This window comes from Nipponia nippon, unplaced genomic scaffold, assembly GCF_047370975.1.
Source record: "Nipponia nippon isolate SJK-2023a ecotype South Korea unplaced genomic scaffold, ASM4737097v1 scaffold_3, whole genome shotgun sequence".
In the NCBI taxonomy this organism is placed as follows: Eukaryota; Metazoa; Chordata; class Aves; order Pelecaniformes; family Threskiornithidae; genus Nipponia; species Nipponia nippon.
In genome coordinates, this window is record NW_028262347.1 from 55,651,276 (window position 1) to 55,706,925 (window position 55,650).

General features: G+C 47.7%; 5 protein-coding genes and 1 non-coding gene across 21 annotated transcripts; 3 read left to right on the forward strand and 3 right to left on the reverse strand.

Annotated features, from left to right (window-relative positions):
• Positions 1-1,522: 1,522 nt before the first annotated feature.
• LOC104021659 (heat shock 70 kDa protein 12B-like) lies at positions 1,523-24,234 on the reverse strand. 8 transcript variants are annotated; one of them, XM_087768139.1, is made up of 6 exons: positions 24,096-24,234; positions 22,202-22,971; positions 8,063-8,265; positions 5,793-6,017; positions 5,264-5,435; positions 1,523-4,268 (listed from the first exon to the last, which is right to left on the reverse strand). In XM_087768139.1, the coding sequence occupies exons 3-6, from the start codon at positions 8,141-8,143 to the stop codon at positions 3,223-3,225; spliced, it is 1,524 nt and encodes a 507-aa protein (XP_087624265.1). In that variant the 5' UTR covers positions 8,144-8,265; positions 22,202-22,971; positions 24,096-24,234; the 3' UTR covers positions 1,523-3,222. The 8 variants fall into 8 exon arrangements, with proteins under 8 accessions (XP_087624265.1, XP_087624264.1, XP_087624267.1 ...); XM_087768138.1 differs by lacking the exon at positions 24,096-24,234 and adding an exon at positions 23,886-24,087; XM_087768141.1 differs by lacking the exon at positions 24,096-24,234 and adding an exon at positions 23,790-24,087 and having other exon boundaries at positions 22,202-22,315.
• LOC148054641 (uncharacterized) lies at positions 8,553-17,397 on the forward strand. Its single transcript, XM_087768151.1, has 9 exons — positions 8,553-8,781; positions 9,927-10,007; positions 10,493-10,555; positions 11,618-11,704; positions 12,617-12,706; positions 13,191-13,392; positions 14,029-14,133; positions 14,557-14,637; positions 15,751-17,397. The coding sequence occupies exons 1-9, from the start codon at positions 8,684-8,686 to the stop codon at positions 16,000-16,002; spliced, it is 1,059 nt and encodes a 352-aa protein (XP_087624277.1). The 5' UTR covers positions 8,553-8,683; the 3' UTR covers positions 16,003-17,397.
• Positions 23,639-23,787, reverse strand: LOC148054642 (U12 minor spliceosomal RNA). The gene has a single exon (XR_015707137.1). It is a non-coding gene; the product is annotated as a U12 minor spliceosomal RNA (small nuclear RNA).
• On the forward strand, positions 24,113-41,551 carry POLDIP3 (DNA polymerase delta interacting protein 3). 6 transcript variants are annotated; one of them, XM_087768144.1, is made up of 9 exons: positions 24,113-24,241; positions 27,656-28,043; positions 30,461-30,538; positions 32,376-32,471; positions 34,156-34,338; positions 35,267-35,344; positions 36,752-36,881; positions 37,750-37,816; positions 38,179-41,551. In XM_087768144.1, the coding sequence occupies exons 1-9, from the start codon at positions 24,135-24,137 to the stop codon at positions 38,351-38,353; spliced, it is 1,302 nt and encodes a 433-aa protein (XP_087624270.1). In that variant the 5' UTR covers positions 24,113-24,134; the 3' UTR covers positions 38,354-41,551. The 6 variants fall into 6 exon arrangements, with proteins under 6 accessions (XP_087624270.1, XP_087624271.1, XP_087624273.1 ...); XM_087768145.1 differs by having other exon boundaries at positions 30,464-30,538; XM_087768147.1 differs by lacking the exon at positions 32,376-32,471.
• A 144-nt stretch (positions 41,552-41,695) lies between these two features.
• RRP7A (ribosomal RNA processing 7 homolog A) lies at positions 41,696-51,967 on the forward strand. Its single transcript, XM_087768156.1, has 8 exons — positions 41,696-41,873; positions 41,955-42,097; positions 42,340-42,465; positions 42,750-42,873; positions 43,516-43,613; positions 44,018-44,216; positions 44,689-45,589; positions 51,233-51,967. The coding sequence occupies exons 1-7, from the start codon at positions 41,822-41,824 to the stop codon at positions 44,772-44,774; spliced, it is 828 nt and encodes a 275-aa protein (XP_087624282.1). The 5' UTR covers positions 41,696-41,821; the 3' UTR covers positions 44,775-45,589; positions 51,233-51,967.
• SERHL2 (serine hydrolase like 2) lies at positions 46,069-55,143 on the reverse strand. 4 transcript variants are annotated; one of them, XM_087768155.1, is made up of 12 exons: positions 55,020-55,143; positions 53,377-53,611; positions 53,195-53,308; positions 52,050-52,091; positions 51,277-51,296; positions 50,995-51,069; positions 50,335-50,444; positions 49,985-50,064; positions 49,597-49,631; positions 48,778-48,854; positions 47,184-47,277; positions 46,069-46,884 (listed from the first exon to the last, which is right to left on the reverse strand). In XM_087768155.1, the coding sequence occupies exons 2-12, from the start codon at positions 53,594-53,596 to the stop codon at positions 46,768-46,770; spliced, it is 984 nt and encodes a 327-aa protein (XP_087624281.1). In that variant the 5' UTR covers positions 53,597-53,611; positions 55,020-55,143; the 3' UTR covers positions 46,069-46,767. The 4 variants fall into 4 exon arrangements, with proteins under 4 accessions (XP_087624281.1, XP_087624278.1, XP_087624279.1 ...); XM_087768152.1 differs by lacking the exons at positions 46,069-46,884; positions 47,184-47,277 and adding an exon at positions 48,261-48,674; XM_087768153.1 differs by lacking the exons at positions 46,069-46,884; positions 47,184-47,277; positions 55,020-55,143 and adding exons at positions 48,261-48,674; positions 54,618-55,006.
• Positions 55,144-55,650: the final 507 nt, after the last annotated feature.

Genomic DNA, 55,650 nt, shown 5'->3' on the forward strand with positions numbered 1-55,650 from the left:
AAAATTTTGACATCTCTGATAGGGTTATATGCATCTGTACTACACCTCAGGGGTCTCTAGAGATTGAAACAAAAAAGCTCCAAAAGCCTGGTTTTTTGGGCCTCAAAATAGTATTGCTGTGAAAAATTTGTGGTTTAGTCATAAAGTCGTCACATTGTTGCCAACACTCACCCCCCACACCCCAGGGGAAGAGGATGCGTGCTTGGTTTCTTTCTTTTTCCTCTCCCATGGTTTGTTTTGTTTAATATCCTGAAGGAAGTGAATGCTCTTAAGTGTAATTTCTGCTGAATAGGGAGAACTATTTTCTAACGGGGCGCTGGGCAGCACTGCAGAGACAGCCTTGCCCACGGACGGGATGCTCCTCAGCAGGCAGGGTCAGGCCAAGGGGCAGCGAGCGCTGGGAAATCCCAAGCAGGGACCACAGCACCGGTTTTCCAGGCTGCGCACAGTGGCCAAGCTTTTCCTGGCTCTGTCCCCAGCCAGGGAAGCAGAGGACGTGTCTACCGCTGCGACGCAGGGAAATGGGCAGCGGGGCTGAGAAGTGGATTTGTTTCCTTTCGACTTCCAAGAAACCACGTGGTCTAGGCAGAAAGCAGGCAGCAAGCTCCGGCGACAGAAACGGATGACATCTTCGACCCACCCAGCCATTTAGGATCCGGCAGCAGAGCTCGTTGATGCCCCAGTCACGGGCACTGCAAAGCTGCCCGTGTTTGCTTTGCCTTGAAAGTTTGTGATGAGTTATTTAAGTTTCATGTTTAATATAAATAAACAACCCTATTTATTATGCAACAGCGGTTAATCCGCAGCTCAGCAGACACGCCTGTTGTAGAGGATGGCTGGAAAGGGCTCGGCAGCTGTAACTCTTGCTTTCCCAGCACCCCCCATACTGTCAGACGGAGGTTAGAGCCCCCCCATTAGCAGGTATTGCCAGGTTTCTCGGATGCTTAGCTTGAGATGCTGACACTCAGTGCTGCTTTTACAGAGATGACAAACAACTGTATCTGCTCCGTGCTCAGTATCTGAGGTTATCAACATCACTAGCTCATCAAAACAAGCAAAAGAAGATATGCAAGGGTAGCAAACAAGCAGGAAGATATGCCAGGGGAGGTTTAGGTTGAACATTTGGAAAAGGTTCTTCACCCAAAGGATAGTGGAGCACTGGAAAAGGCTCCCCCGGGAGGTAGTCATGGTGCCAAGCCTGACAACATTCAAGAAGCAACTGGACAACGCCCTCAGCCATATGGTGTGATTTTTGGGGTTGTCCTATGCAGGGATAGGAGTTGGACTTGATGATCCTTGTGGGTCCCTTCCAACTCAGGACATTCTATGATTCTATGACAATTAGGAGCTGCAATCACAACTGTTGGTGTCAGCGCCAAAGCCCACATAGCACACGGGTGGGAAAGACCTGGGGCAGACGCATGCAGCTTTCCCAGCTGCACTTTGCTCTCCCATTCAGAGAGCGGTAGTGGGCTGGGGAGGAGCTGTGTTGCACTTTGCTTGGGTGAAAGTACGAAGGCCAAAGGGTAAGAAAAAAGCAGGAGTACTCAGCTTCTTGGGACGCAGCCAACCAGAAGGGCCCTCACACAGATGAAAGGCAGGTGCCATCTGACATAATAGAAGTGTACACAGGTTTCTGTTGTGAATACTTTTATTGTGCACATAAGATTTTAAATGTGAAAACAAAGGCAACGTATTCAAAATAGTTCAGCTTTTATACATCATAGGGCATAGTATATGTACAGATTAATCCTCTGAATGCTACTTTAATGATTGACAGCATTAAGTACATGGCTAGCAGTGATTCTAACAGTCATTTCAGCTAATAAAGATGCCAGCACTGAGTTTTCATGCAGCATATCCAACTAACCAAGTATTTGCATTGGGACAGGCCCGTGTTTGGCGGAGAAACTCCACACCCTCAGTGAAGGGGGAAGAAAACCCCAACAAGTCATGCAAAGGTAGTCACCACATTCCACCACCAGACCGATGCTCAGCCAATCTTCAAGCAATAGCTACTTTGGGGAAACTCCCCCCAGTTTAATTGCTGAGCATGAGGGTACAGGGTATGAAATATCCCCTTGGTCAGTTGGGGTCGGTTGTGCTGGCTGTGTCCTCTCCCAGCCCCTGGCTCCCCCCGCCAGCCTCCTCGCTGCAGGGGCAGAGTGAGAAACAGAGATGGCCTTGTCGCTGTGCAAGCACAGTTCAGCTATTGCTAAAACATTGGTGTGCTATCAACACTGTTTTGCTCATAAATCACACAGCAGCATAAGGGCGGCTATGAAGAAAGTTAACTCCACCCCAGCCAGACCCAGTACACTGCAGGATCACATCCTTTTCTTGGACAAATTTGGGCTCACATAGGCCACGCTGTGCTGAACCTGTGCACAGGTGCTGTAGGCAGGAGGCAAAGAAATGAGCTTTTATGGACGTGGAAAATATCAAGCCCAAGTCAGAGGTGTAGAGAGTACCCACAGCTGGACAGAGGGGCTCAGGCAGCAGTACAGACACTATTCATTTCTGCAGTGTTACAATCTGGCACTCGTATCTGCCCAGTTAATGAGATCAAACCACTCAATGGTTTAATGGAAACAACAGTCCCACAGGTTTTGGATACAAACCCCCAGACTACATTGAGTTACTGCTTCACAGAGTATCCTGACTGGGACAAGAGCTCTTTAATTACACACAATTTATATAAGTGATGTTCTGAAGAAAACTCAAATCCATTGAATGTCACCCCTGGCAGAGTTAAACCCAGAATCCAGATAAAAAGACCTGATATCAGAGGAAGAGAGGATGTAGCTGAAAGAAGACATTAGGCTAAAAGAAATAGTTACGAGCTGGTATATGTGGAAGTTAAACATCAGTCCAGAAGCTTTGTATCAAACACAGGTAGAGTACAGATGATAATATTGGTGGTATGGACTATTGTGTTCAGAGATGCAATGGGGCTAAGCCAGAAGGGCAAGAGATAAAGCAGCAGATAAACCCACTCTCAGATACAACAGAAAGAAAGAGAGGTGTTGGACTGAAAGGGTGGTTGGTGAGGAATGGAAAGAACCAGAGACTCAGCCTAGCAAACTGTTTACCTGTGCGAGCAGCAGGCTGGATGATGGACTTTATGGTCCATTTGCCTTCTCCATTGTAGTAGTTATTGCTTTCCACTAAAGCCATGCTCTCCCTTGAGTTATCATCCCTGCTGCTCAATGTACCAAGCATTTACACAGCTAAAAAATCTATTATAACTGCCCGACTTTGTTTGGAAGTAACATCAGTACATGTAGCTTTAAATTCAGTGAGCCCAAATTTAATATCCAGCTTCAGTTGGCGGTTCCTCCCTAGCTTTGTGTCTGGCATTGGCACTATACAGGAGCCAAGATGTTCCATCCCTTCCTCATCTACATACTGAGCATCCCGCTTTTCTGTACAATAGAAAGAAAAGCATGCTTCTGTTTGATCTGGTTCTATTGGATGGTAATTATAGTGGGCAGCTTCATTTATATTCACTGACTCCTCAACTCCCACCAATTTCTGGAAGAGACCTGTGCAATAGATATAGCCATCAGCTTTTGAGACCCTTTGTTTACGGTAGTCATGGATAGCAAAATCAAATTTACGAGCTACTGCTATGCCATAAGTCAGAGCGCTGACTCTTGAAGCAACAATGTGTGGATTGACTCCAAATAAAACAGCCCCTTTTGCAATGGCCACTTGGGCCTCCACTGGACAAAGGATATGATACTTCTTGCTAAAGGCCTGACTGATAGCGTCTCTCAAGATGACACTAGACGCAAAGCCTCCCACAAGCAAAATGTACTGGACCTTGGCCATCTTAGGCTTGTCAAGAATTTCCCTCAAAGTACAAATGATATTTTTGATACTGTAGTCAAAAAAGCTCTTCATTTTCTCATATGTAACCATGATCGTCCCATCACACCACACAGCTCCTTTTACTTTTTTGAAGAAGTGGGAGATGTCCTTCTTGCACTCTGCTACTCTGGTCAAGTTGTAGTAGCAATGTATGTAGACCGCCTCCCTGCTAGCAGAGCATTTCTGTAGACTGAAGTTGTACATCATATGTTGTAATTCAGTAGGGTGGCTCTTCACGTATTCATCCCATACGCCATCGTCAAATATTTCCTTGAGGAAATGAGTGAAGTTTTCATCCACTCTGTTACCACCCCATCCACCTCCAGCTGCCTTGTGTAACTCCTTCAGGTAATGGTTTTCTTGAATCTCATGTACCGTGATGTCTATTGTGCCACCTACACACACGCAGACAAACACAAATGAAGTTAGCTGTTTTCTTTAAAGTACATGAGGTCCTTACTTTCCACTGAATATAATATTACCTTCTGAACTCCTGATTCACAAGTGTGCTTTTCTGCTGCTTTCTTTTCTCATCCTCACTCCTCCGCTACTGCTGCACACCTCTAGATTTCCTAAATTTATGCACTTCTGTTTACAAGCCTGGTCTCTCAAGGTTCCTACAGTAACTGCTGATGAGAGCTGGATGCTCTGACTTGCTCTCTGCACAAGCTGATCTCCTTTCTGATCATAAAAGGAGACTGGCCTTTTCACATAGAGAGTTGACTCCTGCCTTTTGATATACAAGCTCTGAGTTAAAAGATGAGCAGTGGTGGCGAGACTCTCAGAAACTTGTGGTCCTCTTGATGCCTTTTCAGTATTTGTTCACAATCACCAGACCGCTCTTGGCAGGGAATTCATGTCACACCAAAAAAACTCACACGGGAAACTAGAGAAATTACTAAAAGTGCTCCATCAAATATTCTTAATGATTTACTCTACAGGGCCTGCTAGCTAATCTCTTTGGTCAGTTCACTGGGCACTACACTTGCTCCTACAGAGGAGGGTGTGAGATCAAGCTATACAATAGCACATGGGTGCGCATCAGTGGCTGAAGCTGGGACACGGTGCAGACGGATCTGGTGTGATGGCAGGAGTTCTCACTATGACTGTCTGGCCTGAAGTGCATGGCAGCATGAGACACTCAGTGACTTCCATTTGCCATGGATCAGGCCTTTAGCAGTCCTATCCTTTCCTCCCATTTTTCTGCCTGCCCATGGGATCTCATTAAGTAAGTGAGAAATAAAAATAAAAATAAAAATAAAAACCCCATGACAAGCACAGCAGTGGAGTCCAAGCTCTGGGACTGCACTGCAGACCTCTGGGGACACTGTGAAACAGCCATGCTCTGCGCCCAGCAAAGATGGTACCTGTTAAACAGGGAAAATTTTACCTCCACAGTCAACAACAACATACTGGATCCCAGGGGAGTCTTCAAACTTCTTCTTGTCACTGCTGTCTGCCATAAACCCTTCAAGTGGAAGCTGTTTGCACCAGAGCGATGCAGCCTCTGGCTCCAGGGCAATAATCAGCTTCTCAGAAATCATGTCAGAGATGAGTCCTGCCTGAAATCACAAGAGAGAGCACTCAGTTCAAGGAAAGGTGGCAAGATCACTGCTGCACGCACGCCACCTGCTAGGAAGGCTGTTCTCACCCCAGGAGCCCATGCTGGGGTGGTGGTTCTTGCACAGCTGATCTCCGTGGGGCTCATTTCTACACGGCGGTGGGGGGAAAGGGTGGAGCGGTTGTAACTGCCAGTTTGGGACATCGTCTCCCCCACCACCCCCAACGTGGGAGATTTCCCTCCCTGATAGACTGGAATTTGAAATACAGGTTGTTTAAATGTTGAGGAGTTCCTCAGCCTCAATGGGTAAAGAATCTCCGAAGATAATTTGAGGAAGTGGGATAACCCCTGATTTTACCTCTTTTGCCGCCAGCCGCATAAACTGCCTAGCAGCAGCGCTCCATATGGCCGGGACAGTAATGACCCAGGTGATCTCCTCCTGGTCGCAGACAGTTTGGAAGGAGGCCTCTTGGATGGTGGCCAAGGCATGTTCCTTCAGGTAGCGCAGGCTTTCGGAAAAGACTATCAGGGCAGGAAGTGTCTTTCCATTGCTGGCTTCCAGCTCCATTCCAGAAGAGACTTTCTACAAAAAAAGGTCTCAGGGTCACATGAGGCAGTCTCAGCAAGAGACATGTCCCCTTCGCACTGAGCACCGCCCAACATATAGCACAGAAGGCAGCCCTGTCTCCAAACCTGAGCAAATTCCCAGCAATGGCTTCAGTATTGCGGCGAACTGCAGCCTAACTGGCACAGGTCAGCTACCAGAATGCTTAGCTACGACATCTGCGATTCAATAGGCAAAATACCAATGTGGTTGATTGATAAGCCAGCTGTTTCTCCTGGGCCAAATTTTGTAAAGACCCTATAGACCCTCCTGAACATCCAGTGGGAAAAATTGTACTTTCTATGTGACACCATCATACATTTCCCCAAAATGTGTATAGAGACTTCAGCCTTTTCTGGTTGCACCTACACTTCTGTGTATGGCATTAACAAAATATATGCTGGACAAACACGTAGACAAATAACCCTCTGGTCTGACAGTTTCTCTATAATGTGTCCTCTTGGCTTATGTATCTCCCTGAGTGTATCTTGAGGCAGGTGGCTGCTCTGACACTTTTTTAGTCTCTCCCAGGAGACCAAAACTCCTTCCATCCATCCCTGATCGCCCGCTCTGTCTACAAAGAGTGGGAATTGTTGCCTGTATCTGAAGAATTTTCAGGGGCCACACTGTGCTTCCCTTTTCTTTGCTTCAGCAGCCACCAAAATGGCCCTAAATTACAAGGATTATCAACTGGATAATTAGCTTCATCAACCTGGGATCCCTTACAGCCAATGGAGAAAAACAGGCACATCCAGCTGCTGCCCAGCTTAAATAACACACAACGAGGAAAGGGGAAGTGAATCCTATTCTGCAGGTGCAGCCACTTAAGAGACAGGGAATCTATGTTCATTTTTACTTACAGTCTCATTTTCTGTCAATGTTCCTAGCTCAGTTAGAAGTTGATATGAGCAAGCTTTTACATGTCCTCCACAGACACTTTCTATGGAGATTCAGAAATAACTACTTATGTACTTGGGAACTGGTGTTCCCCTTTCTTGTCGCTGAGCCCTTCTAATGGTTGCCCAGACAGGTTGTGGAATCTCCATCGTTGGAGATATTCAAAAGCTGGCTGGACAATAGTCCTGGGCAACCACGTCTAGGTGGCCTTGCCTGAGCAGGGAGGTTGGAGCAGATGAGCCTCAGAGGTCCCCTCCAACCTCAACCATTCTGCGTTTCTGTAATGAAATTTCCCTTAAACATTTTCTTCTTGGGTGCAGAGAAATGGGGTTGAACTAAAACCTCTCTCCAGCCCCCTCTGAAAGTGAGTGAGAACCCACCACTCCACAGGTGACGCTGTGGCAGACCACATCATTCCCAGCTTTCCCAGGGAGGGAACTCTTCACAGAGGCCTCCCACGTACCGCCTCCCCACATCCAGTTCAATGCTCATTGCTTGGAACTGGGGGATGCCAAAGAGCAGACATGAGATTTTATCTGGGGCTGGCCCTGTACTCCGGGTTATTCCAGACCCCGGCACACAGACAAGGAGGCCCTAAGGTAGCCTAATGTTTGGCTGAACGAGCAAACCCAGAAAAAGCTGTGAACAATTCTGAACTAGCACAGAGCATTCAGAGAGGAATGATAGCCATTACATGCTTGAAGGACAGCTAGCCACCCTTAAATTGGCTTCAGTGTACCATTTCAGGGGAGGGAGAGGCAAGCTAGAAGGAGGTATATAACATAGTGATCCCGAGGTTGCCCACCTCCTTTGAATTACAGGAAGCTTCATTTGTTCCCTGTCAAGGCTTTTCATTAAGAAAAAGTATTTGGCTTCACCGAGATGTGCAGTTGGGTTTTATTGTCTTTAGACAATGAACAGCATCATAAAGGAAGGACCCGTGAAGCCTTTGGCTAATTAAGAAAATAAATAATTTCTTCTTCAGTTCATCAAAACGTCCTTTGATTTCCGTTCATTCATCCTCATCAGCCAGATTTACTCAGCCCTCTTCACCAGTTCCTCTAACGCCCACACCTCTAAATAAATGAATAGCTCTGACTCCCCATAGCAGTAGCTGTTCTACCTACTGGGTTGTAGAGCTTCATCTTGAAGTTCTGGAAGAAGTACCAGTTGTCAGCTTCACAGGAGGGCAGGCTCTTGTACTTCATCACAGCATCGTAGCCAAACTTCCTGAACTCCTGCTTCTGATTGAACAAGATGCATGTGGGCGTCTTTGGGGTCTTGAGCCCATGCTCTGATCCCCAGTACACCTGGCGGATCTGGTCTGTACCTGAAGCAAGGGAAAAACAGTACCCGCTGTAGGCTGTGCCAAAATCTATAGCAACGACAAAGACTGACTTGCTGGCCATGGCTGACAGCAGTGCAGAGGTCCGCAGCTCGAGGAGCTACAGCGGAGTAAACAGATGTGACTGGGATAAAACCGAAACCGCTCTGGCTGATATTGCAGGGTAAAACCACCCCCCTGCCCCAACTTTATTGGCTGGAGGGAGATATTACTAGACACAGTGCAAAGAAAGAGTGCCTTTTCCCGTAAAAAGGTAGGGCTTGTTTCTGTTACTTATAGCGGAACAGTCCCTTTGTGAAAGCAAGAAAGTGCCTGATGCTTGCAGCAGCTTCCTGTGCTCCCAGCAGCACGGTCCCCTGTGCTGCCACTCATTTCAGCAAACATTTTCTGCTGCTGTAAAGGCATGGAGACACCCGACTTTTCTTCCTACAGCAGAACGAGGGTGTCTGAAGGACTGTGTAAGGGCACTGATCCTGGAGAGATGACTGCAGAAGGCAGCAGGTATGTTGCACAGGGGGTGTCTCTGGCTAAATTTACCAAGTTTAACCTTAGTAGGTCTGAATATTTCTACGAAGTCCCTTGGCGGGTTGCAACAAGGGACTGCAAACATTTCCCGACTGTGAAATATTTCAGTAAAAGCTCTATTTTCTACTTCCTATCCTTCCTATCCATCACAGGGAGGGTTAATTTCCTCAGCTTCAGCTCAAGTTCAGCTCCAAAGAGTGAGGCAGATGTTAAATGCGTGTGAGAGGAAGAGAAATTGGAAATGGCATAACAGAGCCTGGACTTTGGGGACTCGGTCTCTGAACTCATCAGTTTCGCAGGGATAGGCTGACTTAAATGCAAATTTTTATACCAGATTGTTGAGTTTAAAGAGAAAAAAAACATGTCCTCGGTGAAAGACTGGAAATGAAGTGATTTAACTGAGGAGGTGCTGGGAGAGAGGGGCAGGACAGTCCCTTCCAGCAGCCGTGCAGACCTGGATCAGCTTAAAGTGATGGTGAAGTCTCATGCTAGGCTTTCTCTGATGTTGCCTTGCTGCAGGAAGGAGCGTGCTGTCTGCTCCGCCTGTATCCGAGCTGCAGGAGCACCTCAACCTGGGATTGTCTCTGCAGTAATAGCTGATGTTCGGGATCCTTGTTAGGAAATAGGGCACAGAGCAGTTGTAGAAATGAAAATTATCTTGAGAACGTATAGCTTTGTTGTCTATGAAAAAGCCCCACACCCGTACATTGCAAAGTTGATTTCAGCAGAATAGCCACCTGCATTTGCTGTTCCCCACACTCTGTAGGTCTGGGTTGAGTTTGTTTTTCAGGAATTGCCCCTGTACCCTGCCCACTTCATCCAGCCCTAATGATTGCTCAAATCCTCCATCTATTTTTTTGCAAATCCTGGCCTGTGCCAGACCTCTGAACTGTGCCAGGCATCATCTGGGAGCATGCTAGCTCACTTCTGCCAAAACTGCACCCGGGAGTGTGCTGAGCCATCATATGCACTGGAGCCCGTATCCTGGCTCTGATCTATTCGCTAGCATGGATGTACCCATGGAGCCGCTGCTCATGGGGCTGTCCTTTATAAGGTACCTGTTTAGAGTATGTGATTTTTTTCCCTTCATTTTAAGAATTCCATTTTCTTTTTTTCCTCAGACAAATATTAGACACTCCGTGTCAACCATCAGCCTGTGGAGAAAACATTTCAAGGCTGGCGCGGATGGAAAAAGAAATAAGGTGAGTCTGGTGACCAGAAATTACAGCGTTTAGCATGGCCGCTGATGATCAACTGTAGCTGGTGTATGCTAGGACAAGTTGGACAGAAGATTACAAATAAGCCAGACATAAGGAGGGCTCTGAGTTAGCACCAAATTTTGCTATATTAAGAACCCAAAGCCAATTTACAGAAGCTGTTTGATCTGCATCATATAACATGTAGGTCTTACACTTTCAGAGTATTGTAGTTGCACTATTGGTACTGCCTGGTATTGCAGTATTTTATTGGCACTATTGGTACTGACCCATAAAATCACAAACCACCTACCTGGCAAAGCACAGCCTTGAGACGTTTTGGTATCTGGATTTTTTTTTCCCTACAGGCTGATCAGGAATTGAAGAGGGGAAGTTTAGCTTGTGCATTTCTTAGGACTTTAATGGATATGTGCCTACTGACTGTAATGTGTTTTATTATTTCTTTCTTCCCCTGATGGACTGACGGACAGCAAGAAAAGAGCTCGGTCTGACTCTGTTGATACTCGACTACAATTTCTGGAGAGTTGCCACAGGTAATGTGATTCTTCATATTAAGAATATATACATAAGAGGTGAAAAATCATAAATGTTTCTGTGACTGTAACTGAAACATACTCAAGCCTTGGTTATCACAGCTCTGTCCTGCAGGGCAGACCAAATTTTCATTCTCCTGTTTGACTGCATCGTCATGGCCAGGAATGAGCTGCCTCTGAAACAGGTTTGTCTTGGAGCGCAGGTCAGAGCACGTGGCCAGGGCACGTGACATGAAAACATGTCATCTTGTGAGATGAACTTTCATTTCTGTGCAAATACTTCTCTGAATAGGAAATGGCTGCCTTAACAACAGCAGCTCTCAAGTTAAAGGCATCCAGCCTAATATAGAAAGGGGAGGTGGTAAAATCGGTTCTGAGGACACTTTGAGTAGGTGTGCAGAGGCAGTCCTGGGTTTTTATCAAGAAAACTGCCCTCTCATGAGCTAGGCAAGCACTGATGGAAGGCATACTGGCTGGGATACTAGCAAGAAGGGAAGCTGTAAATCAGGAGGAAAGAAAAAGAAATAATAGCCTAAATAATAGCATCTTGGGGATAAAATGCCAACATAAATCATTCTCAGTGTCTAAGGCCAGGAGTGAATAAACTCCAAATAGTCTAGCTGGATCTCCATACCCTTCCCGAACAGCTTTGTGGAGACGAGGCTATCCTGTTGGGACTTCCATGAAGACAGGCTGTGGTATTTTGAAGTTTATGATCATGGCTGGAGTATCTGTGGGGTCGTGAAGGGTTTTCAGGTGGGCAGTCATGGATAGCCTGGTAGTGGAGGAATACTCACACTTTCTGAAACCTTGGAGCTTTCTTCTGGAGTAGCTCAAGTTTGAGACCTGGGCTGATGTAAGGCAAAGGTTCCCAGACACTGGACCTAGATTCAAATGTTGACCAAGCTCCATCACTTGTGTCCCTGAGTTTGTTTGCCTAATTACAGAAAGCTGTCAGGAAACCAGTCTAGATCCAAATTACACCTCCCAAATTTAGGTCCTCGTTCTTGGTTTGTTCCCAGGTCTGTCTGCTTAACACAGATGATTTTCTTCCATCTCCAGGCAGCATGCTGCATCTGATCATTACAAGATGCAGGAGACCAGCAACCCTGATCCTCCTTACAAGAAGGGACATAGGAGCAATCAGGAGTGAGTATTTTTCTGAATTTCTTCTTCTCAGTATTGTCCTTTCACCCACAGCCAGTCATCTTCCTCCACTATGTGTAATACATCTGCCACCTCCAAGGTTAGACAAGCTCTGAACACAACATTTCTGTGTGCAGTAATGAACATAATTTAATTGACAGAACCGAAACTTGATGGGATAATTCACAAGATCAGAATATTAATATAAGATGGTATGGCTTACTCTGAAAGGAGGGGAAAGAAACATGGGACAAGAGGTCTCCTTTATATTAGGGTTGCATGTACTTGTTCTGAGATCTGTAATACAGAAGAAGACACAATCTCTAAAAACCTCTGGTGAATGATAAAAAGCAAAAAAATTCCAGCACTTTTAGGGTGTGAGTATGCAATCGACCTAGGGTCATCGTGTAGAGAGGGCTTTTTTAAGCTCTAGTAGTATCACCTAAAGAGCAGGCATTGGAAACAGGGAGAATTTCACCTGCTGGAGGAGTAGGAGACTGACATTACCCAGACATCTGTGGAGAAAGGAATCCAGGAGAACAGAACTCTCTGGAGGGTTTGGGATGTTTGGTGATAATGTTTTGATGTTAAAGATGGAGAAAACAACTATAGATAAAAGACAAAAGTAGATTCTAACAAGTGGAGAATAGTTGTGTTTTCTTCAAGCCTTCAACCTCTGATCCTTACAATCCCACCTCCCTTTCTTCTGGTGTAAATAGTTTTCCCCTTGATTTGAGCATAAATCCTAGGTTGGGACTTTCAGGGGAGGTTGTTAAGCTCCCCTGGAGTTTTTCCTGGGTGCTCTGTGCTTTCCCACCTCAGGGCTTTTTTTGCTGGAATTCAGACTATTCAAGTCCACTGTTGTCCCAGTGTCCAAGTACAAATAAAGAGATCTCACAAAAACATCTGTTTCAGAGTATTTCCTGAAAGGGTCATCCAAAAAGATATTCTGGAGAAAGAGGAATATAAGAAGCTGAAAGAGAAGATCAAAGAGCTAGAGGCAAGGTAAGGTATTTATTCAGATTTCTGATGCCATGTGTGTTTCTACACTGAAGAGCCACATACTTCTTGCTTCCTCCAGTCCTTAGGGACTCTTTGCTTCTGACCAGACAGCCTAGACACCTTCTCCCCAGACTTTCAACCTGCCAGCATCTCCTTGTAACTGATTTCTGGAAGATGGCTTGGGTTGTTCTGGAAAGGGAAGGAGATATTCCCAGGTGAACATGTTAATAAAAGAAATCAGCCTACAATGACATAGTCAAAATGCCGCTCTTTGACCAGATTCCACTGTGATCATGCAAAACTGAGCTGAGAAAGCACTGTTTCCCACATGAAAGCTGCTTGCCAGCTATATAATATAGTTGAGGAGTGCATTGTAGAAAACATGGGATTGATGAAATAGATTCATAACATGCTGCAAAATAGTTATGCTTATTCATTGTTTCATCTTGTCTTAGCTAAAAGTTTTTTAATATCCTTCTTGCCCTAGAAACCAAGAGCTCTTGTCTAGAAACCAAGAGCTCCTGTCTAAAGCAATGGGCATGCACAAGGACTCCGAGAACATGAATGACCCTTCACGTTTGTCTACTATGCTGCACATGTACGAGATGCTCAGGCTCCATCAGTGGGAAAAACTCAGGATCTCCACAGCCTCCCATTTGTCGTATAAAACTGGCAGCAGCATAATTAAGGTTTGTTCATGTCAGTTTTCTCAATCTGACTCTTATCAGATCAATATGGTGTAGCCAGTACCGCAGACTTTGAGTATTAGTATTTCTGTATCAGACAGGCTTGGAGACTAAGTTTGGGTCTCTGATTTTTCAGTCCAGCAGGGCCTGCGTAACGCTGTAGAGAGCAAACTGACGGTGACCTGCTTCCTCCTGCCTTTCAGAAGGGCACATTCAAATCCCAGTCCCATATCTCACCCATGTTAAGCACAAGTGGGAAAACATAGTCCAGTTTCTTTATGGTTAACGCTTTAAGTACTAGATGGGAGACCTTGTTCTGATGTCTGACTCACTGCTCTGATGCTGGAGGGATCTGAAGGAAAATACCAAAATGGCACGCCTTAAAGGACGAGACTGAGATGAGGCCATTATTAGCATTGGTTGTGACGATAAGGCCCCACAGATGCTGAAGAACAGGCTTCAACATGCAAACAGCTTGATGAAACAGTTTATTTCTCAGGTATTGAAGACATATTTCAGTCAATTAGTGGCCCTACAAATTACTCTAATGCCGATGTGGTGTCAGCACCTGCTTTCCACACTACACCCCTCGTTTCAATGTGATTGCTGCTGTAATCAGCTGTTGTCTTTGTGCTGCAGAAGCTGTTTGATGCCTGTGAGAAAGACATACAGCAGAAAATAACTAACATTTTTGAAGTTCTTGAGATTCCACCTTCGAATGACACTATGACCAACAGCAAACAGGTATTTTATGTTTCTGTGTAGCTGGACCCAGGCAGTGGGATAAAAGGGCTGTCTGCATCTGCCATTCATTTAGAACTTAGCTTCTGCTCAGAACATATTGGCAATGACAGTGGGGATAACTTATGAGCTGAGAGGGATGGGGGTGTGGAAAGCTGAGCTCCAGCAACCTTTCTGTGTCCCATGATATACAGACATACACTCCATGTCTGAATTGTCCAGCTGGCTGAGGAACATACACGAGTGCAGAAAGCATTTTCCAGCCCTGTGTCGCTTTTATGGGACCTTCTTCCAAAGCTTAAAATGAGCAGCTTCTCCATTGCTGATTGACATGATCTGAGAAACAAAAATTGCCAGTACTCAGGGACTGCACTGCTGGCCACACCACATGCTAACAGTCTGCTTTGTACTGTGCTTGGTTTGTAGGGGATGATGCAAGAGATAAGGAATCTCTTCAGATATTCCTATTGCCAAAACCACTCAGAGTTTTACAACAATATTATCATGGTGAGTAAAGATACAGCCCAGGAACAGGGGCAGTGGTTCAATTTTCCGGCATGTCTGTGCAGCTTGATATTTAAAAAAAATGGGAGGTCTCCCTTCTGCTTTTCCACTTGTGTTGAGGGTCTTCCAGCCCATATGCTCCCAAATATTCTCACAGGCACACACAGAGGTACGTGTAACCTTGTAAGGGAGATACAAAGCTGCACCAGGAACAGTGGGAAATGGCAGGACAGGCAGGGCAGTGCCCTCACCAACAAGGGCATGCTCCTACCAGACCCAGGCAAGGTGCAAAGAGCAGAGCCGGCGGTGGTGATCAGGGTCAGCCACAGACCAGTGATCACTGGGCAAACCCACAGTGACCAAGCAGGTCAAGACTGAGCTGGGAAGTCGGTCTGTGGGTCAGGGTCAGCAAGGCTGGGCACAGGCATCCCAGCATCACAGCTCAGGCAAGCAACCAGCCACCACTGAGCTTGATTCATCTCCCAGGCCAAGTCGTAGAGGGTCTGTGGGTGGAGATAAGGCTTCTCAGAACTCCTTCTCACACCACCCTTTCTGCCAGCTTAGCTGTTTTCGCAGCAGTCGAACCCAAGGTTATATGGCCATGCTATGTCAGAGCTGACCCTGAACACAACCAGCCAAACATCTGGGGAGGCAGGGGAAAGCTTGCAGAGGCTGGTGGTGTGCACAGAGCCCTGACACTTGCTATCCAAACAGACTGTAGTCTAGTGTTTTTTTTTTTCTGGGAAATATATATATATCTATCTCACATATATACGAGGCTTCCAAAGAGCAGCTTCCTCCTTTTGCAGCTTGCTGGGCCTTTCCGAAAGCTTAGCCTTACCAAGCTCCTTGCAGATCTCTCTGTGAGGAAATAGAGACAGTTGCTGGATGCTGGAACAGTCCAGAATCCAGGACTTAGCAAATAAAAGAACCTTTACAGTGACCCTGGGACCCCTGCCTGTCCCGCTCGAACGGTACCATCAGCTTTGACAAATGAAGTTCTTCAGCGCTTAGTTCATGTGAAGCAGCTGCACAGAACGAGAGCAGGGAGGCAATGTAACATTACATCAACATAACATTACAAAGCTTTGAAAACTGTTCTCACTTGTTTTTCAGCGAGCTGGCGTTGACGCAACAACTGCCCTGCAAAGACAGTTCGCACTGCAGTGCTGCAAAATTTATTGTTTGCTGCTTCTTCAGGACCCACCAGTTAAAGCTGTGTGGAACATACAGGAAAGCTTGGTGCAAGATGTAGAGCACGTGGACAAGAAAGACTGCGAGCACTGGAGAAAACCAGCATTTCTGTGGCCCGTAATGAAATGTGGGGAAGAAGTCATTGTGAAAGGTGTAGTCTGGGATGAAAAGTAGCATGACTTCAGAGGCAAACTACTTAACTCGTGTGACCACAAGAAGATGAAACAGCTGATGCACAATATGCTGCTTTTCTTTCTCCCATGAAGTGCCTGCTTTTCAGAGCTAGTAAGTTAGACGCTCCTGGCTTGGGACACTAGGATAAATCAGTATTGACAAACATGTATTAAAAATTGAAGATGTTTGCCTCAGCAGCATGCATACATTTTATGTAATATTTGTTCCTTGCTGTCCCTAAACAGCATTTATGTGGAAAGAGAATCTGTGTTTCTAGCCTACTCTTCACAAATGCTTATGACATTGGCAGATAACAGTGGGGATCTCAGCCACCCTGTGGAGGCATTTGTCTCCTCACCAACAGCCTGTAGTAGGACCAACGCTTTGCGGGACCCCTAAACAGCAGTGGTATCACTGCCCTCCCCTGCATCTATAGCAGGTACACAAACCGCAGGCTCATGCTTTCTGCTAATGAATAAGCAACGAGGATGAAGATGGCCTGTTGGGAAACAGGCATCCTTCTCTGGTGAAAATGTACTTAGCTGAGAAAGAGATCAAGGCACTAAAAGACAAGGATCACAAAGGCTACGACAGACTCTCAGAAGACAGGGGTGTGTAGGTATGTGTACCCAGACACAGACACTGAGGCCCACTCTTATATGCCGAAAGGCCACTTGTGTCCACACAAATGCTGCCTGCCTGTTAGTACTCAGCTGCTTTCCTACGTCTGTACAATTTACTGCTCCGTAGCCCTTCAGCTACTTACCTGCCACAGCTCTTGATCAAAGTGCTCTAGAAGTTGTATTTCACAGCATAAGGGGGATACAGTAAGGCAAATGCATGTTTATGTGCTCGCATGACAAAATATTCAGTAAGAATCTTGAGATTTGCCAAATAAAAAAAGACTGGAAATCCTGCTGTGTGCCTCCTGAGTCCTTTCCTCCAGTTCTGCTTTCTAGTCCAGTAGTTTCCTTGGCTGAACAAACTCCCTGCCATTTTCTCAAGGGTGCCCAGAAAGAAAGGCAAATTTCCATGCAGCTTTCTGCAAGCAAATTGCTCTGCTTCTCTCAGGAATCCACTATTCTGTGAGCATGTTGCAGGTCACTGACAACATAAGCTAGGATCCAGGTATGTGCAAGAAAACTGGCTCTTAGAAAACCAGTGTATTCTGAGAAACTGACTGTAAAAGACCTCTACTGGAAATATTTGTTATGGAATAGAGCAGGTGAATTAAAATTACATATGCACCGTATTTTCTACAACTTTCACAAAAAGAAAGAAGCACAATAGTTAGTTTTTCATACCTTGTAAGGTGTTGCAGACTAAGGTGGGCAGTGCATTAACACTTCATCTTGTCCAGGCTTTGGAAGGTAAATGACAGGGAAGTTGTCCAATACTAGCAAGCAGGAGCTCCAGAATGACCCTGAGCCAAATGCCATGTGATTATATAGGTGTAATAGTACATATATGGCAAGCTGCCATGGTCTATTTGTTACCTGCTTAGAAATTTTGTTAGCCTAATTTTTACGACCCTGTGGCTCCTTGAGTCAGTCTGGTCCTGTTCTGTGGATCAGTTTTATCTCTGAAGCTCATCGCTCCTGCAGCTTCTCATGTATGGTCCTCTCCTTTGATTTTTTCTGTCCTTAACATCTTTTTTGCTGGCTTTAGGCTAAAACACTCAAGTTACAAAGCTTTGTGTTTCAAAGGCTGATTTAACCTTCAGAAGGCTACAAGAACTGCTGCATCCCTTCTAGTAGGCTTCACAGACGCTTCCTAGTCTCTCTTAACAGCAGGAGCAGACTTTTTGCTCTGTCTGTAGAGTACCCAGCAGAATCCAGCAGACTTGGGCTCTGAGGTACTGCTGAAACATCTTTTCCCTGTTATATATGCTCAGCTGATCTCAAAGGAGCAACAATTTCCCCCTTCCTGCAAAAGGTGTCATTTGGCCTAGAGTGCAGTAGCCCCGAACCAGTGAATGGGCTGCCTCTTTCCTGCCCAGCTACAGGATTTTTAACTGCTCACAACAGACCAGGCACTTCATCCATTAGCAACAAAGGTCCACTGATTGCCACAAAGGGTCTCTGTGCATGAAATTTCCCTATTGCTAGACTCTCACAACTCCTGGTGCAAAGGACAACATCTAGCCGGTGATTCAGCACAACCGCTTTTCCCAGTTCTTGATGTTTGAGGGTAAGATTTCACCCAGGCTGAACATCCCAGTGCACTGGTGTGGTGAGTTAGGCCACACATTTGGTGTGGGTTGCATTCCTTAAACCACTCCTACCAGCAAAGCAAGATGTGGGATTTAAGTATCAAATGTCCCAGCTACATCTAAGCACTTTGGAGCAATCAACAAAACACCTTTGTTCTAGAAAGGTTGCTGGGGGCAGGGATAATGGTTGTGGCTGCTGCTGCGCTGCTGCGCTGCTGCGCTGTCCTGAGACAGCCTGAAGCCTCCAAACAAGAATGTCCCTGAAGAACAGGTTGAGTCACAGATATACATCCTGCCTTCCTCCACGTTGTACAGGATGCAATCATGAAATAACCCAGAGTTGTCTTCCCTTCCTTCTTTGGCTCTGTACCATCGTTAAGAGACTTGGAGAAATGCTACTGCTACTGCTGACATGTTGTTCTCCCATAGCTTCTTCCACCCTGTACTTCTTGAGGACAAGCAGACTTTTCCATTGCCTGAGAAGTGTATTGTATTTCTCACCATCTCCTCCCCCTCCTCCTCGCCCTTTTCATCAGTCTACACAACCATGCAAGAGCCTCCCCCTCACTTGGTCTCATTTGCTACCTAACCAAGCTAAGACAGTTCTCACCTAGACTTTGTTCAAATCTCAGTGGAGACCTGAGACCCTTTCCCTGATGATAGATTCTTCATCCAGAAGAAGGGGGACAAGTCTACCCATATCTCTACACCTTACATCTCACAGACGGATGGCAAAAATGATGGGAGTCTAAGTTTGCTCCTCCTTGCCAGAGACAACATCTCCTGCAAGACAAGAGCTCTGTACAAATGAATTCACATGGTCAAGTGGGTTGGATCCTCCACCTGGTATCTGGAAAGGATTCCTCTGTGTTACACTATCATCCTACCAGTGATACAGGATTATCCGCGGAGCTGAGGCCTCATGGCTTTTCTTCGGCTCTGTAGGATGCAACTAGTTGCTATCTCAGTCCTTCAGACTTTGGTGGGAGATCTGTCTGTCTGCTCCCGCCAAACACCCAGCCTAGGCGTTCTCTTCCTTTCTGCTCTCCCCACTGCCCAGAGAGGGAGAAAGAGCCTGTTCCCAGTGGAATTTAAAAATATCACTTATATCCTGGTAGAGACATTGACTAAAAGAGCAGCAGCATACTCAGCTCTCCACTTCTGTCACCCAACACTACAACTTGCCTAGGAAAACAGTTTTTCTGGTATCCTCACTGAAGTGAGAGAGGTAAAAGTTTGACCATACTGCTGAGACATAGTACTGAAGAACAGCATAAACAGTGCAGCGGGCTGTGGCCTCCCCCAGCTTTTGGGGTGTTCCTGAGAGCTCTCTCTTTGGGCCACTGTATGGACCTGGTTATTCACTTTACATGCTAGCAAACTGCAAAGCCAGCTGGGACGGGTAAATGGGAAGTATCCCGCGTTTGGCTTCTCTTGACTCTCCCGCAAAAGTCTGTCACTATTCTGACTCTGAGCATCTCTGATCCTGCTCTTTACCTCTTGTGCTCTGCAGCAGCAACATCCCACAACTTCAGTGACCCTCAGTGCTTCTGGTGAACTGATCTTACACTGCCTTAGCTAAGTAATTTGGAAGACACACAGACAACGTCTGAGGTCTCAGCCTTGTGCATAGCTGGCATCTGTTGCTCCATAACTCAAAGAGCCCCAATTTCTGGAGGGCAGGCTATCTTCTGTCAGAGGATAAGTATGCCAGCAGTTATAATCCATGGAAATCTGCTTAGCTGTTAGCTGTGCTTTGACCTTTTCTCTCTCTGTGACGTACTTTCATTTATTTCACGCATGCAGGAAGCTTTGGTGAGAGAACGGATGGGTCAGTGAGCCAGGGGATTTGTCTCTTGTCCCTCAGTCTCCTACTTTCTAACAGCTGCAAAGGACCAGGGTTCAAGGGTTCGGACACGTAGAGAGTGCAAACAGATGGTTTGGCTCTGAGCAAGTCTCCTGCCCGTTGCAAGAAAGTAACAACGGGAGCAGCAGGCAGGAGGCTCAGCTCTTGGAAGAGGGAGCAAGCCAGCCTTGCAATTATCCCCTGGACCCCATTTAGATCACTAGAAGTACCTGGTCAGTGCTGTTAGTAGTGCCCTTAGGGTCTCAGATACATTTTGTGTGTGTGTGTGTGTGTGTGTAAAAAGTCAATTTGATGATAACGAAACCTACAGGTCCTGCAAGACAGACGTCCTCCCTTAGCTATCCCAGAGCACATACTTCATAGACACAGCAGAAGCTCCAGCCCCACCACTGTGCCTTCCCCTCAGAGGGAGAAAGCCTGACCTCAGACACAGTCACCACCACAGCTAGCCAGCACCTCTGTATTATCCCAGATCTTGCAACAACACATGATTAATACTTGGATTATATCACTAACTTCTCTTTAGAAGGTTTTTTGCTTTTGAACGTGATGACTGGACTCTGGTTAAATGCATGGAGATACATCTCACATGCTTATTTTCCCGAAGGGTACCTGGGAAGGCGAACAGCAGCTATTTCACCAAAAAGTTTCCTTAGAAATTCGTTATGCCTCACAACAGACTCCTGTGAGAATTAAGAATTAAAATACCAACATGGGTAATTTTGAAAGAACAACTGGGCAATTGACCTGAGGAGCAATGCTGAGATCTTTCATAGCTGAAGCTGAGATGTTTCAAGCAGTTCAGTTTTCTACAAGGGCTTGTCTTGGGACACTGAAACCAAATTCTCACAACACAGGATAACAGACTGGGAGACTGTTCACCTATGAGCAAGAGAAGTGAATGGGCTGACATTTCTTTTCTTCTCCCCTTTGCCTCCCCCACCCAAATGCACACAATCCAAAGGATCAAAACGATAAACTGGGTGAAAAATGCATATTTCATCAGCTCTCATTATCTACTCTTTTAAAGGACTTAAAGAACAACAACATCAACAGTGTAACGTTGATGAACATATGCTATTTTATATTAGGGTTAGCTGTGCTTCAGAGCAATTATCTGTGGTACGAATTATTTGACAAATTTAACTGGCATTTGACAACTCACATATTTACCAAGCACTATTTATCAGCTAGAATTGAACAGTGAAGAAAATACACTAAATAGATATGCAAAACACTGGTGCAATTCAAATTCCACATGCATGGAAACCACTACAGCACAAGCTTTTATTCCTGAGTGATTCCTTGATTTAGGATGCCCCCGATACACACTGGCAAAGCAGAGGCAACAATGGTTTAAGAACTGAAGAGGACTAAAACTCCTCTTTTCAGACTGGTTTGGATTACATTCTTGACCATATACTCTGAGGACAGCTATGTGGGGCAGGGATCAATTTTCCTAAGTGTTTCTAACGTCCTAAACAACTTATTGCTTGATTCCTATTGTTTGCTTTCACTTCAGGTGTAAATCAAGGCTGTGCTTTTAAGCCTGGAGTATAAGCCCATGTCGGTCATGGAATCTAATATTAATAAAAAATAGACTTTGAGTGGGCCAATATCAACCAAAAGAAGAAAGATACCTCTGGTTGGCAAGAGAACTCTTACCGAGAGGCAGGCAGCACATGTGGTTAGTGTACCTAAGCACGTCTCTGTTCAGGGGATTCATGGCAGACTGGTGAGATGCTTCCCGCCTGGTGAGCGGCTGCTGCAGGCATTGCCAGCAGGTGATGGTAGCTGGAGAGAACTAAGAGGGCACAAACACCGTTAACTGGAAAAGCCCCACAATTACGGCCAGGGAACTACTGTAAGGTGAAAAAGGTCCTGTCTACAACTAGATTGCAGAATAAATATTCACCAAAAAAAAAAAAAAGAACTGCTATGGTTTAAATGACATGCGAGCAATAACCAACAGGTTGTCAAGAACAAATATGGTCTTTTCCCAGCTTCTGAAAAATGAAATGGGTGGTGGGTGTCTGTGTTATGGGAGGTATCTCCATGCAGAAATTCCTCTTCTTGGACAAACCAATACATCAGGACACAGCCTTTTACATCTGTCCTACCTGAGGAGCACCTTGCCTTCTCAGACGATTCTTCAATTTGCCAAGCTCCTTTGGAAACCTCATTCTGTTTCCTAACATTCCTATAGTCCACCCACAAAGGATTCAAAATCTGGGCTAAAAGGAAAATTGTATTCAGCTCAAGAAGAGCAAAGTCTGAACATTACTAAAGAAATCAAAAGGGTTGCTTGTTGCAGAAATGTCAACTGAAATTGAAAGTACGAGAACAGCACTAACAAGCAAAACATCTCAACAGCTGCAGAAAGGCAGCACAGAAGCCCAAAAGGGCATGAACTTCTTATTGTGTACTCTAATTTGATAGCGATGCAGTCATGTGCCACCCTCAATCTGGATCAAGTACCAGTGGGCAACCATAAGCAGTGACCTGGCATCACTGCTGGTGATGGGGGCTCGCGAAGGCTTGAAACATTCCTGAGAGACGATCTGTGCCGTGGGATCCTGAGCTCGTGTGGCTGTGAGGAGCCGCCTCGGCCGCGCCTCTCTGCTCCGCATTTGTCCCCAGCCCTCGCAGGCGCTGCTCAAGTCCAAGAGCTTCCTTCCAGGACCTTCCCTGTGGATCTCGCACGGAGCACGCAGGGGCCGGCAGCTCCACAGCGACACGGCGGACGCTGCTGCAGATGCTGGGATGCCTCAGGGTCACGGCAGCTCAGGGCGTTGCGGCGGGGAGATGGCAGGAGGCGAACGATGAAGGCGCGGAGGGGAACCACGCAAGCCATCCTCCTGACAGCTGCCCAGGGGGGCGGGAGACAGAGCTGTGGGCAGAGACAAAACTCTGTGTTTCGGCGATGCGTCGTCCAACGACAGGGAGAAGCCCCGCGCCGCAGGGCCCTGGGATTATGCTGTGCTGCCAAGAGCGTTTTGGGGGAGGCCCAGCAGCACCGTGGTGAAACCCAGAGCCGCCGTCCTGCGGGTACAGATGCTGCAGCCAGGGAGTCGGGGCGGGGCAGGAGGCGACGCTGGAAAAGCTCCGGAAAGCTCACCTCCACCCAGGCCTGCACAAGGCGGATTTTCCCTGCCGCTGGACTTTTTTTTTTTTTTCCTTAGTCTGATTTTAAATAGCGCGATACCTGCCACAGAAGCATCAAAAAAAGGAATGGCTTCCCGCAGACGCGTGAAACGTTAGGAGGGTTTCGGTGATGTATTCCTAAGCCTCGCAAAGACCCTTAGGCCAGCTCAGACGGGCTGCATGACGCATAAACTGGACGGAACCGAGGCGGGGCGGAAGACACTAGTTAAGATTTATTTTCTTTACAGCGACTCGATCGAATTTTTCGTTATAACGCGGAAACAGCGGGCAGGGCTCCGCCCCTCAGCACCACACTTCCGAGGCCCCGGATCACAGCTCCCCCACCAGGCCGCAGGCGCGGGACAGAGCCGCGCCGCCCCGGTTCTGTCCTTGGGACGCGCGGTACGGAGGGTCGGGCAGATCACGGCACCCGGGCATCCCGCGAAGTAAGCGGGCCACCCGGGGACGACCTGTACCCGCGCAAAAATTCCTCTCACATTGGCAGTGAGGACCCGGGCGTCACCCCGGGTCGTTATTTTCCTTACTCATAAGTTTAAGGCATACCGGGCGCTTCCCCACCCCGCCAGGAGAACCCTAAGCGTTAGCTCTCTAGGTCAGGGCGAGCGGCTCCCCACGCCGCCCCACGCTGCAGCAGCTGACCTTCGGCTGCCCTGACCGCTCTGCCCGGTCTCTTTCCCCTCCTGCGCCGCCTCACCGCTGTCACGGGCCGAACCCGGACGGGACGTGCCGGGGGCCGTATGCAAATGAGGGGCCCCAGCGCCGCTGGGGGTTGTGGGACGGCCTCGCCGCCCGCCCCCCCCCCCCGCGCGTCGCGCACTCGGGCGGGGCCGGGGGCGGGGCCTGTCTTACTTCTGGAGGCGGGGTGAGGAACGGAAGCAGTATGATGTCATGTCCGGGTCTCGCTCGCTGCGTCTTATCGTTGGGCCCCGCGACAAGATGGCGGACCTCTCTCTGGACGAGCTGATACGGAAACGCGGTGTGACGGTGAAAGGGAGGTAAGCGGGCGGGCGGGCAGCGCCCCGGGCCCGGCGGCCTCCGGTGGTTCCGCTGTTCTCCCTTCTGGTCGTTCCGCTCCGGAGGCTGCGGGCCGCAGCCTGCCTCAGCGCGGCCCGGCCCTGTTCCCCGCTCTCGCCCTCCCATTGGCTCAGGCGTTGAGCTGCGGGGCCGTGCCGTTGATGCCGATTGGCGGTGATGGCCGTCGCTCAGGGCTGGGGCGGGCCGGGGCCGGGGCGGGGGTCTGTCCCCCCACCTCGCCCCCCTGCGCCTGGCGCTGCCCCGCGGGCTCTGGCCCCGGCCGGGCAGGCCCACCCGCCGCCGCGCCCCTTCCCGCCCCCTTCTCCTTTCTCCCGAGATTCCTGGCACAGCCCACCGCTTCACCTGTGCCTCCCGACGCCCCGCTACCTCCTGCTTCTCCCCGCCGATTAACCCAGCGGTGCTCCCCAAGCCGGGATCAGCAGGGCCTCGGCGCCCCCCACCCCCGAGCCCCCTCGGTGTCCGGGCTGCTCTGTGTCTGCAGGAGGAGCTGCTGCTGGGCTGCAGCTCTTCGGCAGGCGGTGCCCGGGGGGTGCCCGGTCCCACCGCAGCTCCCAGAAGCGGTGCGTTGATGAGCGGCACGGTGCATTGTGGGAGAGCCGTGGGAGGCGTAGTTGTGCCACAGGGAGCCGTAACTGTGGCAAAGCTGATCCGGATCCGCACAGGCGAGGCTTCAGGCTGCGACGGCTTTCGTCAGAATTGCTGCCTGGCCCTTGGAAACTGCAGTCTCTGTAGCATAGTTAATGATACCCTGGCAGATCGTTTGAAATGCTTGTGTGGATGTGGAGTGTGTTATGTATTAGCTACAACATTAGATTCTTTCTTTGTATAGCAGGTGTCTCCAGTGTAGGCTGGGCCATTTACTCTAGTGCAGCTGTTGGCAGTTCTTATTTGGCTTCTCCTTTGGTAGCTTTTCATTTTCCCTTTTGTCATAGTCTCTTGATGCTTCTGAAGATCTTGTCCATGGATTTCTCCCCATCTGTGTTAGCGAAGTGCGCTCCTTTTTTTTGTTGTTGTTGTTTTGTTGGTGGTTTTTTTAATTTAATGGTCACTGGGGAATCTTAGGTTTTAACTCTGAATGCCTACACTTATATGTCTAGAGTAACATTTTGAAAGTTATCTGCTAACATATACTAGCAAAATGTTCAAACACGTATTTAAATCCTGGTCTAGACAAGGCCTTGGCTTTGTGCTTTCATTCATGTTATCCTGCATATTTGGAACACTCTTATGCTGCTTAATATGCCAAGGACCTCCTTTCTCCTTTTTCAAATCCCTCCTTAACTCTCATTTCTTCCATGAATTCTTCCTGCTTTTATTTGCTGAACAATAATTCCTCTGCAGCACTGTAGAAATTTTTGTGCCTTGCATTTCTCTTATTTGTCATGTTTAGCTCACTTTACAAGATTTCTGAGGTAGCTAACTTGACTTTGTGAAGGCTGGATAAACTGAATAAACTTAAATCATTATATCCATGCTGTTCAGTAGTCTAGAGGAAATAACAGAAAACTCTTCACCTATAAAATGTACTAATCCACAAAATATTCAAGCCAGAACTTGGAGTTCTGGGAAGTGAATTAGATGTTTGAGATTCCCTTTTATTTCAGGTGCTGTGGCACAAAATGCCTAAACAGTTAATGCTGTTATAGGGTAAGCAATTCTTTGTGGAAGAGAGGTGCTTATTAGGATAAACTCAAGTCTTCAGACATGGTGTAATCTTCAGTACAGAGTTTCCTAACTGATTTCATTAGTTCATGTCATTAACAGGTTTAACTAATTCTGGCTTAAATGCTGATACATCTATTTCTGGTTTTACTTTGACCTCTTTTATGCTTATTAAAAAGAACCACTCATCAAGGCCTTCTGCAGCACTCTGAATGCTTTCAACATAGCTAAATTAATGCATTTTAAAATTGCAAGGGAAGTCTTGTTCTGTGACTGTTGCTTTATAGGTACTGTTAGTCTTCTGTATTATTCTGGATATATTTTAATAAATGGTCTTAATGATACTCTTTTTTCTTCTAGCTGGTATGCTTTGGCTGTATAAGAGAGCAGCCATAGGATTCTTAGCTAGGTAACAAAATGGGACCTCAGTCCTAGCTCTCCAGTTGTCTGGACACAAGAATGAGAGAGACAGAAGAGGAGGTTCAGTCTTTCATCTCTCTTTTTTTTTTTTTTTTTTTTACAGATCTCTCCACTGAAAATACATGACTGTTAATAATGTTAAGATTGTAGGCTTAGATTGGGAAATACTGATATGAAACTATGAAGAATTCAAATTGCATTGTCATTTGAATTTGTGATGTTAGCCTTTTGAGTATTACAACAAATTCTAGATATCTACTTTTAGACTGTGTAATACTGGACAGTACGTTTCAGAAAGCAGATGAACATTGTAGCCCTCTGTAGCTTATTTTGAATTTTAAAAAGCCAACAGCAAGAATATTTTTTCATACCTTAACTTTAAAATTTCTCTTACCACTTTTTCATCTTAAAAAAAAAAAAAAAAAAAAGAAAACCTTCAAAAATACTTAAAGGAGGAACTGTATTAAAAAATTAGACAAGCTGTTTCCTTTTAGGGGAGATTTTGAAAAAGTGAATCAGACCTGTAACAAGAAGCTAGTTTCAGCTTTCACTACATAATGGGCTGCTTCTTAGTAATACTTGTGTACAAGTACAAATGCTGTCCTGTCTGTGGGCTGTTATCTTTCTGTGCTCAGTGTTGTGATAGTGATGTGCTTAAAAAGTAAAGGCCACTGAGCGCAGCAGTTCTGTTAGTAGATTAAAGAAGAGGCAGTGATGTTAAAAAGTAATTTGACTGATAAGTATTCTTGCTGGCAGTTAATCAGCTTTGAAACTGGTGGCTTTGAGCTGAGATTGGTACTTGTGCTTGTACATCCTAAAATCCAAGCCTCTACACTCCCAGAAATCTGAACTTGCTGCCTAGAATTGTTGAAGTCCCATGTCGTTCCGTGTTTCCTTTGTATCAAGACATATTATTGTATTACAAAAGGTGCTTTAGCAGACCTGCTTAGTCCTAAAGCTAGAAAGTCTGTTTCTGTTCCTCTTTGTCTTCAAAGGTTTCCCCAAAGTACTTAAGTTGTTGATGAATTTTGCTGAAGTCTGACCCTTTACTTAAGTTTGTGAATGTGAGCTTAAGGATGGATTTTGGAAATCAGTTCCTTAGCTGTTTATGTAGAAAGTAAAATCCAGCATAAAACAGTTCAGGAGCTCTACTATTGTATTTGGACATCTAATCTGAGTGGATTTCTGTGCAGTAATAATGAGCTTTTGTTTGCAGCAACACAAATACTTTTATTTATACTGTATCACATTTTATAATGTCTGAAACACTTTTTTCTTTTTTTTCCCCCCAGGCTTAACACAAGGCCGGTGTTCGGAGGTATAAGATCTCGCATTGGGATCCAGCAGAATCTTCTAAATAGATCATCACCAGCTGTCAGCTTTCAGCGAACATTTGATGCCCGACAGAAGATAGGACTCACTGATGCCCGACACAAACTGGGGGTTAAAGATGCCCGTGAAAAACTGGTTCAAAAGGACGCTCGATTCAAAATCAAAGGGAAGGTGCAGGATGCTCGAGAGATGTTGAATTCCCGCAAGCAGCAAAGTGTTGCTGCTGAAAAGGTGACCAAAGTGGTGGATGCCAGAGAGAAGATCAGCTTAAAAAGGAGCGCTCCAGCTGCTATCAGCCCAACTATGGGGACAGTAAATCCAGCCATGAAAATCACCAAAACTATCCAAGTAGGTCAAGCAAGCCACCTCTGAGCCCCTCGGTTATGCTGCAGCAGTCCCGTAGAAATGATAATACATGAATATGTTCACATGTTTGCAATAGAAGCTATGGTGATACAGTTCAGTCCAGCCTGTAGGGCAGGATTTGGAGCCTTTTGGGTGTCCTTGCAGCTGCTTGGGGCTTTTTCTAGAATCCCAGCTTTCATTTAAATTTTCACCTGAATTTTGGGCCCAATAAAGACTAAAGCAGTGCTCCTGTCAGCACTGAAGTAGATGTCTTGAATGGTTAAGTAGTCTCTTTCCCACCTAAATACAAAGGAAATGTATGCATTTTTTGTTGTTCTTATACCACCCCTCCTTGCAAGTCTGATGTGGTGGATTGTTCTGTCTAGATAACTGGTTTATCCTAGTGGTGGGATAACAGTTTAGAATATACAGCTATGTTTCTGTCTAAGAAGATCTAAAATTCAATGACCCCTTCTACAATTTCTCTATTTCTACTTGTCTGGTTTTCAGGAAAGCCCTGACTTCCAGGGAGTTGCCTGATTACATGATGCATTCCTGCTGAGGCTCAAGATTTATTTCAGTTGCAGTATAATCAGTTGATCACCCTAATCTGCTGATTTCCTTTGACAATTTTCTAATTCCACTTTGCTGTCTGTGCAGTAACTGGATTTTTAGCAGACTTCTCTAACTACTGTTGAACTATGTGTGTGTTACGTACAGTGGGTAGAGTCAGAAGAGAAGTTTCCAGACTGTCAGGATTGTTGTTTGAGGAGTAGTTTTGTTCCTCACTGCTACAAACATGTAACTGAAGTTCCTAGCCTACCTCTTTTGTTTTCCTCCTCCCAAAGATCAACAGTGTGCTTACACATACCCAGAAAATCTCCTATTCTCATCAGTTTGAAAGCCTAGATGAGTCTGCTTTCTCTTCAGCTGTGGGTTTTGCTCAAGAGCATCAAGCATATTTCTTCTTTGTTAGCCTAGGAAATTTCCCATTACTCTGCAGGTTTCCTGCCAGGCTGACATAAGAAAGAGAAAGGACTCTTGTGGCAGTAAGAAAGGCTAATCACAGAGCAATAGAGCAGTCTGTTCAGTAGTCTTTAATTAGTAGTGTAATTAGTACTCATGCTGTCCTTCTAAGCCAAATCACCACCATCAGCCATTAGGAGCTGAACATTTTCTACAAAGTTTCTAGGAGTTAAAATAGTTTCTAGAGACTTGGTACAGCAGCAACTTGCTCTGACTTGATTTTTTTTGTATGACGTGGTTTAACCTACAGTACTTTCTGTCTGTTAGACAACATACTGCAAGAAAAAAATATTGTAGAATATAATAGTGATTAAGACTGTAGACAAAACTGTGCACATGAGCAATTATTTAATAATTTTTAAAAGATTTATACCGAAATTCCAAATTGCCCATGGCCCTCCTCTCTTCCCAAATGTGGGAGCAGAATCAAACTAAAGTATCTTGATCTGAGATGCAGCACACAGCTCTAATGTCCTGTACTGTGGTCTTGTTTCTCATAAAGGAAGGAAAAAAGTCTTTGAAACTCAATTTCCATAGCTCTCCTGGTGTTTCTGTAGGACAGGTACCCTTGTTTTTGAATTGATTAGCAAATTGAAACATGAGGGTGCTGTGGTGTAAGTTACAGTCTAGAGAAAATGCAAATCTGAAGATTTTACTGCTGGTATGGAATATTTTTGTAAGAAGACCCATTCTTTTCTGTAATGGACAGCTTCCAGCTTTTTCAAAAACCCAAAGGGCTTTTTTAAGAGAGTTGCTGCTTGAGTTCAGTTGTTGATTAGTACAGCTATGTTCCCTGACAACTTCTGTTGCGATTTCCCTGTTTCACAGGATAACAGGCTGCAGAAGGGTCAGCTACACTACTCCATGCATCATTTTATTCTGCTACAGCTTATTCCAGCTCTAGTGTGAAGGGACAGTGTATACTTCTGCTTTGAAATGGAATGGAACTAAACTGTGTTGTGTCCCAGCTTGTTGAGCTTGGTGGAAATAGGTATCTTTGGTTCCCTGTAGCATGAAAGAACAGAAGCTTACTTACTGATCTACCCCATTCATGGTTTTGTATTGGCAGAAATGTAGATCTAGTCAGTCCTGGCAGGGCTGGAGTTAAGTCCCCTTCCCACTAATCTTGGACTAAAACTCAAGCAATTTGAGTCAGTTTCTCTGCGTGGCCTGAGGTTTTAATTTCTTCGGTTAAGTGAAGCTATCTCATATTGAATGTATTACAGGAAACACAGATGTTATCTAATAGCATATTGTGGTAATATGTTTCAAGAGCAGGAGAGTGAGTTTCACTTAAGTGGTCTCAGGGTATCAGCTAACAGCTCTGATCTTCTGAAATGGGGATCTGGTGGGCTGTAGTGTTTAATGCTTTGGTTCTTTCCCTCTAACTGTAGCAGAAAGCTCCAGTTCCTGGACACTCTCATCCAGCAGGAATGAGGATCAATGTGGTGAACAACCATACACACAAACAGGTGTGTGCCTGCTCTGTGCTCTTTGTTACCTTTGTGGGGGGAAGAAAGGTGTCCAGAAACATTGGCAGATGTAAAGAAAACTTTAAGTAGGAAAGAAAAGTGTTTGAAGTTCTCCAGCAGCTTAGCTCCCTATTCTTGCGTGGTTAAGATACTTTCATGGCAATTGAGGTTTTCATTTAGTCTAATTGATCTTGATTCCATGTGTGTTCTATGAATGCCAAGCAGCTATTCCCAATTTTTATCTGTATGCGCTAATGTTTTTTTTTTCTAGAGACTGTGACCTTTAGCTCTGATGCCTTTCTGTAAATGTCTGTGACACCACATGAAATCAAGTTTTGGTTGTTTTGATTCACCATCCTGCCAGCCTCTTCAGAGAGTAGATGTGATTGTAGATGGTCATGTGTTCTGCAGTGAGGTGGGAGAGGGTATAACCTTCCTGTGAAATCCCAGCTGTGGGTCCCTGCTGGAAACCTGATAGTGAACGGTATTAACTGGTATTCTGATGTACTATCAAATTTGCCGTATCCCTTATCAATTAGACTTTGTCTGAGGAAAACCCTAGAATTTGTGCTGTCTCTTTTGGGATCAATTGTAAAGGCCTTTGTCACAGCCCCCAACTATTCAGCCACCTTGCCACCTTGGGTGCTTTCAGAGAGGAATTACACGTTTTTATTACTTAATTTTTTGTGTGTGTACATAAAGTATTATATGAAATATTGGAAAATTATAATTCACAATATCAGGTCCTGTTTTGGTTTCAGTTTTTTGTCTCAATTATGGTAACATTAGCTGTTTGTGTATGTTACCTCTACATTGACTTGCTGCCCTTGCCTATCCCAGATGCTGTCACTTAAAGAAGCGTCTTCATTATTCTGAGCTCATCACTATAAGCCTTGAACTCATTTTACTTTGTCTCAAACTCAGATCCGTTGTTCTCATGGCTAGTGTTTTTCCTCAGTTCTTTTCTGCACAATTCTCCTTTGTTCTACCATCCCCTTTTGTTTTTTTCCTTCATAGCATTTCTGTGACTAGAACAACTTTCTTGTTTGTAAACCAGGATCTTGCTGACTATGGCAACCCACTTATTTTGCAAGCTCTCATTGCTACTCCCTCCATTTTTCTTCACCTTTCTACTGAATTAATGGGAAACTGTTTTGAGTTCTGACTTCTTATATTCTGGGCAGTGACCTATGTGTACAGACTTTTTCTTAACATTATTTAGAATCTATGAAAAAATATTTGTGTAGGAGTTAGCCTCAGTATTTTAAGACAGGCCTATGAGCATTAAGTTGAACTGGGAAATTAATTATTCATTCAGTAAACCTCCTAGTGCAGTGTTTTCTAGTGCCAGACGGGTATGTGCTGTGCTGAGGAAAGCAGGCTATTCAAAAGGAATGTTTGGTTCAGATGTATGTGGCAGGCATCTGCTTAATTTTAAAAAAACTAATTACAAAAAAAATCATATGCACAGGCTTCAGCTTTAAAGGCAGCAGGGTGCTAAAAAGTTAGACACTGATGCTTTATTCCATTAATGTGGTTTCATCAGTCCTGATGAGGTCTAGGGATTAGAGAAATCTATACGTGGTTTCAGTACACCTAGGGAAATAGCTTTACTGTGGCATTTCTGGAAAAGAAGTTTGATAGTTTTTACACTGGCGTTTTGAAATGGACTTGCATACCTTCAGCTCTGTGTCCCCAAGCTGCAAGGGCAGGAGTAAAGTCCAGTGTGGTCGTCTTCATTACCTGAAGAAGGCCGAACGCAGGGGAGAACTACTTACGTTGGAAATGTCTAGATTAAATCTACCTGCTTGTAAACTATTACCTTGCTTCGCTCCAGGGTCTGTATGACATGGAAGATGAAGATGAAAGTGTCTCTCCCCTTACTAGCAAACAGATGAAAATCACCACCACAAACAGTTTCCTGCACAACGCGGTAAGGGATTATCTGAACAGTCCCCACCACGCCATGCTCACATTGGGTGGACACACAGGCTGCGGCTTTACGGGGCTTATGTTCTTTTAAAGTATGTAAACGATGCTTACTCCTGAAATGTTTGCTCTTCACCCCAACCCTCCCTTTGTGCCAATGCTTTTAGTGTTACTTTTGGGACAGAGTCCTTTTAGGCTAACTGTGGTTTTATAGGCCTGTTGCAGCCAGAATGCGCACTTTCTCCCTTGCTGGCAGGTTTCTGCATGTTAGCTCTTGACTTTCTTCTTGGTGGGGAAGTGCTTTGAACCTATCTCGTTATTGTTTGAGCAGGCAAGCAAGGGAAGCTTTCTGCTGCTTCTAGAGGCTGGACATCAAAGCAGGAAGTCTCTTGCCGTGCAAAATCTTGGTTGGCAGCTTGTTGGGGAGTACTGATGCTCTGGAGAAGATGGGATTTCAACACAGACAAATGCAAGATCTTGCTCTTGGGATGGGATAACCCTCTGCAACTTAAGCTAAGAACTGACTGGCTAGAAAGCGGCTTTGTAGGAAAAAGCCTGGGGGTCCTGCTGGGTGATATGCTAAGAATGAGTTAGTGCATCCTTGCAGCAACGAAGGCCAACTGTAGATTGTATGTTAGTAAGATCATTGCTAGCAAATCACGGAAGATAATTATTGCCATCTGTTTGGCACTTTGAGAATGCACCTGGAGTACTGTGTCTATTTTGGGGCTCTGCGATACAAGACAGATGCTGACAGGCTGGAACTAGTACAACAGGGTGGTCAGGGGGCTGAGGAGAGGGTGCAAGCAGTGTCTCTTAAGGCTGAGAAGAGAAGGCTGTAGTGAGATCTGCCCATGCACTTTTACTGCCTCATAGATGGTCATGGAAAAGGCAAACCCCGGGTCCTTTTCAGAAGTGAACAGGGAGAAGGTGAACCAACAAATGTGTTGCAGCAAAAGAAACTCTAGTTACATATGGGGAGAGAGTTGTGCAATTTTCAGGGTATTGGTCAGCCTCTGGCACAGGGACCCAGAGAGGTTGTGAAATCGCTGCTCTCGGAGATTTTCAGAGTTTAACTGGATGAGGCCCTCAGCCAACCTGATGTGTCTTTTGAAGTGAGCCCTGTTGCAGACATGAGGGCTGGACATGCGTTTGTCCTAAATTATTCTGTGGTTCTAAGAAAGCAAATCAATGTGGTTTTACCATCACACAGGCAGTTTAGTGCAACGATTATCCTATGTTTTTTTTTCTTATGCGGGTGTTCAGAATAGGGCTTCTGGCCATTTGTGATCCTTAATCAGCTTTAGGGTTTTTTTGCAGGAGTAAATGTGTTATTTCCAGCGTTCACAGCAGCTGCCAAGCACAATTTTTATTCTGGCTTTACACTCCTCAGGTAGTTCCAACTAGAAAAGTTATGCTTCATGTCTTTGCATGCCCTAGCTTTGTGTTTCTGAAGAAAACTGCTCGTTAGTGAGGGAAGTACTCTTTTGGGATAAACATATGACCAGAAACGTTAGTTGATTTTTGTCTCAAAGCTGAAAGTATCCAGCACTGTAGTGGTTTTGACACCAGGAAGGGCATGCAGTTCTTAGCGCATGCTAGTAATGCTCTCCTGCTGTTGGTGCTTGAAGAGGAGGGATGACTTTTGTAGCCTGCAGCTCTCAATACTTTATTCTTTCTTCCTGTAGACCGGGCTGAGTGGCAATAAATTCTCTCTGTCCAAGACTGTTCCCCTGACTAAAGTGGTCCAGAATGATACGTACACAGCTCCACCTGCACCTCCCTCTCCTATGCGGACGAAGGCCTTGACAAACATGTCCCGGACCTTGGTGACAAAAGAGGAACCTCCAAAAGAACCGGCACCTGTTGAGGTGAGCTCAGGGAAGTGGGAGATGGTCTTTAGAGAAGTCTCTGAAACATCTGACATTTGCTCTTCATCAGTTATGCAAGCAGTTCATTTCTGCCTGCCTTCCACCATTGTTTCTGGGACTCCATCAAGCTTATTCTGATAACTGCAACCCATGTCCCAAGAATTTGAAACCTGTCTAAACATCGTTTTCTTCAGCGTTTGAGAAACTTGGAATTCTTGGTTAGTGCATCTTGCTTCTCTCAACTTTTTTATCTAGCATGGGAGCACATGGTCCTGGAGGAGTCCATGTTACAGGGAGGTTACAGGTGTTGTTTGGACACTCCTTGGAGGCTGGCCCTAGGAATAGTGTTTTAACACTACTAGTTACATTGTCTTCTGTCTGCTCCTGTTAGCAAGGAGAAAAACAGGATTCTTCCAAATACAACTTCTTGCTGTCCACACAAGACCTCTTGGGCAATTTGTAGACAACCTGCCTGGAATTGCTTTGCCAAACTGCCTGATCTTGGGTACGGGTAACCCACTGGGCCTTCCCAGGCACGTTGAGTTCAGCATGCCCTTGAGGGGCTGGAGCCATATTTTGGGGTTTGCTGGATGGTATAGAGTGCAGCAAAGACACGTGCTTAAAAGTGTGGGCATGACCAGAGAGTACTGTGTGTGTATGCAGGTTAAGTTAGTGTTATACTTGGGAATGAAAGAGGAAAGTTACTTCAGAGAGAAATTAGCATGGAAAGGGGGCTCCTTTTCACCATCAGATGAGCTGGGCTTTTTTAAGCATTCATACTTCCCATTACTAGCTGTAGCTCTCGCCTGTGTGTGTGCGTACAGATTTTCCCAGACATCCCTTTAGTGACTTTTTTTGCTTTCTCTGCTGTGCTGTCTTGCCTGCTGCATTTCTGACCTTTATGTGGTGCATTTGTTTGTGTTGGCAGCTGGCGTTCAGTCCTTTGGAAGGCACAAAGATGACCGTAAACAATCTGCATCCTCGAGTCACAGAGGAAGACATTGTTGTGAGTGTTGCTTACTGCCAAACTGTGGATGAGTGACACTTCCTTCCCTTAACCTACCTCTTTTGATAAATCACTTAATTTATGGTGAATGCAATGAAGAGGGGTATGATGTGGGTTTGCTTTCCTTGCAAAAACTTTGAGAGTTCCTGATTTTTTTTGTTTTGTTTTTTTTGTTAAATTTTTTTTAAAAAGCGTGTGCTTAACCTTATGAAGTTTAACAAAGACAAATGTAAGGTCTTGCACCTGGGAAAACATAATCCAGGAGTGCAGCTCAGACTGGGATCCACCTGGCTGGAGAGCAGCTCTGTGGAAAGGGACCTGGGGGTTCTGGTGGACAGGCAGCTCAATACGAGCGAACAGTGCACTGCTGCGGCCAAGAAGGCCAATAGGATGCTGGGTTGCATCAAAAAGGGCATCACCAGCAGAGATAAAGAAGTTGTTATCCCACTCTACTCAGCACTTGTCAGGCCACACCTGGAATACTGTGTACAGTTCTGGTCCCCCTTATACAAAAAAGATGTGGACAGGCTGCAGGGGGTCCAGAGAAGGGCCACCACGATGATCAAGGGTCTGGGAAGCCTGCCATATGAGGATAGGCTGAGAGAGCTGGGCTTGTTCAGCCTTGAGAAAAGGAGGCTTAGAGGTGATCTCATCACCATGTACCAGTACTTAGAGGGGAGCTACAAAGAAGATGGAGACTCCCTTTTTACAAGGAGTCACATGGTGAGGACAAGGGGTAGTGGGTACAAGTTACTCCCAGGGAGATACTGACTGGACGTGAGAGGTAAATTTTTCACGATGAGAACAGTCAATCATTGGAGTAATCTCCCCAGAGAAGTGGTTGACTCCGCTACACTTCACACGTTTAAGACTTAGCTGGATGTGGTGCTGGGGCATCTCGTGTAGATTGTGCTAGAAAGGTTGGATCAGATGATCCTTGAGGTCCCATTCAACCTGGTATTCTATGATTCTGTGTTTAAGAAGTTGGGACAAAATACCATTTCTGGGATGTACTGAGATACCTGGCGTCACTTGGAAGAGTTCATGCCAAATCATGCTTAGTGTTGTCCTCGAACTTATGCCTCCATCCAAATTATCTAGGCGCTTACATTCTCAGCAGGCTGAGAATGAGCCTGGTCTTCATGTGTGACAAACAGTATAGAGTACTGGCCTTGAACTTTTCTGCTTGTGTTGGTAGCAGTATGGAGCTTTGTGCAACCTGTATTAATAATGCCAAGTACTCATACTGTAGCAAACACAAAATAAGGCAAGTGGCAAGATTCTGCCATGTATTTACTAAGCAGGACGGGTGGTGCAGTTAGGAAACTAAGCCTTTCTCACTCAGTGTCTTTGGCTGAAATGCTACCTTTGATGTGACCATGGTCATGACTAACTCTCTGCCCTCAGGAGTTATTCTGTGTGTGTGGCGCTCTGAAGCGAGCCCGGCTGGTGCACCCTGGAGTGGCTGAGGTAGTATTTGTCAAGAAAGAAGATGCTATCACAGCATATAAGAAATACAACAACAGGTGCTTAGATGGTAAGTTTGAGGCCAGAGTTGCATTTAGGATAGATAAATCAACAAAGACTTTTCTACCTCAGTGGAGAGTTTAAAAGCATCTCAGATGCTCATGTGCTACCAAGAGAGAGGAAGTGCCAGAAAATCAGTTTGAGAGCTAGACAGTGTAATACGCTCCTGTGTAACTAGCTGAATATATGTACAGTTTATTTAAGGGAAATTAAAAAAGAAGTCTTCCTAGAAAGAGAATGCTCAAAGCAAGAGGCAGAGTCCTGGTGATTCCACTGGTCTAACTTCCAGATTAAATTTCTTGTTCCTAATCCAGTGCCAAGAGCTAGATAGCCCTTAGGAAGGCTTTACCTGCTTACAGAATAGCTGTTTGCAAAGTACAAGTGAAACTAATATTTGCAAAACTCAAGGCGTAGTCAGAGACATTTTGAATCAGACCTGTAAAATAATCAGTATCAGCTTCTCCATAAACTCTGAACAATGCAATTGTTAATCTGGATCCACCTGCAATGTTGTTATAAACTGAATTTAGGTATTAATTTTTAGCTGTAAATAGATGCTTTTTCTTTCTCTAGATGAGTGACATGTTACGAATGTCAGATGAGGAGCAGAGACCTGAGAATGGGAGATTCTCTTGTGTCTCTGCTAAGGGTTTTGTACCTATATGTAATTTCTTAATTAGTGTGAGTCTTCATATTGTACTGACTGTTTCAGTGGCTCTTCTGTTGCTGTGATTTTTGCAACAAAAGATGTATCGGCTGTTCTTTCTCATGTTTCCCGAGCATGTGGAACTCTATTGCTTGCACTGATGTGTGATATTTCTGGGATATTGCCTTACCGTGATTCTGATATAAGGACTTTTTTAATTGTGTGTGTTTAGGTCAACCAATGAAATGCAATCTTCATATGAATGGGAATGTCATCACCTCAGACCAGCCTATATTGCTGTAAGTGTACTTTGGGTGGGAGGAAGAACCAAACACGTTTACAATTCTATTTTGAGGAGAACGTGAGGGGAGGGGAAGAAAACTGCTGGCAAATTATTGTCCCATGAATATTCTCCTTCTCTTCTTCTCTGTGGTGCTCTGTGTTGAGCTGAGTGCAATATAGCTTGACTCCATAGTGTTCCTAGCCCTGAGGCTCAAAACAAGCCTGAGATGAGGAAGTTTTCTTGTGAGGAAAGCATATTTAAAATCTCCCTCTCTAATATTGGGAAGGGGGCAACACCGAGAACAGTAAATGCAGACATAGCGTTAACCTCTCATTATGAAATAAAATTTAAATACTGCTTTTTTTTTTAATCCTGCAGCCGATTGAGTGATACCCCTTCAGTGAAGAAGGAAGGGGAACCACGCCGGTCAAGTGCAAGCGCCTCCTCAAATCCCCCAGCTGAGGTGGACCCTGACACTATCTTGAAGGCACTCTTCAAATCCTCAGGGGTCTCTGCCTCTGTGCAGCCTACAGAATTCAAAATTAAACTCTGAGAAGGGGGAGCAAGCAGTGGACTGGAAAACTCATTTAAGTTGGGAAATGAGAGAAGTGCAGGAGTGCAGATGTTATTTGCATTTGCCTGCCTTGAAATTTTTTGTTTTCTATGATCGCTACCTTACTGTACAATAGTGTTTCCTCTTGTGTGTGTACTTTCTGTTTCCATAGTTGGAGTTTTCTTCCATGATTTTTTTTTTTCCAAAAGAATAACCTCCCCCTTCTGCCAGTAATGTATTACTAAGCATATACCATGTAACTCCCTCCTTTATTCCAAAGTCCCTAGTGGCCATTAAAAGTGCACATAGATTTTGAGGGAAGGAGAGGTGATCTCCTTCTCTTTTCTTCTGACTGACCTTTAAGTAAAAGGTACATCCCCTTGATTATCAACAGGCAAGAACACCACATTGTTTCTGAAATTGCTGCGCTGGGTACAAAGTCAGGTGTGGCCCCATACAGGAGGCGCCATCTTGCGTCTTTGACTTGTGTGCATGCAGTGGCATACTGCTTCATTCTGGCTGTTGGACATTTTTCTGCTCAGCAGCTGTGACGTTGAGAAATGTGAAAAACTGAGCTTCCAGCTGTGTATACCAGCCAATGGAGGCAGAAAGGACATATGCACAAGTGCACCACCCATTGTGCAGTGGGAGGGATGCTTCAACTCTGGTAATGCAGAGAGGTGGGGGGGAAAAAGGGCTCTGGCATTTGTACAATGAATATATTAGCCCTGTAGGGTCAGGCTCAGTTGCTCTCATCTTTCTGGACTGAAAAATAAAAAACAGTCTTGTGTTCAGAGCTAGAGGAAATCCAAGTGTTCGCTCCCATTAGACTGTATCGCATCTTCCTGCTGACGCAGGAACGTTACTTTTTTTTTCTTACCTTCTAACTTACCCAGACTCCTATAAAAAGGAAGGAGCTGGGGCCTTTTTCAGATACTAATACGTAGGAAGCAGACTTTTCTTGCGCCTGAGAACTCACTTCTTCGAGAGATGTCATTTGGGCAGTGTTTGGCTGCTGTGGGGGCATGCTGCTTGTATGCATGGATTCAGAAGATGATTGCTGCGCTTCATGGCTTCAGGGAGAGGTTTTGGAGAGGAGAACAGTTAGCGCTCTGTAAGGAACACACAGGAGAGGAGTGTTAAGCAAGTCCCATGCAGAGCAGCAAGGATGTACCTTGGGCCAGTGAGGAGCCACAGGCCACTAGGTGGCACTTCCAATACTTCCTTTGTTAGTACAGCATCATTTCCATGGGTGTTTGAAGTCCCAGTAGCACCATTCATTTGTATTTGTTCAAATTGTATTATAAGAGAGGAAAGCCAAGAGCCACTTCCAGAATCTGGTTGGGGTTTGAACTTGATCCTTCTAGCTAGGAGACTAACCTAATCCATTCTGTTCAGCTCTGCTGAACTTTAATGAGCTCTCTGTAACTGTTGTAGGTCCAGATTCCATTTCTCGGTCAACCCTATGTTTCTTTTGCTTTCTTGTTCTGTATTAACTCTTTGCTCTTATCTAGCTCATGCAAACCATTCCTCTATCTCACTGTATCCCTTTTAGCCATGGAAATAACTGAGGATTTGGCAGGACTTGTTTTTCCAGAGTACTCTCTTTGGTTTGGAAGCCGACAACACCGTTATTGGTAGGGTGCTTCGTGTGAACAGCAGATGTTTGTAGGGGAGGGGACTTAAGACAGCTATTGTTCTCCTTTTTTAGATTGCCCATCAAACACCTGTGTTTTATTAAAAAAAAAAGCGGGGGGAGGGGGAGGAAACATTAGGGATTGGAGAAGATAATGTATTATCTGTTTCTGAATAAACGTTTGTTATACAGAGAGTGGATTCTAAGCCTTTTTAGATGCTGTGAAATAACTAAAGATAGGTGGAGTTGTTCCAACATCGAATCAAGCATGCTTTTAGAAGAATATAGAGACTTCAAAACTGATAATGTGATGAAGAGCAAGAGGAGTATATGGATAAGAGAATTGATGCTCATAAGCCTTTTAATCTGGATCATTGAAATTAGTAGCTGATTCTTGCTACTAAGTGGGAGCAATTTGTGTCCCCACCTAGTTCCAATTCTGTTGTCACAGAGAAGAAAAAGAATGGCCTTTGTTATTGACAGCCTAGTAATTTAAAAAGTAATTTTACAAAAAAAAATATGGCCATGAAATCAGGGTACCTGTTCTAGGCGAAGGCGGGTACTTTCATTATCAGCTAGACACAAAGCTGCAGAAATGTGAAGACGCATGTATTGTGAGTGCATATCTTGTCTCTTCTGAAAGAATGGGGAGATTCAAGCATTTTTTTCTTTTATTAATAGATTCATGTCCACTCCAAAAGCCAAAGAGCAAGATGCACTTTGTAACTTGCTGTTAAGTTGTACATTGTGTTTAGATTATCTGTGAGAAATTATGATGATGTTAACATACTTCCTTGGAAGAACTACTGTTCTCTGCCTCTGCGATCTATGGCAGTATTTTTTTTTTTTAAATTTTATTAAATTGGTGAAGTCAATGGTTATCTAAACACCACTCCATGATTTGTTTTACAGCAATGTCTTGGTGTGCATTGCTGCTGTTGTTCTCAGTCAGCTCTCTGAAGTTATCTTAGTCTTCTAATACTTGGTGTGGCTTCTTTGGTCGGGCACTGAAAGAAGACTAACCTTCAAGCAGTTCACCTTGCAGCTCTCCAACTTCTGGCTGTCCTGCAGTTATCCTAATCTTGCTTGCATTCCACTGAGCTCACCTACCACCTTCTGACCTCGCATCCCTGCACATTTGCCCTCATGCAGCATGGTTATATATTTTTGTTCAGTTTTCTTTCTGGGCTGTTAAGAGATTATAAACTCGCATACGAAACACTGATTGCTTGCAGTAATTCAATATGGCTGGCCAGGATGGGTGGTAGGTAATTTGTAATAGTGTTTCTCTCTTTTTCCCTTGGCTTTTTCAAAAACATGCTGACTTCCGAAGTGATGCCACAATTTGCAAGTTTGTCTGGTATATTTTCATGGCTTTTGCATGTACCATTTTTTCTGATAATGTTGATTAACCTGGATATTTGTTTGGTGAGTCGACTCTCTGTGTTATTTCATGCTTTCACTGACCCTTTTTTCACCTTGTACATATGTCTTGCTTGGATATCTTTATTTTGGAGTGCTCCTGTCTTCCATTCAGTCATAAATACAAGTTCCTCTGTAAAGGGCGTCATCTTTTTTTTTTTGTTTTCCCGATTAACAAGAGTCTTTAAAAACAGCTGTTCTTACAGTTGTCTTTGAATGGTTTTAGATATCTTTTGAAGATTTAGTTCTTCTTGCACTCAACCATCCGCGGCGGCGGCTCCCTCAGGGCGGGCAGCGCCTGCAAGGCTCCCTGAGGGAGCCGCCGCCGCCGCCATTAGCGGTGCCGCGCCGGGGCGGGGAACTACAACTCCCGGCGGCCCCCGCGCCCCGCCGCTTCCCGCCGAGCTAAGATGGCGGCCGCCATGGAGCGTGTGGTTGGAGCGGCGCCGGCGGGCTACACGGGTGAGGAGGGGACGCGGGGCAGCGGGGAGGGACCGGGGCGGCGGCAGCGGGTTTTTTTTTTAACCGGTGCGTCGCCCGCAGCTCTGGCGGTGAAGTTCGGAGAGCGGCAGCGCTCGCCCCACTGTCTTTTGGTGAAGGAGCACCAGGTGCGGGAAGGGGCCGGCACCTCGCACCCGCCTCGCCGCACCCTCTTCGTTCTCAACGTCCCCCCGTACTGCGGCCCGGTGAGTGGGGCTGGGGCGTCTCCCTGGCGGCGGGGGGCGGCTGGAGGCCGAGGGCGTCGCCTCAGGGGCGCGGGGCCGCGGGCGAAGGAGCCAGGCGTGCCCCGGGGTAGCCGTGGGCAGAGGGGCTGGGGTCGCGCCGGGGAGCCTCCCGGTGCGCCCTGGAGTCCGTGCCTGAGAGGGTGGGGAGAGAAATTACTCCTGCTTTCCCGTACCCTTTGTTATTTCTTATTCTCCGCGTCAAGGACTCTCTGTCTAGGCTGTTCTCCCGCTGCGGGCACGTCCAGGCTGTGGACGTATGTGAGAAACCAGGGCCAGGAGAGAAAAAAGAAAAACTCACGTCCAAATTCTTCAACCACAAAACTGCAACGGTAAAGCTCGGGGGAGGGGGGAATACTGATGCTTTGGTGGTCAGAATGGGAACAGGTTGCAAGCACTGGATGGTGCTGTTTGGAACATGAGATATGGAAAACCATTTGGGGGCATTGGGTGACGTGATCGCTTATTTAAGTTTACATTATGTTTTTTTGCTATCTCGCTGTAACTTGTGGTTTGATTTTTATTTTATTATTTTATTTTATTTGTACTGCAGCTCCTTGCTGTATCGCCAGTTTCCCTGGTATATCTGACTGGCCTGGGTGTCTTTTTCTTTTAGGGATTTCAAGTGGCGTATGTGGTGTTCAGGAAACCATCTGGTGTCCAGGCAGCCAAGGCCCTGTCACAGGAAGGTCCCTTGCTGATATCAACAGAGAGTCACCCTGTGAAAACCGGCATTAGCAGTAAGTCAGCCCTAGCTGTCTTCCTGCTAGCTAGTGCCGGGGAAAAAACTATACACCTTCCTTGCTGAATCCTACCCTACATGTCCCAGATTAATTCTCACCATTTTGTACTGAGCCGGGAGACATCCAGCGTTTCATTGTCCTGCTTTTATTGTTCACAAGGTAGCAGTCTTGTACTGGATGTTGTCATCTGGTCCAGTGACCCAATGGGAGAATGGGGTCACTTGGTTCAATGGAAGGGTGGTTTTTCCCAACATCTTTTCAGTATCACGTAGGTTCAGAGAAACTGGCTGTGTCTTGCCCTCAAAATAGACTCCAGACTCAATAACAGGCACTAGGTGCCTGTCAAGATGACAGCACTTCAGATGTGACCCCTTGACAGGAACGCAGCCCTGAATGTTGCACCTCTTGGGCTTAAGGCTAGCCCACTCCTGCTTGGGAAAGTTGCAAGCTCTTCCCATCGCTTACTGGCCGTGGCCTGGACTGCAAGTTGGTTGAGCTGTGGCAGTGGGGAGGCTGAACAGGAATGGGAGCAGAGTGTGTCCTTCCCCACAGCAGTTCTCTCTAGTGTTGCCCAAAGGCATCACACTAGGGCTTACTTCTAACAGAGGCTACCGCTGACTTCAGCCTTCTCTGTTTCAGAGTGGATCGCCAACTATGCGGCCTCAGTCGTGGATCAGGAGGAGCTGAAGGCTGAGGTGGATGCCTACATGCAAGACTATGACAAAAAGATAGCAGAGGTGAGGCCAGGCTGGGGAGGGAACCCAGCTACAGAGTATGTTTGGGGAGAGGAAGGGATGAGAGAAGATGTCTCAGTGGAAGGGACAGAGGGAAACACACTGGTTGGCAGCATTTTACTCCCAGTTGCTAGTGGGCAGTCAGGTCCTGGTTTGGTCCACAACACCTGACCCTTCCACCCAGGGCTTACAACAGGTATCCACAAATGAACTGGGTCCTGGCTGGTGTGCAGTGTTGTGACTGAGAGTTGAATATCCACGCCGTTGGTCCCACGCCTGCCTTCAGATCTTGTGCAGAAGCGTGAGCTGTAGCTTTGCGTGTGTGTAAGGGGGACTGTGGGGGAGCCGTGCATCGGGCTGCTGGCAGCCTGTCTGCCCTGACCTGCCTCACCCTCCTGTCTTTACAGGAAGAAGCCAAAGCGGCCGAGGAGGAGGGCGTTCCAGATGAGGAGGGCTGGGTGAAGGTAACGCGGAAGGGACGGAAGCCTGGCCTACCCCGAACAGAGGCTGCCAACCTGCGGGTGCTGGAGAGGGAGAAGCAGAAGAGGGCCCGCAAAGAGCTGCTCAACTTCTATGCCTGGCAGCATCGCGAGACCAAGAGGGAGCGTGAGTGTCCGAGTTTCCTCCTACCCCTACCCGTGTCTCTTGTCTCTCACACTGTGGCCCAAAGAGCATCCTTTTTCCCTCAGTGGAGGCTACATCCAGCTGCAGGTGAACAGTTGGTTGGGTGGTTGTGCGAATGGCCTTGCCAGCTCTTGAGGGCCCTTCGCCACCACCTGTCCTAGCAAGGGCTGCTGGAATATTTTGCGGGAGAGTGCACAAGTCGTGGCAGTCTGGGCAAAGGCAATTGAAAGGGAAAACTAGCGTGTTTCCTCCCCAAGAGGGAGCTGCAGCACTGCCGGAGGTGAATGGCCAGAGCCCCAGCTTGGCACTCAGCCCAGGCGCAAAAGGACCTGCTCTGGGAAGTGTGTGTTTGCAAGTGTCGGGACTGAGCCCCTCCCAGTGCGTGAAGCGAAGCTCCCCGGGAGAGGGAGATCTGCTGCTCCCGTGTGACCTGTCCTCTTTCTGCCTGTTTCAGACATCGCCCAGTTGAGGAAGAAATTTGAGGAGGACAAGCAGAGGATTGCGCTGATGCGAGCCCAGCGCAAGTTTCGGCCGTACTAAGCTGTGCTGAGCTATTCCTCAGATGCCTGTGGACTCCAAGGATTTCAAGGAATTGAGGCAGCTTCAGGTTGTCCCTGCCTTTGGATCTGAAATGGGAGATCCCAGCAACCACCGCTGGAGGGGGAGTTTCCTGCACTCGCACTGGTATCTTCCTGCTCTCCCAGCCATCGTCCAGCCCTGTGGCACCACTTCCCAGGGTGCTCAGGTCAAGGGGCTGAGGCACTTCCTGGGGTAACCTGTATCTTCCGGCCACCCAAGGCCCTCCTAAAGCTTGGTGAGAGCTGGGATTGACCTAGCACAGCCTCTGCAGGGGCAGGGAATGGCTGAAGAACTGTAAACAAACTGCTGCTGTGTTCTCAGAACATGGGAGTGCCTCACTCTCTCCCGCAGTCTGCTGCGGGGGACAGCTTCTTGTGTGCTGGGGTGGCGATTAAAGTCATGGCTTTGTATGCCAGCACTCCTTTGCACATGTCATCTGGGGGTGCGTAAGAAGAGGAGGGAAGTGACCTTGGGAAAAGCCCAACTGGGAAGTTCCCAGACCTGTTGTCACAAGCAAAGATCAGCGGTGTGGTACAGAGCCCTACCCCTTCCCTTGGCATTTCCCCCCTGGGCAGTTCCCTCTCAGCCAGGTGTTGAGGTGCCTGGTCTCCCAGCTGTGAGTGGACCTCTACAGCCATAGCCTGGGCTATGGGACCTTCTGCTGTTCAGCACCATCACTGGAGCAAGACGAGACGGCAGCCTGGCTTTGGAGGGAGAAACCAGACTCTCACCAAGGCCCGTTTCCACTTAACCTGTCACCAGCCCGCAGGAGGCAGGTGAGGACGGTGATGGGCACATCCAGCTGCGGGGCAACACATTTGTACTGCCCACATACCATTTGTGCAGCTTTGGACTTAATGATTGTTCACCCCAGCACACTCTGTGATCAGAAAGGGGCTGTAACCCACCTACCCCCAGGCTTTTACACATTTATTTTACTGCCTGCAGCCTTGGTATGGGTGTGTAAGGTAGAAATGCCAGTAAATTCCACAGAGTTGGGTTAAAATGGGTTTACCCTCCCCTAGAAAACCCACTGCAGCTGCAGCTTCCATTGTATGGGGAGGCTGCCAGGCCTGCTTGCTTCAGTTGGCTTTTTGCATCAGTTTAACTACGAGGCAGATGGATCCTTAATATGCTGTATCTAAAGCAGAATGCATGTAAAAATCACTGCCTCCTAAGACTGGCATTTTAGCTGCTTAGGTGAGCATCCCAAAAGAAAGGAGGTTCACTCTTCTATATAGTCAAGAAGACAGAGTTAACATTGGGAGATTAATCTTTATTTAGAAGGACAGAAATCATCTGCCGACTTTTCCACTATTAGTAGTTCTCCTAGCTGCTTCAGCTAGAGGATTAGCGACTCGTTCCCTAGGAGTTCATTGAAATTGCCTTCCGTGCCCAGGTGGGCTCTTACTTAAGCTGATTTTTAAACAAGCAGCAGCTCTCAGAGTGGAACAGAGACACTGAGGCCCTCTGAGCTCAGGCACCCATGGAAGTAAGGAGAAAAGCAGAACGCTTTCCTGTTTTTTCAGTAGGTCTAACCCTGGGAGGAGGCTGGTCGCACCATCCTCGAGGAGGAAGAGGGCTAAGCCACCTCTCTCTTGAAATGCTACAGCTGGTGCTGCTGCTGCTCCCACAGAGGGTGCCTCTACTTGTATTAGTGCTCCATGTTGGGGTGCAAGTTGGGAGCAAGCAAGGGGAAAGCCGCTCTGGACATCTACCCCTGTGCTCACTGAGCTGGAAGTGGAGGAAGGAGTCTTTTCCCCTTTGACAACTGAGATATTTTGCTCAGCTCTCTTCCAGGGAACCCCAGCAGACCTGCTTCCACCCTGCGGTGAGCTAAGCTTAGGGAAGGGTGTCATGAAACTGATGTTGGATGCAAGGTAGGATGGTGACAATTCCTCCAGAGCCTGCTTTTTAGCTCCCTGTTCCGGACGGCTGCAGCAGTTAGGGCTTCCTAGAGCCTGGCTCTGGTGTTTTGCGCCGTCAGGAAGTTGCTGATGATCCCAGACACCACCTCAGGCTCGTTCAGGTGCACAAAATGACTCCCAGGCACCTCTACTAGCTGGATGTGCTGGAGGGGGAAGACACAAGAAGATGTGGACCTAAAAAGCATTCCCTCAGGCACGCTGTGCTTGCTGTGTGGCACTCTGCAGGGGGTGAGGCAGGACAGGGATGACAGGACTAGGGAAGAGCTGGGTCCAGAGGGCATTACTGCCTTGGGACTTTGCCAGCAGGGGCAAAGCTGGCTTCCCTCCCGTGTCAGGACAAATCACCTAGTGGGGGGTGTCCACCAAGGTGAGCTGCTTCCTAGCTGCTGCTCCCAGGTTGGTGGTGCATAGAGTGAGGTGCAAGGATGGAGTTTGCTCTCACCTCTTTGAGGGTAGACTTGAACACCTCCCAAAAGGCTTTCACAAAGTGATTTCTGCTCTCTAGGCTGTGCGGTGCCAAGAGTCCATCCTGTGCTCTGAAAAGCAACAGCAAGGCTCAGTACAGCATACAGTGTGCCTCTATTTGTCTTTGGTGCTGTCCTGGGCAGAAGCAGTGTCCCCAAGACAGTGGGGCAACTGACCCAACTGCTCTTTCCAGGCTCCTTGTAAGCAGCAGGGTTACAGGTAGCATGGTTACAGCAGGTTACAGCAGCATGGTAGTCAGAGGAGCAACGCACAGCTTGGCTAAGCAGCTATTTTCTATGAAACTGTCTGGGTTTGGGTGACTGCCTAGTCGTATCAGAGTGGAGATTGGTTAAATATTATCCCCCCAGGGCTGGCTCCTTAACTGCTCTGAGTACATCATTGCCTGCCCCCACCCTGTCTTCTGCTCTTAACTTTTTCCTTCCAGCCAGCTCCTACATCTCCCCTCTGTCCCTTTCTCCACTGCATCCTGCTGTTTTAAACAGGGTGTGCCCTGCTTGGAGAGGGAAATACCAGGGCAGTCCTCCCCGAGGAACCACCATTAGACCTCCTGCAGAGTTAAGGTTACGATGTCTCCTACTGTGATGCAGGTGATGGGACAAGGTGACAGCCCAGGCTCAAAGGGATGTACTGTGTATGGCCTAGAGGGCTTGTCCTCACCACGATGTTGCATTTCTGGGCAAGCAGGAAAATCCTTAAGCTCTTACAAGATTTCAACAGACAAGGGAAGCCAAAACTGCACCTCATTTCTCAACTTCTAGCACTTCCTCTTGTTTCCTAGAGCGTCTTTTAACAGCGCTGCACAGGCCAAGGTAGCCAGAGCACTGCACATCTTGCCCTCCAAGGAGATGGGGAAAAATGCAGAGGAGGAGTGACAGAACCAGCTACCCACCCAGGCAGCCTAACAGCTTGCGGGGCTCTGTGCAAGCCACTGACTACGCCCCCACAGCTGCTCCCTGCCCTGGGCACCACAGGGGAGGGCTTGCAAGAGCTGGGTCAGGCCAGGGGCTCCAGGACCAGCTGGAGGAGGCGGAGGCTGCTGTGGTTTCGCCTGTTTGCTCAGGCGAGAGGTTTCAGGGCCTGGAGAAGGGGGCAGGCTGGGTGCTGTGACTGGGGGAAGAGACGGGCCAGGAGGAAAGCAAGTAGGAGTGGTGCTGTGGAGGGTTGCGTGTATGCCGGGATGGCCGCTTGCTATAGGGCCAAGGGACAGAAAGTCGTGGGATGGCAGTGTGAAGGCATGTCCAGGGCAGGTCCAGCATTTCCTTGGTCAGCCTTGCGCCAGGGAGGCCCAGCCTGAAAATGCAACGCAGGCCAGGAGGAGGATGTGCCAGCTGCTCTCTGCCTGCTCCAGGAGCCTGCCCAGCCCAGGGCAGCGGTGGGGAACCAGGAAACGCTTCTCACGTGCGAGGCTGTACTGTTGCGCCAACTGGCCCAAAGGTCTGGGTGGCCACTGCAGAGGAGGGGGTAGCAGAGGACTCCCTTCTAACCTTCATCCCCTCCACCCAGGGCTGCAGGGAGGCAGCAAGGGTTGGTTTGGCTTGTGCCTCACTCACACAATGATGAGAATGCGGTCCTGAATCTTCTGCAGGAGCTTCACGCACTGCTCCACTGTGAAGGACTCTCGACTCTGCTGCAGGTGCAAAGACAGAGAGAGCGGCAAAGGTCAGGGACAGCAGCTGGGGGCAGAGGGTGTCCCTGATCCCTGCCGCGCCAGCAGCTCTGAAGGCAGAAGTGGCTGCAGCCCCAAAGCTGCAGTGCTGAGACATGACAGGCGGCCAGGCTGCGCACAAGAGTAGCTGGCTCTGCAAAGGCTCCTTTTATCCAGCTGTGTTTCAGGGCTGCCAACAACGCTGCCTGCTAGGATGCAGCACATATGGGAATGATCTCATAGCAGAGAAAAGCTTTAAAAATCCTTTTACTAAAAAGGAGACGGTACGATATTCTGGCTTTCGTAGCCTGGCAGTGGCGCAGGTAGAGGAGGCCCTACTTGCTCAAAAGTGGCACAAAGCTATCAGAATATCAAACATCAGGACTCTGCTCCACTCTCTCACCCCTTCTTATACAGGTGACCTGACAAAGAAGCTGACCGAAAGCATCCATCCATCTGCTGCCTGAAGAGTTATAAATGGCAGGAAAATGTGGCCAGGAGGCCCTGGGGCAGAGGAACTGCTAAAAAAATCTGTAACATTTTCCAGTGACTCTGTAAGCTGACTCAGTTACTGATCAAGTGCAGGCTCTTTTAACAGCAGCATTTAAAAGAGAGGTGGGAATTAGGGAAGCAGAAAGTAAACAGTTGGGTGGAGGCAGGGCCTGGGCTCAGCAAGCTCGGGGCTCAGAAGCAGCAGGGGGCACATCCAAAGAGCAATACTCACCGTATGGACTCTCATGTCTCTGTTATACACCAGGCCTGGAATGAAAAAACAAGAGGTTTTCACGTCTCACACGAGCAGGAGTTGCTCTCCTTTTCCTCACCTTTGGGGTCTGCCCAAGACTTTTTGAGACAAGAGGAACAGGATTAATTCAGATTTTCCCTTTTTTTGATTTCTTTTCTTTAGCCATTCTAGGACTCGAGCACCAGCCCCAGTTGCTGGGAATAGAGCGCTCTGCCTCCAGACCTAATTGATCACATTCAGGCTGTGTAAACTTGTAGCTAGAGCACCCTGTACCCTGTGGAAGACAATGGCTGTTGGCACCGCTCCCTTCCCACACCCAGCGTTGGCCCAGCACTGTGATGAGCCCTGTCTCCAAGCAGCCCCTTACCAGCGGGTGTCTCAGTTGCTCCTCGCTGCAGTAGGATTGCCCCACCCTCTGCTGTCAGATGTCTGTTTGCTTCTAAGAGCCTGAGGGAGACATGGCAGAGAGATTGTTCTGCTGGAAAAGGGAGGAAGTGAAGCGAAAATGGCATGACAAGGTGACAGCGAGCTCTCAGGCTGCTTCAGAAAAGAGCAGGAAGAAGCAGCAGCTTCTGGCAGCAGAAGCAAAAGGTCTTGCTGAGATTCCAGAGGACCTGAACGGGGAACTGCAGGGATGGTTTCCCTTTCTCGTTCATGCAGCCATAACTGTCCAAGGAGAGGGCAGGCAGCAAATGAAGAAGAGAGATGGGAACCCACCTCTGCAATGCTGCTTTGGGACTCCGTGCTTTGGGAGTTTGCTGCTTTGCCTCTAGACTCAGTAATCTGTCAATCACCATCCGTTTTGATGTCACCCATGCCTCAGCGTCCTGAAACAAAGAGAGGCAGGGAACAGAAGTAATGTCTCTCTTCTGAATCATTTGACCCCTTATCAGAGGGTAGAAAAGGGCATTTCACCCTTCAGCATCCCTCATAACTGCTACCAGTTATGGACGTCATATTAAAAATGCCCATTTCTGGGAAAAAGGGAGCAGCAATACTTAAAAGGCAAGGTAGGAACAGAAAGCTAAGCACTGCTGTAAAGACTTATTAACGTTTTACCCCTGCAATCTTTTCTACCCCTTCCTACCTCACTCGAGTTGAGGACAACTGCCCAAAAGAACAAGGGAAAGCTTGTATCTTTTGTCTCTCTGACACTGGGCTTCTGTCCTGCTTCTGCCAGACAAAGCCCCAGTATCTGGTAGTGATGATGACAGGTTGGGAATGTAGCACCAAGCCACTGGTGTGAGTCCTCACCCTGCATGGTCAGACAGCTCAGCTAACTTCACTGTATTCCTTTTCTGAGCACCTTCCAGCCCAGCCCAGTCCCTCTCCATTTTTTATTTAAAAAAGGGAGGGGAAGGACACATGAAATCTAACCTCTGGAGCTAGCAGAAAGCCAAGATTTTCCAGCAGGATCAGCTTGTCCACCATCTCAGGATAAAGGAAACAGAACTGAGGAGAGATGAAACAGTATGAGAGAAAGAGAAAACCTGAGCATTGAGTGATGTCTTCATCCTGCTACACTGGAGAGGGGGTCAGGGAAGGGCCTATCCTCCCCTGAGATCCAAGTGCCACATAGTCTGTCCCTTCATTCTTCTCCCATTTGTTGTTCCAGCTGCAGAAATCACAAACCCCACGAAGAAAGGATGCTTTACTCACCATTCCTGCCACAGACCCACCTGCAAAGGAAAGAAGTGCGCTCAGTTATGCACTGGACACCCTCTCCCGGTAACAGAAACTCCCCTTCCCCACAGCGGGAGCTGCCTTAGAAGCACAGATGCATGTTGTACCAAGGGACAAAGCCCCAGCTACAGATTAAAGCTCTCCCAGCAGGCAGGATGAAGGCAGAGAGCAAGGCTATTGGCCAGCTGGACTCCCCGTCCTGCGCCATCCCCGTCTCCCTTTCAGACAGCAAAGGCCAGGGAGGGGTTACTAGTTAAAACAGTATGGTGTGCAGGTCCCATGAGCTGTGGCCAGAGCAGCCCTGGGGAGCAAAACCCAAATCATGGCAAAACCCAATCATGTCCCAAGCACAAAGGGATAGAGCCTGGAGTCCGGTTCCCCTCAGCAAGCTCCATGACCCACCAAGAAGGGTCCTGCTGCCCCCAGGCTTTGTGGCCTTGTGGGGACCAGGCAGGCAGGTCTGCTGTGAATTCTCCCACTGTAGACCACCCCTCTTTGCCCATTCACTGTTCCCTCCTGGGCGTGGGGGAAAGGCCCACAGCAAGAGTACCACTGTTTGTACTACAGGGTCTTGAAAGCAGAGGCATTTCAAACAAGGGCACGGATTTTTGAATCATTCAAGCAGGAACCTGGTACTTGACACAATATAATAAATATTCCAACCCAGCTCCTAGCAGCATGTCTTGTAAGTTAATTATCTACTCCTATTTCCATGAATCTCACAGCTTACAAGGACAAGAGCCACTTACCCATACTGTGACCCATCAGGGTGAACCGTCTCCACTGCAAGGCTAAGTGGCAACAGACAAAAACAGACAGTGCTCCATTAGAAACTAGTGCAGCGGCATCTTGCTGCTTCTCCACCAACACGGACCCTTTCTCCCGGGAGGGCTTTTGCACTGCTTAATTTGCTTCCTAATCCAGAAATGAGGTGGCTAAGTAGGCCAGTTTTAAAGAAAAAGAACATCCACCACCTCATTTCCTTGGTAGTTAAGTCACGCAGCTCTTGAGCTCTCTCCGTATTGCAAACAAACTACAGCAAATTCCCATTCATTGCCAGATACGAGACTGGCAAGAAGCAAAGGAGCCTGACTGGGCAGCATCTGCTGGAAGAGAGAGACCTTGACAGAGCATCCTGCTGCAGGGCATTCCACAGGAGCTGTGAGGACACAGAGCCAGGTCCACTGCCTTAAGGAACGTATGATTATTCCAAGTGGAAGCTCTCTGCACCATTTAGCACATCAGGCTCTTCAGTCCATTTTTAGGGCACTCCGAGAGGCTTATCGGAAAATACTGCTTCATCAACGCTGCCCATCTGAAATATACCTCACTGAAAGATGTGTTTTACCCTCTGGCACGTCAAAGAAATTCTAGAGGCTCTTTGTATACTGAATGAGGGATGCAAAACTGCACATGCCACAACCTCCCACAAGATCAGCATGCAGACAAGCAGTTAGATCAGGAGTTATTAGGAGCCCAGGACAGCTTGGCTTTCAGATTTCTTTGTACAATACTAAAGCAAGCAGCAAGCTGCCATCAGGGAGAACAAGAAGAGTCTCCAACTTCCACCCAACACTGGTTAGAGGTCACTGGCTGCTTACAAAAAGTCAGTCTGGCAAAACTATTTAGTTGCAGCCACCACTTTGCGACTACTGCTTTTTAGTATAAACACTTGCTTCCCAGGGCTTATTGTTTCTTCATCTCACAAAATAGTGAGAAAGAGGGATGGTTATTCACTCTGTGGTCACAGAGCACTGGCTAACATCAGGCTGGGGAGAAGCAGCGGGAACTGACCCCTCTCCTGGCAGTAAATGCTGCCTGCTTGTTCTAAGGAGCAGAGCAATATAGCACCCCCTGCATAAACATCCCCTCAGGGGTCCCTTCAACAACCCACCTGCTGCCACCCGGCGCACATCGGTCACATAATCCAGAAAATGGTAGGGGGAGCCTGCAGGTCGGTGGGATGACAAGCCATGGCCAGAAAAATCCATTGCCACATAATAGCAATCTGAAAGGGAGAGAGTATCAGGTGTGCAGCCCTGCAACACAAGAACCATCCTGATGAGCCAGACCTACCTCTGGGGAGCAGTGGAATGAGCTTGTCAAAGGTGTTGGCGTTGTCCAGCCAGCCGTGCAAGCACAGCACGGGGTGTCCCTCCAAGGGACCCCAGGCCTTGGCTGCCACGTGGCCCCAGGGCACAGGGAACTTCAACTCTGAGAACATGCCCAAAATAGAGTGCTTGCAAGTGATGTCCCTGGAGAGCCACGTGCTGGAAGTAGGTCCCAGGGATCTCATTAATGGCCCAGAGCTCTGAAAAGAGTAATACAGGTCTTTAGTAACTCACCAGCCTCCTGTGGTCTTAATTAGCAGCTTGCTGATTTATAGCTCCCCATTCAACATCCCAAGCTGCTGTCCCTGCCTGCCTGTTTGGGGAATCCTCCTCCCAGCACATACTAGTGATGCTCCTAGGAAGAAACAAGCTTTCTCTACGCAGGAGTTGAAAGCTTCCTCTCTGTGTTTCTGCAGCAGCTGCAACCCGACCAGAAGGCACAGGAGATCTGGCAAGAGGGAACCATGCAGAATTCCCCCAACTAGCTGCTGTCAGCCAGGCACCTGTCCTAGACCAAAAAGGAAATTTCAGGAATAAGGATGCTGCCTCCAGTACTAGACTGTTAGCACCTTCCCCTCTTTTACCTTGGTGCTTCCCCTCTTTCACACCACCAGTCGGCACCTTCAAGAGAGCAGCTGGCTACATGCCACACAGCAGGTCACTGCTGCCACCCTCCCGTGCACCCCTCAGGGCCAGGAACCCTGCATGGGATATGGGTCCGCAACCTGCCAGGCACCTGCTCGACCACAAACCTGCCAATCAGCCTGGCAATCACTGAGCTACATCTGACTTTTACGCAACCCCAGGCTCCTGAGTGAACCCCCCAGTACTACCCAGCCTCTGGGGACTTTCCAGGGGTGGCTGAGTATCTCCCCTTTACCCCCAAGCCCTTCTGACCCCTGGGGTCCCTCGTGGGCAGCCTGACTATCCTCATCCTCATGTCTCTCATGCCATATCCCCTTCCCAGTGACTTGTCTCAGGTCTCTGCTCTCTTAAATAGCCCCCTGAGACCCCACAGCAATTAATCACTCTACAGCAAGTCCCTCCTGAGCCCATACCTCTGTAAGGTGTGAGGACAGAGGTGGTGGGCTGAGAGGGGAGGCCGCTGTCAGGGCACATCTCAGCCCCCCCCCCGCTACATCTTTCCCTCCTGTTTAAGCCCAGCCCAGGACCAGCCCCGGCAATGCTGCAGCCCGGCCTGCTCACCCTGGGGCTGGGTCTGACCCCGGCTGCCCTTGCCGGGCCCGATACTGACGGCCCTGGGCTCACTGCCTGGCGTGACCATGGACCGGCCCTTTCCTCACAGACCTGCCTGACCACCTGGGCTCCTGGCAGAGCCTCACTGCCCTCCCTGGGCCTAGCGGGGCTCGGCCCTGGGGTCGCCCCCACCTCCGGGGTGGGAGCCTCCCCAAGCGGGCAGGAAGGGCCGCTACACCCGGGCCTTCGCCTCGGGGCGCCCTGGGGCACCTGGTCCCGGCCGCGGGGAAGGGCTGCCCGGGGACCGACCCCCGTCCGGCGCCGAGAGCGGTCCCCGGAGCGCCGCGGCTGCTGGCGGCCGCCCCGGCCCCGCTCCCCGCGCCTGCACGCTGCGCCCCGGCCCCCTCCTACCGCTCTGTCTGGCCGGGACGGGCAGAGTAAGGCCGCGGCAGCAGGACGCAGCCCGGCGGCGGGGCGGGCCGGCTGCACCGCCCTGCTCCCCGCCTCCCCGGGGCGCCCCGGGCCTCTGCCGCTCCGCCAGCCCGGGGCCGCCACGACCCGAGGGAGGCGGCGCGGGGGGGGGGGGGGGGAGTGCCGCCATCTTTGACTTCCCTCATCACCTCACGGCTCCGGGGTCCAGCTGGGAAACGGGGCGGTGGGCGGGTGGGGGCACACCAGCGCAGCCTCCCCGCCTGGGGAGCCCTTCCCGGCTCCCCACCACTCCCCACCCTTGGCCCTACAGCAAGCGGCCATCCTGGCAAATGCGACCCTCCACAGCACCGCTCCTACTTGCTTTCCTCCTGGCCTGGCTCTTCCCCCAGTCACAGCACCCAGCCTGCCCCCTTCTCCAGGCCCCGAAGCCTCTCGCCTGTGCAAACGGGTAAAACCACGGCAGCCTCTGCCTCCTCCAGCTGGTCCTGAGCCCCCAGCCGGACCCAGCTCCTGCAAGCTCTCTGGGGCAGGGAGCAGCTGTGGGGAGGTAGCCGGTGCCTTGCACGGAGCCTGGGTTGGGATGGGGCTCTGTAAGAGTGACGAGGAGTTA

Coding starts and splice junctions, on each gene's coding strand:
- LOC104021659 (XM_009475257.2), bottom strand. CDS start 8,344: ATGGCCAGCAAGTCAGTCTTTGTCGTTGCTATAGATTTTGGCACAGCC. Junction 6,018..8,062: donor AGATGAAGCTCTACAACCCA/GTAGGTAGAACA, acceptor CTTTTTTTGTAG/AAAGTCTCTTCTGGAATGGA. Junction 5,436..5,792: donor TGCGGCTGGCGGCAAAAGAG/GTAAAATCAGGG, acceptor TTGTGATTTCAG/GCAGGACTCATCTCTGACAT.
- LOC148054641 (XM_087768151.1), top strand. CDS start 8,684: ATGGAGACACCCGACTTTTCTTCCTACAGCAGAACGAGGGTGTCTGAA. Junction 10,556..11,617: donor TTTCTGGAGAGTTGCCACAG/GTAATGTGATTC, acceptor TTCCATCTCCAG/GCAGCATGCTGCATCTGATC. Junction 14,134..14,556: donor CTATGACCAACAGCAAACAG/GTATTTTATGTT, acceptor CTTGGTTTGTAG/GGGATGATGCAAGAGATAAG.
- POLDIP3 (XM_087768144.1), top strand. CDS start 24,135: ATGTCCGGGTCTCGCTCGCTGCGTCTTATCGTTGGGCCCCGCGACAAG. Junction 30,539..32,375: donor ACAACCATACACACAAACAG/GTGTGTGCCTGC, acceptor GCTTCGCTCCAG/GGTCTGTATGACATGGAAGA. Junction 32,472..34,155: donor ACAGTTTCCTGCACAACGCG/GTAAGGGATTAT, acceptor TTCTTCCTGTAG/ACCGGGCTGAGTGGCAATAA.
- RRP7A (XM_087768156.1), top strand. CDS start 41,822: ATGGCGGCCGCCATGGAGCGTGTGGTTGGAGCGGCGCCGGCGGGCTAC. Junction 43,614..44,017: donor ATGACAAAAAGATAGCAGAG/GTGAGGCCAGGC, acceptor CTGTCTTTACAG/GAAGAAGCCAAAGCGGCCGA. Junction 44,217..44,688: donor TCGCGAGACCAAGAGGGAGC/GTGAGTGTCCGA, acceptor TGCCTGTTTCAG/ACATCGCCCAGTTGAGGAAG.
- SERHL2 (XM_087768152.1), bottom strand. CDS start 53,596: ATGAGATCCCTGGGACCTACTTCCAGCACGTGGCTCTCCAGGGACATC. Junction 52,092..53,194: donor TGTGCGCCGGGTGGCAGCAG/GTGGGTTGTTGA, acceptor GTTGCCACTTAG/CCTTGCAGTGGAGACGGTTC. Junction 48,675..48,777: donor GACCGCATTCTCATCATTGT/GTGAGTGAGGCA, acceptor CCTCCTCTGCAG/TGGCCACCCAGACCTTTGGG.